At 39.4% G+C, this 72,089-nt stretch overlaps 3 protein-coding genes and 1 long non-coding RNA gene across 5 annotated transcripts; 3 read left to right on the plus strand and 1 right to left on the minus strand.

The window, feature by feature from the left end:
- Positions 1-10,213: 10,213 nt before the first annotated feature.
- Positions 10,214-12,570, plus strand: LOC112192105. The gene is made up of 2 exons (XR_002933360.2): positions 10,214-10,521; positions 12,287-12,570. It is a non-coding gene; the product is annotated as an uncharacterized LOC112192105 (long non-coding RNA).
- A 324-nt stretch (positions 12,571-12,894) lies between these two features.
- Positions 12,895-16,423, minus strand: LOC112192102 (MDIS1-interacting receptor like kinase 2). 2 transcript variants are annotated; one of them, XM_024331669.2, is made up of 2 exons: positions 13,629-16,421; positions 12,895-13,540 (listed from the first exon to the last, which is right to left on the minus strand). In XM_024331669.2, the coding sequence occupies exons 1-2, from the start codon at positions 16,294-16,296 to the stop codon at positions 13,194-13,196; spliced, it is 3,015 nt and encodes a 1,004-aa protein (XP_024187437.1). In that variant the 5' UTR covers positions 16,297-16,421; the 3' UTR covers positions 12,895-13,193. The 2 variants fall into 2 exon arrangements, with proteins under 2 accessions (XP_024187437.1, XP_040372094.1); XM_040516160.1 differs by having other exon boundaries at positions 13,330-13,494; positions 13,629-16,423.
- Positions 16,424-34,365: 17,942 nt separating this feature from the next.
- LOC112192103 (pentatricopeptide repeat-containing protein At2g13420, mitochondrial-like) lies at positions 34,366-37,635 on the plus strand. The gene is given in 5 exon segments (XM_024331670.2): positions 34,366-34,512; positions 34,657-35,569; positions 35,572-36,848; positions 37,348-37,449; positions 37,587-37,635. Coding segments are annotated over 2 exon segments (1,524 nt in total). The 5' UTR covers positions 34,366-34,512; positions 34,657-35,287; the 3' UTR covers positions 36,814-36,848; positions 37,348-37,449; positions 37,587-37,635.
- A 2,987-nt stretch (positions 37,636-40,622) lies between these two features.
- On the plus strand, positions 40,623-42,612 carry LOC112194406 (UPF0481 protein At3g47200). Its single transcript, XM_024334649.2, has 2 exons — positions 40,623-40,871; positions 41,031-42,612. The coding sequence occupies exon 2, from the start codon at positions 41,655-41,657 to the stop codon at positions 42,522-42,524; it is 870 nt and encodes a 289-aa protein (XP_024190417.2). The 5' UTR covers positions 40,623-40,871; positions 41,031-41,654; the 3' UTR covers positions 42,525-42,612.
- The last annotated feature ends 29,477 nt before the right edge of the window (positions 42,613-72,089 follow it).

The following is a 72,089-nucleotide window of genomic DNA, read 5'->3' on the forward strand; positions in this document are numbered from 1 at the left end:
TCGATCTCTCAAATCTCTGGTTATGTTCATCACTAGCATAATAAGTCATTGACGAACTAAGTGATAACATTATATATGTGCACGAAATGTCTAATCCCTTTGACACAACGTAGCAATGTAGCATCGATCTATACACATAATTTGGTAGACATGTTAGAGTTGAAACACAGAGGGTACGTTAGATGGTTTGCAGTTTTATGTTGTCAAATTAGAAAACATGATGGTTAATTAAATAGCTAGACTCTGATTCAATATACGTATATGAAATCACAGTCTCTATGCTCTAATGACATTATGTATAATTGATTGATGTTAAAAGGTTTCTTCTCTACTGTCATTGCAGAAGTGAAGAGTCGGCAGCATATGGAGCAGTACGTGAAAATGACAAAGAAGGAAAGAAACTTATTAGGCCAAGAAAACCCATTTATTGGCGTACCAGTTCCACTTCCACCAACGCCTCCAGGCCCTCATGGTTAAATATGCTTAATTTGGTCGATGAAACTCTAGGAATTAAGAATATTCTCTTAAAAAGATAATTAGTACGCATGATTACTTTGGGAAATAAAAAATAAAACAGATTAGAGGAGCCTATGGCCTTTTGTTACCCTTAATTTGTTTTTTTGTTGCTGGGAATCTCAAGATCTAGTTACATGTTTTATTTTAGGTGTACTGCTTGTTTGGCTGTATATATATCAATATTTTAAAACGCTGAGGCGTAACCCGAGGCGTTTTTAGGAGAGCCTCAACAAGGCGCAGGCCTCAAGGCATAAGGCGTAAGCCTTGCATCATAATAAATTAAGTATATATATTAAAGAAAAATTTAATAAAACATATGTATAGAGGAAAAATAAGAACTTGTTCAAGTAAAACCCTAGTTTGTGTTTGGCCCAAACTCTAGGTTACTTGCTCTAGTGGTAATAGGGTTAAATTATAAGGATTTAGATTCCTATTCAATGTACGATTACTTTCCTTGTATGATTAAGATTCTATGCATTGTAATCCTCTATATAAAGAGGCCCCTATTATCAATGAGAATACACAGCAAATTTCTCTCAATTTCTGATTCCCTAAAACAGAACTAATTATGTATATAGAAAAATAAGTGTTTGTATTGTAGTGTGTTAATATTTACATTAACAGATATGAAGTATTTAGGAAAGGTGGAAAACCAATAGATAAGGATAAACCATAATAACCTTAACATAATAATCTTTCAGATGTAATTTGGTCGTTGATAGGAGCTTAATCAAATCTGTATTACTTGATTGTATATATGAAGATTGAAGAGGTATTATATAATCTGCACCAAAGCTGCTTCTCAACGTCCTCAATCAATTAATTAAGTCATCTTATGCTGTTCTGATGGGCACAACGTACGCGATCATAAGCTCTCTCTCTCTCTCTCTCTCATTCTTCGGTTCTACCTTTATCTTAGTTTCTATCAAGGTTTGGTGCAGAAATCATCTCAAGAACGTACCACGCAGAACTCATCTACCATCTTCTTCATTTTTTCTTTTTTGGGCGTACGCCTCCTTTATGTTTTTCACGCCTCACCACGCTTTTCACGCCTTGAAGTATGCCTTCTGCGCTTCTACGCCTTGTGATGAAATCTGATGCAAAATATATACGAAATAACGTTTTTTGCGCCTCATAAAACACTGATATATATATATATATATATATATATATTGTTAAATAAATATGTTCATCACCAGTAATCTCCAAGAATTACATGAAATCTCTCAAAGAAATTGAGCTATAATCTCTCTTCTCTATAACCTTCAATCCACAGTAGCATCTTAGTAGTCTCTTCACTTATCCTCAACTAACTAAGCTGTCAAGAGACTGCTATTTATGCCAATACACTTGCTTAAAGCTTAAGCTAGCATCCCAATCCACTTGTTCAAACAGAAACCCAGTTATTACTTTCAAAGTCACCGCTATGATATTGCCGTATGTCTGCAAGTCTGCAACTCAGTTGCTTGGCGTGTTGGAGAAACTAAGTCATTGCCAATTGTCAATCTAGACTCATCATCTTTTGTGTAGCTCAAGCATACAGTATTTTACACTTTGTACTATACTGAAGTGTAGACTTATACCTTGTAAAGAGTTTCGATATGAATATACTGCTTAGTTGCTTATGTAAGTACGTTGTCTTGTACAGTAACATTATACCTAAACTATTTATCAAATCGATCACTTGGACATATTGACTGAATCTGTTGCACTAGGTAGTCATGTAGGAAAAACAGTAACATCACATAGAAATGTGAATTATCCATCGACAAATTCTGGTTATATATATAGGGTAATTATCAAAGAAGTAGTTAGTGTATAGACTTGTCCAATTATCAAGTGGTGATCAAAACCAAGTCACAGCGGTCAATTGTAAAATACTAAGCAAATCTTGCACCAAAAAAAAAATTTAAATACGTAGATATGGCCTAATTAAAACAAAATGAAAGACAAATGAGACAACAGTGGTGTCTTGTGGTCCTTGTGTGCATATGATTTCTCGTACCGGAGTGAAAAGAGAATCATAACTTACACTTTTACTTGTATGGATAGAGAAGTGCACGGCAAAACTATCAAGGATTTGTCACTTCAATAATCCTCAAAGGTTTACGTCAATAGAGACAAAAAAAAAAAGAAGAAGCAAGAATTTAAAAACTTTTTACATTCTTACCAACAAAAAAAAAAAAAACTTTTTACATTACAAGCTTAAGAAGTTTTAAACACACCCCTAATAACTTAATAGTTAATACACACTCCTTACTCAATACACATACCATTTAATTTCTCATTCTAACATTTTACTAAATACACAACCCAAATTACCTAAAATATCCTTAAACTTAAAAATCATGAAATACACTATTATTTAACATTTGATTAGTATATATAATTGACCATATTAATTACTTGTGTTAGTTATTGGGAAATCCATAAGGATTCATTATTGTTCCATTCAAAGTTCAAATAGATGCTTAGAAACAGGTTTTGTATTATTTGAGTTCTCATCCACCAAACACCCTATTGATCAAGTATAAAATTTTGAGTCGAACATTCAACCAAAACTGTATCAGTAGTTTCTCCACAATGGCAGAACTACGAAGTTGTCATTGGATGGTCAAACACATTAACAATTACAAAGTTTTATACATGTGATGTTTTATATTAGATAAGAAATTGTCTAATCATCACTTTTAGATAAAAAAAAATGAACTAAAAAGTGGGAGTATAAAGCAATATGTTTTAAAAACATTTAATGCTATTGATTTCGAAATTCTAAATTACTTGGTATCTCACCCCATTTAATTACAATTCATTTAAGAAAAATTTAAATTAGATGGTTTCTAACTTTATTCTTATTTTAAATAAGGATGTCATGTATAGAAATTCATTGTGTTTATAATTATAGAATAATATAAGGAACATATGATTATTATTATTATTTTTCTTTTAATACATAAATGTCTATTTTGGTCATTAACCTACCTATAAAATCTGATTTGAAATATAAAATAATAGGGATATGTATTAAGTAGTTTGGGGTATGTATTTAAAATTTCTCAAACATTTTAAGAAATAAACAATTTCAATTGTTAAATTATACGGCTTGCCGAAACAAATGGAAATGAGAAAGAGAAACAAACATTCATCAAATTTTCATCAATATACGGCTACCTAGTTAGTCCATGGTCAACCTTCTTATCTTCAAGCATTTGGAAAATATCATGGAGTCTTGACTCTTGAGCATTAATTCCATATACCGTATATAAGAAAATATCACCGAAGAAATTTCATATCTGGAATAGTAGTCTAAAAAATGTAAAAACATGTGGCCAAAGACCTTGACTAGCTACCCACATGGTCCAGTTCAGTTGGCAAGTTGACTGTGCTCCTTAAGCAAGTTGAGGGACTTGAGGCAGAGGTCTCAAGTTCGAGCCTTGTGTATGAAAAAGACTATGCGGGGAGGGCAAGCCCACCTATTTGGTGTACTCGATGCCCGGAGGGGGGGTGTCGCTGCGTCTTTGGCGCGGCACCGTGCTGAACTTCGGGTAAAAAAGGCCATTGCGTGCCTCCTTGTGGTCCTTCCCAGTACCTCCTTTTAAAAAAAAAAAAAAAAAAAAAAAAAAAGACCTTGACTAGCTTTAAATAGACATTACAATAGCACTAACGTTGACGCAAGATCAATTACTAATTAACTGGTAGAGACTAAAATGTCCTATATATAGAAGCAACTGGAATTGGAAAGGAGCAACCCTGTATAAGTGTGTACAGTTAGAAAATGGTTCACAAGGCCTGTGCTGCTTGCATGATGATTCTCTTCACCCTATTGCCACTGTTCTCAACCAATATGGTCTTCGTTGAAGGTTCCCGAATTCTAAGTGGCAGTTAAGCTCTCTCCCTTTCATTTTCTACTTTTCTTCCATCTATACAATAATTAAGATATATGTGTAATATTCAGCTTTAACAGGGATCGATAACATGAATCACACATGATTTTATTTGAATATAAAACATGCATATAAGCACAGGTGTATCTACTCCAGTAACCCAAATTTCCCTTTTTTTTTTTTTTTTTTTGAATACGTATAATTGGTTTTTTCTTAATTGATTATCAATGAACAGACTGAACAGCATAGTTGGTAACTCAAAGTAACAAATGATTAGTTCAATCCAATAATACTGCATCTACGCATTTACAAAGTACTACTAACTCGACTTAATCTGGTACAACACCACATAATGCAATTGTAGTCGAACAATGGACTACAACATTATCTAATTCAAATAGTACAGTCCAATCTGGTATACCCAATGACCCAAATTTCCCTTATATTTATATGATATAGGTGCTACCTCTTCATAAAACCCTTTTTGGTTCAAGAAAAAAAATAAAAAATATAAAAAATAAAAAAATCTTAGATTAGCCCACCTCAAATTTGCATCCTAGATCCGCAGCTACATGTAAAATAAGTAATATGCGATCTCTAAGCATGATAGATAGATAGATAGTGCAAAGAAACTGATGGATCACTTTCAATATACTCATGACTACTGGGGATTTCTAAAAAACAGAGGAAGAGATTGGAATAATCTGTTTGAATTAGATAATTGCTTTACAGTACAATGCCTAGTTTTATCCAAAGATTATATTCTATCGAAGGTAAGAACTAAATGTTTGATTTACAGACTATATGGGATTGAAAGCAGATACAATAAACTGATAACAATCAGTAAGTCAATACTCTTTGATTTAGGATCTGCCATTTTTTTTTTTTGAAACAATGGTTCATTGCGTTAGATGACCAGCCAAAAAGCCAGAGTCTAACATACACTTGAAGACAGAAAAATGGCGGGGTAACAACCACGCTCCTATCTAAGTAATGTAAACTCATTACAAGTCAATTTTGAGCCCGCTCTGTAAGCGAACCCATAAACAAAGAACAACTCCATGTCTTCTAGGGCAAAATCAATTACTAGCATCCCCATTAGCCAGGCGCGCAATTGCGGTACCAACAGAGAGCCACTTCCTAACAAACAAATAGGAGCAATTCCTTATCCATAAGCCGCTTGAAAAAATGTTAATCTTATTCCAGATAATTACCAACTCTTGAAGAAGTCATGATCCGCAAATGATTGGTCCTTGACCATATATTAGCCCAACTGCCCAAGAAAGTCCACCTCTTAGGCCAGGCCCATCCTCACCACTAAGTGATAAAAGAGGGTGGCAAGTCACCCTCCCTTCTAGCCCACCACATAGGGCCCAACAACTCAAGCTTGAGCCCAGGCCCAAAGACCCAAGTCCAAACCTGAGCAAAGTGAGCAGAAACCCTAGAATACATCTGCCCATCCATCACCGCCGCCGTCGCCGCCGCCACCAAGTTTTCCGGCGGTCGACCAGTCCAGCACTGCATCCCCGTCAAGCTACAGATCAGTAACCTCCCTTGCAGCCGGTAGTAGAATCTAGCAAGAACCCAGAGAATTCCCTGCCAAGACCGGCCGGAATTCGGATGCCGACCCGCCCTGGTCCTCTTCGCCCAACGAAACAGCGTCACCAAAACCGGCCCCCTCTGCTCGCCCGGCGTTAGGATCTGCCACAGCCTCCTAACTGAACTCTCTGCAATTTTCGCCGACGATCTCCGAACACCACAGTGACCAAACTTGTCGCACTCAAAAGCTTGCCGGCGCACAACCACGACGCATACCCTATGACGAAGCGACACCACTGCTAGACCTGACACCACGACCACAACGCCGCCGGTCTCTTTGCTCAACGGTAGGGTTTGCGTTGCTTGATGAAAGAGAACTTTTCTATGATTTAGGATCTGCCATTGATTCACAAAGTTTCGTGTAATAAATACATTACTGTATCACTGAAGAATTTTGTTTTCCAAATTGCAGAAATGACTAAGTGTCGGTTAGATTCCTTGGATATTATAAAGGCAAAGCTACAAAAGGGGGCTGTTCCAGCATCACGGCCAGTTCCAACAATCCACGTACCAGTTCCAGGAGCCATACCAGGAGGTCAAGGTTGAAATATTTGATTTGGTTGATGAAAATTGATTAACGATCTGAAGGCCTCTGTTCAGTTATTACTTTGTTGTATCCTCTGTTTTTGTTTCTTTTCTTCTGTTTTCTTCTTGCTAGTGGCTTCCTTGTTGGCTTGTTCTGGGAAGCCTCTGTTTGTTTTCTTGTTTCTCTGTTTCTATGAAAGTTCTCTTCAGCCAAAAAAAAAAAAAGAAAGCAACAATGCTAGCTATTATATATAGTTCTTGATATTATTAACTCTCATAAAAATATTTCAAACCTTTGGAGTAAGAAGAACTTGTACGTACTGCACGCATTTATCAATTTCAGTCCCATCTCCTTCAATTATTAACACAATCAGACGAACCATGCATGATTATGCATGGAATACAGCTCAACTGGAATGGAATTACAAATACTTGAAAGGATGACCAAATTTTTTTATTTTTTTTGAGAATGAAAGGATGACCAAATTAGTTTATATATTTTCGTGGAAATTGGGAGTTGCGGATTATATAAATGGATGGTTAGATTATATTAAATACACTCTTAGGTTATTAATAAAAATATTAATTATAAATATCAATGGTTGAGATCATCTTATAAGTGTTGGGTCATTTGCACCGTTGGTGCATAGAATAATTTTCAATATATATATAGACCAAAAAGGAAATCAGGACTTGGCCGGTTAATTCTAGATGGCCTGGGAATTACAAAAGAAATTCGCGTGGAGTTTATTGTTCCGCAATAAATGGGCAAAGACCTTTGGCTCTGGCATGAACTAGGTTTTTGCTTAAATTCATTGGAAATTATTCTATGCACCGACGGTGTAAGTGACCCAACCCTTATAAAATAATCTCAACCCTTGATATTTATTATCAACTTTATTTTTAATAAACAAAAAGTGTATTTAATGCAATCTAACCATTCATTTATGTTGGTGCAAGTGCACGGCGGTGCTCTGAATAATCTCTCGAAATTCATGGTGAAATAGCAAAAGGTAGAAGAAAGCTAGCAGGAAATCTAGGAACGAAAGAAAACCGAGGAAGAAGACGATAAACTGATATTTATTTTCTTTAGGTAATTTTACAAGGGTTAACCAACCATACAGAGTTGGATTACAACTCTCATACTAACTCTTATGTAACTAATCTCTAACAAACTCTACAAATAGTTGACACGTTTTTTGCATCTTAACATCCGCTTACGCTGTTTTTTATAGTAATTTATACCTAAACTATTTATTAAAGGACTATATATTGTTTACTATTCTGTGATTTGGATCCGAAATTAATTTAGGTCATAGACTTTCAATTTCATTAAAAACACATACTTATCTAACAAGTCACCATCTCATGATTCTGTCAAGTGACACCGTTAAGTTGCTGAAGTGGCATGCCAACTCAGCATAGGTGGGCCCCAAATTGAAGGCAAAATACCAAAACTAACCCTCACTCTCTTCTAACCCAGATTTGACCAAGTTTAATGTGGTAGATATGGTAGCAGCGGCCGAGTTTAATCAAGTACTGCATAATTCCTTTTATATATATATATATATATATTTATAAAGAGGATCAAAGGATTTCACTTTTACTCTCATGGTGACTCGAACCCAGGACCTAGATCTTAGGTAGTGGGTGCTCTAACTACTGAGAAGAGAAGGCAGGTTATATCATTGTAATGCGACATTGACAATTAAAACGGCCTTTCCTTTATAAGTGTTGAGAGCAAAATTTTCTGTTAAAGAGAGCCATCCTTGTCATTAGCTCATGGATTGGGCAGGTCAACGATTGACTTCGGATCCATTAGATTGATGGATCGTTTTGATAAGGTTGGTGATTTTTTAACAGCAAAATTGGGATGCGTTGAAACGGCGAGACTTGAATATGATAATGAGAGGACTCCAAAACCACCAATAAGCTAACTGAGTTTTTCGCCTCCAAGATTTGATAGAATGATGACAGAGTGACTTATTGGATGAAAAATGATAGTGTAGGGATTATTATTATTTTTTTTTTTTATGAAATTGAAAGTCTAAGGATTGAATTGATTTCTGACCCAAACCACAAGGTAGTAAACAATATTTAGGCTTAGTTTGGCATTACTTTTGGAGCCTGCTTTTGGACCAAAAGCGCTTCTGGTGCAAACTGATGCTGTTTGGTAAACTCCAGAATTTTAGCTTTTAGGCAGAAGCGCTTCTGCGCGCAGCAGAAAATCAGAAGCTACTGAAAGTAGCTTTTGAAAATGGCTTTTGCGGAAGGCAACTTAAAAAACACGGAGCTATTAATGATTATTTTCTCCTCCTTCCTTCTCTATGGTCAGTTCATCATCATGAACTCTCAAAATCATTCAGCAAAGCAGACCCAGACCAATCCCCCATACCTCAAGAGCTCATCACATCGAATTTGAAACCCAGAAAAACCGTCTCAGAATTCTCATAAAAACAATTAGTGTAAGAGCACAAATAACAAACCAAATTCCACAAACACATACTCAATTTTTTTGCTCTGAAGATGGAGGCTTGTAGCTGAAACATCACTTCAAACACTCCAAGATACAATTAAGTTTTTCAAATCACCGAAGACCCATCATTTGAATCTCAAAAACAAAACTACCCATCTCAAAAATTGATGAAATCTTGCAAAATTCAGCTTTCAAAGGCACTCGCCACCATGCTCCTCACCATTTGCATGGCATAGACGCCACCTAATTTCTTCTAATCAAAGGATGCAACTGCGAACTGCTGCTCTCCCTCACTGTCAGCAACAGTGCATTTTCTGGGCAACTCAAATATCTGATCGCTGATCTGACCCAAGCATCCTATTCCATTGATGACTCCACTTTTGCATGCAATGTTTAGAACTACCAAATCCCAGAATGGCTATAAAAAAAATCCCAAAATCCCAAGATTTCTGGTTTCTGGGTAGGAAAAAGAATGAATGGGAAGCTGGATGGATGATTGAATGATTTAAAGGAAAAGACGGATATGAGAGAGAGAGAGAGAGAGAGAGAGAGAGAGAGAAGAAATGGATATGAGCTGTTGGTGCGAAAATTGTGAGGGAAGAAGCAGAAAATGGATGATCTGATGACCATTTTTTTTTTGTGGATAGCTGGGGACCCAACGGGCCCAAGGGAATGATCTGATGATCATTAATTGTAAAGGAAAAGCCAAATATATTATTGGCTTAATTATTAAAATTAATTTTAAAGATTTTTCAATCACTTATATTACTCTTCTCGTCAAAAAAAAATCACTTATATTACTCTTTTTACGTCTATATATATTCATAATTATATAATTAAATATTATTAAATTAAATAAAAATTAAAAAGTTGACATTTTTTGTAAACTCTCATTTTAATAATTATACCCAGTCAAAGCATTTTTGTTTTGCAATTTACCAAACACCTATAAATTGCTTTTCATTCTCACAGCATTTTTAAAGATAGTTTACCAAACACCTCAGCTGCTTCCTCTCACAGTAAGTTCGGAAGCACTTCCTCTCACAGCAAGTTCGGAAGTGCTTCCTCTCACAGCACAGCAATCCCAAACTAAGCCTTAGTCTTTATTAAATCACTTTAACTTAAAACATTTTTTGGGCTCGGTCTGAAAGTTTCGGTCCTGACCCGGGCTCTCCAAATTTTACACAAGGCTCGGCCCGGGTCCGTGTCCATGCCCAGCCCTAGACTACTCTGGTGTTTGGTAAAGTCCCTAACAGCCTGCTTCTGCAGGAAGCCCTGGCTTTTTGAAGGCAAAACTTGAAGCAGCTCTAGGCCTCCTTTTGGAAGCAGCAGAAGCCGCGCGCTACTGTAGCGAAGGTTTAATGAATTTTTGGAGATAGCAGTGGGTACCCTCATGAACTTCAAGGAATTACACGAGCCACCCTCATCTCTTCCTCAACTCTCTCTCGGTGTTCTTAGCACGACGTCGTGCCTCCATCGGCGCCTCCACCTTTGCTGTCCCCGGTGGCCACGTTGAGTTCGGTAAGGGGTTTTGTTTCTGATTATGATTTCATGGGGTTTGATTTCGTTTCTTTGTCCTGAAAACCTGAAATCAAATAGTATTTTGAATTAGGTTCGATAAAATTTTGGGCTTTCTGACTGTATCATGATCTGGGTTGCTGTTTTTTTTTTTTTTTTTCCGATCATATCTGGGTTGCTGTTAAGAGTGATGTGTGTGACTATAGTTTGATATCTTGATCTGTGTTGATGATTATATGTGAATATAGTTTCGATTGTATGTCTGATTCTAGTTTTTCTAGTGCAAAGTGTAATTTGATACGGGAAGGAGCTAATGTATGATGAACAAGAACATAACTGCAGATAGATCAAACAATTGTAACAGTAATAGTGTATGACATTTCAATAGTCTAAACTAAACTGATAGGTTCTAGAGTACGTAATTGACTTCTCATTGTTGCGAACTTTGCTATTCCTGCATCTAAGGTACAAATGCTTGATCCTTTGTTATTGCTTACATGTTATGTCAACTTAATTTGGTGGCAAGGTTGCTGTCATATAGCTATTATCATACCCTTTGTTCATGTTTAATGGTTAGGCAAGTTTATGGTACACTGGCAACATCTGTAGGCTATGTGTATAAACATTTTCATGTCTCTTTTTTGTAACATTGTCATCAATTCTTTCTTTGATAATTGAAATAATGTTTTTGACATTGATAACTACTATCTAGGAAGTTGATTCTGATCTGGTTAGCAAGGGATATTGAGTATGAACCTTTGTTTTCCTTTTGCTGTCCAGAGGGCATTCCAGGTTTTATGCTTCTATCCAGATGTTGTAATTTGGGATTTTTTGTTCACTTTGTGTTGGTACTGAATTTACTCTGGTTTTACTATGCATATGACTTGTACTCTGTAAACTAGAACTTGTAGTGCAGAAAGCAAAGTGTGTGAGAGATAACAGTCAAAATTCACTAGAACATAACAGAAAAGATAAATTTTAACATTCTCAATCATGAATAAGCCCAAAGTATACATCAGAAAAGATATAGACAAATAATATGAGACGCACGGTGCAACACTTACTAGATAATACAAAAGTTCTCCTAGCAATCTTAATAACAACCACAAACTCAATTGACATAAAACTGCAGAAATTGTTTTCTACATTGTCTTTGTATTTTTCATGTTTTTTATGAGACATCGAGTTATTTAGCATTACGATTACGAACCACATTTAGATTCTTATTATTAATAACTGATTTCAGAACATGGGGAGTGGTGAACCAGTGTGCTGTTGTATAACCTTTGCTAACAATAACTTGCTTAGGACACCGTTTCTTTTTGCATGCTCCTGGGACTATGAGGGTGTTAAGATTTGGAATTTGTATTTTTTCTAGTACATAATTATTGAGGCTGAACAGCCTCAGAGGGAATGTATCTATATGTTTGCGTGTGTATGCAGTGTGATAAAGGATGAACCTCATCAGTCTTTTCAATTACATGGTTGCATTGGAAAGCTGCAGTTAGGTTTCTTGGAGGGTTTCTGTGTCGTTTTGCATTGTTGTGCTGATGTGATTTGTTCCACCTTGTGCGTATCTTGTTGGTGCTTTCATAAAACTGCGTTACTTGTAAGTGAAATACTTTGTATTGATCAAAAGAGCCACATCAATCGAAAAAGCAATGACTTAGCTCCTGCGCCTTATGAGTTAGCTCTTGCACTTTGTGTTGCTTGCAATGCTGTATGTGGTTCTTATAGTTCTGATTGTTGGAATTTCTATTTTTTGTAGGCTGCTTGGATTAAAGCTCACCAAGAGGAAAAGAGACAAGCTGTGGGATTCTCAAGTTAAATGAGGGAAGATATGAAGGAGATTAAGTGATAAGAAAGTTTCTGCAATTGATCAACCTAATGATCAATGTGAATTTTTTTTGTGTTTCTTTTGTATTGTTACAGGAGAATACTTCGTGTATAAAAGTCAATTCAGTTGATTGGATTGGATTCCTGAATTTAAAGCCATCATAGTCAAACTGATTGACAGGTTTTCTCCTATTGAAATATTTTTCGTATCCAATCTTTCAAGTTCAGTTGATTAAATTGAATATTTTACCTACTAGAAATTCCCATTACGTTAACAATATGGTAATATTTAAAATTGTTCAATATTAATTATATAATCACCATGATTTATAAAAATTGATAGTTAAAAATAATTTATAATGAAGATTTAAAATAACAAATTGAACTATATTATATTACCAAACAATTAAGGAAAGAAATTCTTTCATGTCCAAGTTGGTCATTTTACTAACTCACAGCATTTTTAGTTTTAAGTTTACCAAACACTTTGTCATTGTTACTCACAACACTTATAAAAATTCTTTGCTTTTCAGCCACTTATTTTCAGAAATAAGCAAAAGCTAACTTTTCTAAAAGCACATCCGTATCAAACTCATCCTAAAAACAAGTGCCACAGTTCTGGCTGAGGTTACTTCAAAGGATAGCAAAAGAACTTCCCCCAATTTGAAAGACAGCCAATCAAATTGGGACGAAGAAAGTCACTACTACTAAGTGGGTGCAAATTCTTACTAGAAAACTCAAGTTCAAATGAAATGAAATGATCAAACTAATTAGTACATGATTGTGCTCAAACAAGAGCATCTTATTTATGCCATACTCACAGGCCACAATTCAGATAATTAACTAATGAGTTGCGAAAATGTAATCTCTGGTTGTCCCAAGGAACTTGCAGGGTGGGATGATAAGACCTGAGAAACCTTGTGCATTGTTGGCCTGGATTGTGGATGGGGATGTTTGCATGCAATTGCTAGGCTTGCAATGGTTACCAATTCATCCTGAACATAAGGTGTGGGAGCGGGGAGGCGTTGGTCCAATACATCCTTCAGCAATTTGTCTCCATTGGCAGGTGAAGTCGAAAAAGAAGAGATGACTTCACCCAGCTGCTTCCCCATTATCACTTCCAATGCTAGCACCCCAAAGCTATAAACATCGCATTTCTCAGTTACCTTCATTGTGTAAGCTAGCTCTGCCAAATACATAATGTACGTCTATATATAAGAATGTATATATAGGCTAAAGTACAAAATTTAGGAAACATGTGTTAACTAGTTTACCTGGTGCTATATATCCATATGTGCCTGCACGGGCAGTCCAATTCAATGAGTCTGCATTTAGAAGCTTAGCGGTGCCAAAGTCTGAAACACAAGGCTCATATTCGTAATTGAGCAAAATGTTGTTGCTTGATATGTCTCGATGCACTATAGGTGGTGAGCAGTCATGATGCATATAAGACAGGGCATGAGCTACACCTTTCACAATCCTCACCCTTGTGCTCCAGTCTAGCTTTTGAGCTTCATATTCATTGCTCAAGGTTGAACCCAAGCTACCTTTTTCTAGGTAGTCATAGACCAAAAATGAGTGATTGGCGTGTGAACAGAAACCACGAAGTTTCACAATGTTCCGGTGCCGTATTTCTATTAGTGCCCTTATTTCGTTAAGGAATTCCTTCCGAGACGACTCCTCGCCATCAAGTATTGGGTGGAGTTTCTTCACTGCAACTATACTGCCTGATAGCAGCTCTGCCTTGTAGACACTTCCGGATCTTCCCTTTCCAAGGCAATATAGAGCATCAAAATCATTGGTTGCGTTGATGATTTCATCATACATTCTTCTTCCATCAAATTCAAATATGGAAAAAACTTCTCTATGCTCCACATTGCTCTGCTTTGTATCCTGCTCTTTATTTCTTCTTTTTGTAACCAAGGCAATTCCAAGGAAGGCAAGTAAAAGTAAAATTGTCCCCAAAACAGGGAAAATAATTATAAACATGAGTCTTCGATCCTTTTTTGTGGTATGCTTATTTTCCATGGAGGGGCAGGGTTGAAGTCCTGCAATAATGCCACACAATCCTTCATTGCCTTCCAAAGGAGCATCTTGAAATGCTTTGTTGTTGGGGACCGGACCCTGCAACTGGTTGTAGGATATGTCAATTTGAACCCAGCTATGCATTTGTTCAAAATTTTTGGGTATGGAACCAGAAAGTTTATTGTGGGAAAGATTCAGAATCTCCAAGCTTTGCATTTGGCTCATTTCTGATGGTATTTGATCCTCAAGTGAATTATGACTCAAGTCTAGCTGGGACAAGTGGACTAATTTCCCCAATTGAAATGGAATTTCTTGGCTGAATTTGTTGTTGCTCAAATTCAAGTAGTGTACTTGAGAAAAGTCACCTAAAATGCTTGGAATTGACCCATCGAATTTGTTGGTTGACAGGTCAAGATATTCAAGATCCTTTAATGAATCTAATTCTGAAGGTATGTGACCCGAAAGTTGATTACCATTCAAATTCAGACTCAGCAAAGAAGTCAATCTCCCGATCTCATTTGGAATCACCCCAACTAAACCATTTGAAGAAAGATCGAGTGCTTGAATTTGGGTTGCATTGCCGATCTCAGGTGGGAGGCTGCCAGTCAGGTTGTTTCCTGCAATTCGTAGGGTTGCCAACTGAGGACAAAGCCCCCACATGGGTGAGATTTCACCGTAGAAGTTGTTGTGGCTAAGGTCTATAGTGTGAAGATTTGGATAGGCACCAAATTCTTCAGATATATTGCCTGTCAAATGGTTATCTTGAAGGGAGACTCTTATTAAACTCTTGCACATTTTCATGCTTTTGGGTATTGGACCCGTCAATTGGTTGATTTTTGCAGTAAAGTTTTTCAGTGATCCACCACGGCAAATATTTTGGGGTAAATGACCAGAAAGTTGGTTACTATCCAACTCGAGTATAGTCAACTTCATGAGATTTCCTATCTCTTGTGGGATGGAGCCAGAAAGTTGATTATCACGGACGAATAAGGAAACTAAGTTACTCAAGCCACCAATTGAAGGGGGAATGGAACCATTCAGTTGATTCTCACCCAACGCTAGGTCCACAATTGATTTCAAGTTCCCAATCTGTTCCGGAATAGATCCAGATAGGTTATTTTGGTAGAGATAGAGACTGGTAAGGTTTGTCAGATCACCTAAAGATGATGGGATTGAGCCAGAAAGTTGATTTCTATGTAGAGCCAAAGAAATCAGGTTGCTCAAATTTCCTAAAGAAGTGGGTACAGAACCAGAAAGTTGATTTTCATGGAGATACAATGAAGTCAGGTTCTTCAAATTACCCAAAGAAACCGGGATCATACCTTCTAGACTGTTGTCACTCAGAGCAAGCTCAGAAAGAAACGTAAGTTGACTTATCTCGTGAGGAATTAAACCATTTAACTGGTTGTCATTTAGGTGCAGGACCTCAAGATTTGTTAGAAGACCAATTTCTGATGGGATTTGCCCAGACAACTGGTTAACAGACAGATCAAGATAGATGAGTTTTGAGAGGGAACTAATCTGAGGTGGGATGCCATCACGGAGTTCATTCACGCTGAGATCAAGATATTTAAGATTTGGGAAGGACAAGAATGATAATTCATGAAGCGTACCTTGAATACCGGAATTGGTGAGGTTTATCCTGTTGACACTTCCAGCAGTGTTGCATGAAATGCCTGTCCAAACATTGCATGGACTTGCATTTGCTTTTGGATTGGTGGAATTACTGGGAGAGTAAGTCCATGAGGTCAGATTATTTTGGGTTTGGTTTTGAAAACTGGCTTTCCATTTTAGAAGAGCCTCTGCTTCATTAGAACTAGCTGAAGCAAAAGCATTGTTTGGTGATGAAACCAGCTGAGCATACATGATAACGCAAGCTAGAAAGCAAGCTTCACCATAAAAAGTTGATGTGCTCATGGTTTTGAATTTATTGGCTGTATGAAACGTTTTAGTACTCAAGGGCTTTATTTATAGTGTTCTACGTGTGCCCTGGTTCAGACTTGAAAAATCTGTTATAATTTTGCTTGCTGAAATTTGAACTATGGTTTTTGTTAATCTGGGGAGACTTTGGAGCTTTTGTTTACTTGAGTCCAAGTCTCAACAACCCCTGAAGTTGAAATCATTCTTGTCTTTGATTTCAAAATCAAAGTGATAGAAGTTAGAATGGCCAAAATAAAATATTCATTTTTCTTTTAAGTCCTGGCATAGAATTTACACAATCACCATGCAACAGATGAAGATGAATCGTACTCTAGTTTCCTACCGTTCTGCTGCTGCACATGTTCTTCAATTTTGTTTATTTCCAATTTTTCGAAGGCAATGTAATTTTGTGAGAAAAAAAAGAAGCTGAAAATACAAGATAAAATAGAGGGCAGGCATTCTCATAAAAATTTAATGATCTATGAATGTCGAGGCCGGTTTTTGTATGAAACGTTATAGACAAATGGAGAAAACTAGTGTGTATGAAACGTGGTTAATTTTGTATAAATACAGCTAGTATCTGAGGTGTTCTATTACAGTTCAGAATTTTTCTTTTTTTCTTTTTTCTCTTTTCATCAAATGGAGAAGGGGAGCTCTAGGACATGACCTAAAAGATCGTTTAATACTTTTTGTCTTGTATACATTGTATGAAGATATCAAATTATGAAGTTTATATATTAACTTCCACCATTTCCACTTCTCTCTTTCTCTTCTACTGGAAAAGAAAGTCCATGAGGTCAGATCATTCTGGGTTTGATTTCAAAACCTGGCTTTCCATTTGAGAAAAACCTCTATTTCAATGGAGCCAGCAAAAGCAAAAGCATTAATTGTTAATTTGGTGATGAAAGCAAATGGAGCATAAAAGATAACGCGAGCTAGAAAAGAATCTTTAACATGTTGCTGTTAACCTAATTTTAGGTGTGACTAGTCCAAACAAGAATATGTTTTCTTATGTTAAACAGAGAGTAGATTTAATCATAAATTTCCCATATTGATCTTTTCGGAATAAGATTTCTTGTCATATTATGTAATCTTTGTACTTTTACCTCTCCATATAAAGAGCCCTATTATCAATGAAACATACACAGTTCTCTCTCAAATTCTATCATTCTACAACACGATATCACCACTAGCTATAACCCGAGCACCGAAAAGCCAGAAAATCTCTAAAACCATAAAACCGAAAACCACCACCATAAGCTACCTACTCCTTGCTCCCTAGCATTCCTCTGCATGTGCCGCTTGTGCCCTTGCGCCTTCTCCTGTGCCTCTGCACATCTTTTGTGCGTCTTGCTCCTGCTAGCTCCTTCACACGCCAAGCTACAAGGCTTCTCCGAATTACTCCGAACCAAGTAAGTTATTGTAAAAGTTCTTACTTTCTTACACACACACACGCACACACACACACACACATATATATATATATGGATTAAATTCAGTTTACTCCCATAAACTTTATGCCTAAAATCAGATTGGTCCATATTTCTGAAAATCGATTACGATGGTCCCCATACTCTCAAATGACATCACCCGAGTCCAAAATTTGAATTTAGCGCAAAAGATGACGTCATGTGCTGAGTTGAAGCCAACACAAGGGCCCACTTTTCAGATTCTAGAAGGGCAAAATTGACATTTCTAAATTAATCTAATTTCTCATTTTTTTTCTCTAACTCTCTCTCTCTCTCTCTAGATCGACGACCACGAAAACCCTTCTACCACTTCCAGTTCCACCTCCCTTCGATCTGAAGCTCCACACCATGCCGTCTCGCTCCTCGTCCTCCTCCTCGATCGGAATCAGTGGCGTAGGCACAACCTTCTCTCTATCTCCCCAAACCCGATTAAAGCCCTAATTTCTCACATTCACCCAATTCCATCAAATGTCACCCCCGGTTGGTTTCTCCATGACCTCTGAGTGGAGCTCTGGCGACGTAAACTTCGACCCGAAGCCCAACTAGATTGCAAATTGAAGGAATCGAGCAAGGGTTTGGGGTGTGATGGAGGTGGTGGTATTCTGTGGGCGAGGACCAAATCAGAGCTGGAGGCCGATGGGCCAGAGAGCCCTAGCAGCAGCGGTTATGCCTGCAGGTGGGGCACTCCTGACGTCAGGCTATTAAGGAAATCAAGTACTCGTCCATGAGTAAGTACTATTTTTCTTTGGATTTGAATTGGATTCAAATTGCTCTTGTTGACTTTGATTTAGATCTGTTGAATCAAATTGTAGTCTTTTTCACTACTATTGTATAAAGTATGAACCTTTTGGCACATTAATTGCAAAAAATAACTAAAGCATGAACCTTTGAAAAGAGGAAATGAACTTTGCTATAATGAACAGATGGATCTTCTTATTGATTTCTGATGGCATGTGATAACAATTCACAATTGCAACTAGCTAGCTATTGTGGTGGTTTGAGATGGCACTATGAAATTGGGTTGTGCTTTGATTTTTCCTTATTCTTAGCAATGCATACATTTCAGATTAAAACAAGGTACAAGGCAGAGGCACCTTCTGATCATTACAGCAATCATATAAAAAAAAGGTTTCATCTTCTTTGTTGAGCCTAGAACAAATCCTGGTTTAACAGTTTTGTAATAATTCTAGTTTTCTGTTAATTATTTATTTTTCTAGTAAATTCTAATTCTTGTTGATTTAGTTTTTTTTTTCCTTTTTAAAAAAAGGCCAAAAGGGAATACCAGACAAGCTCTTCACTCATTTTTGGGGATTTTGCCGATTAACTACAGGGATCTAGGGCTCTGCATCAGTCTGGAAGAATAGAGAGGAAAATTGAAGTCTTGTTTTGGTGCAGAGTAGTTTAGAGTTGAGTAAAACCTCCAAATTTCATAGTTCAATGATTATGGCTTATGGTTTTCCCTTCTCTGTCTCGATTGATGTTTTCAGTTTATTGGTTTGCCCCTTGAGATGTCTATTTCAAGTATCTGCTATATTCTGTTGTTAAGAACTTCAATCACATGAAAGCTTGGTTGTATGAAGCTTGGTGTTAGTTGCATATTCCTCCTTTACTGCTTTGGTCGAAAATATTGTTGTTGGTGAAATTATTTTTTCTTGTTAGTCCTCAAATCTATGATCTGATTACACAAACTTGATGGTCACTTCGAGTAGCATAAAATTGATATATTATTTGCTTAATTTGATTGAGGTGTGAACCCGAGAGAGAGAGAGAGAGAGAGAGAGAGAGAGAGAGAGAGAGAGAGAGAGAGAGAGAGAGAGAGAGAGAGAGAGAAGAAAATAGAGAAAATTAGAGAAAAGAATTAGAAATTAGAACCCCCATGTCAGCTCCAACTCAGCAGATGACGTCATCTTTCGTGCCAAATTCAAATTTTGGACTCGGGTGATGTCATTTGAGAGTATAGGGATCATCGTAATCGATTTTCAAAAAGAGGGACCGATCTGATTTTAGGCCTAAAGTTCAAGGGAGTAAACTGGATTTAATCCTATTTTTTTGTTCTCTGGAATTCTAGTATCACTTGCCTATACCTTTCTCTCACGTGGGATTCAAGCCGAACTGTGGGGGTTCGTGCTGCTCTGAACTTCAGTTCGTTGAAGCCTTGAATAATTTTTCATTCCCGACCGTTTAACAGTCTCGTCTCTACTTCTTCGAATCATGTGGAGATTATTGCTCTTCACGAAACCATTCGTGAATGTATATGGCTTAGATCCATAATTACGCATATTCGAAGTACATGTGGTTTGAAGTCAACCTTAGATGAACCTACATGCATATATGAGGATAATGCTGCTTGCATTGAACAAATGAAGCAAGGTTTAAAAAAAGGCGACAATACCAAGCATATATCGCCAAAATTCTTTTTTAGTCAGGAACAACAAGTTCTCCTCAAAATAGAAGTGAAACAAGTTCTATCCGAGGATAATGTGGTAGATTTATTTACTAAGTCATTGCCTAAGACCACATTCGAGAAATATGTGTATAATATCAATCCACGAAAATTGTTCGAGCTCCTATGATTGTAGAAATCAGGGGGAGACATTGGCATTAGGGGGAGGTTTGACGCCCACATGGTATTCTCGAAATGTGATGCGTGTTGTACTCTTTTTTCCCTTCGACAAAGGTTATTTTTGTCCCAAAGAGTTTTTGTTACTCAGCAAGTTTTTAACGAGACAACTTTAAAAACATCATCGACGTTACATGATGTCATCATTGTCATGTTTGGACGTCACAATGGGGAATGTTGCAGTTAACCTAGTTTTAGGTGTGACTAGTCCAAAAAGCAATATGTTTTCTTATGTAATAGGAAGAGTAGATTTAATCATAGATTTCTTATCTCTTTTTGGAATATGGTTTCTTGTATTATTTTGTAATTTTTGTACTCTTACCCCTCTATATAAAAACCCCTATCAATGAAACATACCTAGTTTTTTTCTCAAATTCTATCATTCTACAACATAACATTAAAAGTTGTTGGTGTTTGCCAATTTCGGGGAGACTTCGGAGCTTTCCTTCACTTGATCGAGTCAAGTCTGTTATCTTTGAAGCTGGATTTGAAAATTTTGCATCTTTGTCTTTAAATTCAAAATGAATTGATATAATGGCCAAGATTCATTTCAAGTCTTGGCATAAAAGTTACATAATCAACTGTTGCATGAGTGAACAGATGGAATTGGTTTCTTGTTAATTAGGTGTTTTTTTTGGAGGGGGAGCTACAGCCTACAACATCAAAAAGTAAGATACGCATAAGGGAGGGGGGAGGATTGGAGCACCAATCTACAGGACACACCCTGCGCAGAGCCATATATGCCACCAGATCAGCGGCACCATTGGACTTTCTACTGACCCAGCACCAGTTGACACTATGAAAACGACTAGCAAGAGCTCGAATGCGCGAGGCAATCTAAGAAGCTGACCAGTCCACCGTTGAGAGGGGTTTTACCAAAGAAGAAATCAGAATCAACGAGTCGGATTCCAGCTGAAATGAAGAGAGAGAGAGAGAGAGAGAGAGAGAGAGAGAGAGAGAGAGAGAAGGAGGACGCTGCATTGAGGCCAAGGAGTTTGAGTGGCGTTAAAATGAGCGTGTTTGTTGGACTATTATCTTCTTCTTCTTTTTTCTTTGCCAAGGGTCTTGTCTGTTGGGTTATTGTCTTCTTATTTCTTATTTCTTTTTTCTTTCCCAGCGTCTTGTCTGTTAAGTACGTTATTGTCTTCTTTCTTTTTTCTTTGCCAAGGGTCTTGTCTGTTGGGTTATTGTCTTCTTATTTCTTTTTTCTTTGCCAGGGTCTTGTCTGTTAGGTACGTTATTGTCTTCTTTCTTTTTTCTTTGCCAAGGATCTTGTCTGTTGTGTTATTGTCTTATTCTTTCTTTTTTCTTTGCTAAGGATCTTATCTGTTGGGTTATTGTCTTCTTCTTTCTTTTTTCTTTGCTAGGGCCTAGGGGTCTTGTCTGTTGGGTTATTTTCTTCTTCTTTATTTTTTCTTTGTCTGTGGGTTATTATGTTCTTCTTTCTTTGCCAAGGGTCATGGTCTTAGACATGCAAAACACTCCTGGCTTAGCGCATTTACTCTATTAGACTTATGCAGTGGCGGAGCCAGGATTTTGAACATACTGGGGCACAAAAAACACTAATAATAATCACTTGGTGTGGTAAGATTGGTTGAGCTGCCTAGTATGGAACCCCCATGTCTAGAGTTCAAATCCCAACTCCCACAAGTTTGTGGCCATTAGGTTTGAGGGGTCTTCGAGTTAGTACGCATGCGGTGAGAGATTAGTTTGGCTTTGTTGGGATACTCTCGTGGACCTCGATCCAAATACTTGTTGGAAATTTTGTCGATGGATGCTACTTCCGTCACCAAATTCCATCTCCTACAAAATCACACAAATACAATATATATTAATAATAAATAATTATCATTATTTTATTGTCATATTGATTAAAATAACAATAATTATAAGACTTATCTCTTGAATTTGTAGGTGTCACGTCCCTGATTTTATACACAATAAAAATCGATATATAACCTCATAATTATATATGCGTGAACGTTCAGCCATCAATACAAAATACTTAGAAACTTTTTCCCTTTTAACCCAAGTACATATTGATGCCCTGAACCCACAATTCCAATATTGACTCGCTCCACAGAGTCACATAATACACAAGCTTACGAATTAAATTGTCAACAACAAAATAAAATGTAAATGCTCCTCAGAGCTCACTACAAGCGGAAGTCTTTTATAACGGTAAAGTCACAAAATTGACTTCTTACCATTAAGCTGCAAGCACGCTACCTCAACATCAGCCACGATTAACCTGACCTGCAGAAATAACCCCTACACCGTTGGAATGGTGTACCGGGTTGCCACACAACAAACCCAGTAAGCTTTTGCAAGCCCGTATGAGTAAACTCAAAACCACAAAGCAAAACACATTTCTTAAGTCGCCTAAACCTAAACACGATATGCACATATCTCACACCTACGGCCATCAATTCCATAACCTTCCATATCGTGCCTACATAAGTCAACTGGTGACTAAACTACATGCTCAGATTCTCAACCTAGCATCCCATTACACAAATTCAATCAACAAGACTTCCTCAAGCAATGTTTGACGCCATTCTAACGCACTACGGCAAATTCCAAATCACACTCATTCCCTCCCCCCTAGGAGCTTTTGTCATCAATATGACATCAAGTTGAAAACAATGAATCACCTTCCTATCCTCACCACAGAGTACAATTCGTCACCACTATGGCTCTTACGATAAATCAAATCATCAATCAATACAATCAAGAAGAAACAAAGCAATCATAATTCAAAACAAACAAAACAATTCATAGTAACCCCTGCATATAATTTAGTTCAGGAGGTCACATTAAGTCAAGCAATTCAAGTCAAAGTAGTCATCGTAATCTCACACTCTGACGTCTGTAGGTAGCCCCGACCATCACAACAACCTTCTCGATTATTGTTAACTTAATAACAATTCAGCTCCGTTACCGAGCAGTCATCAGACTGATCATTGCATAGATTTCACCTATCATCACACAGATACCATCATCCTACTGATCATCACACAGATAGCGATCATCCAACTAATCATCACACAGATATTGTCAGTCATCACACAGATAGCGATCATCACGCATATTCATCACACATATATCGCCGGTCATCACACAGATATCGCCGGTTATCACACAGATAGCGATCATCACATAGATTCATCACACAGATATCGTCGGTCATCACATAGATAGCGATCATCCAACTAATCATCACACAGATATCGCTGGTTATCACATAGATAGCGATCATCCAACTAATCATCACATAGATATCGCTGGTTATCACATACATAGCGATCATCACATAGATTCATTGCTAATCATCACACAGATAGAAATCATCACACAAATATTCCTACACAAGTTACACAGATATTTCTACACAAGCTTTACATGACAATCATCACAAAGATTCATCATACTGATGTCATCGATTCATCACACAGATATTCCTACACAAGCTACCATATCTTAAATCTCACTTAAGACGGTCATATTAGACCCATGGTATCTCAACACATGATATCCTACAATCACAACTCAATACACAATTTCATCAGTCATCACATAGATATCAATCATCCAACTCATCACACAGATTCCACCAATACATATATATATCACGCAAATATATATATATATATATATATACATGATCAACCACTCAGGAATGCCACTAATACCACTATAGTCACAGTTAATCCCATAACTCCAAGACAATATGGTAAACCCATTCGTGAATGAACATCGTGAGATTACTCACCTCGAAACTCCCGCTGCGTCTTCAATACAGAACAAAGCAGCCAACCCATAAAACAACTGTCCAAGAATACTTCGTCAAGTACCTAATCACAATCGGTTTCCACTTAGTAACAATTCACAAACGATTTAAGTCCGAAACCTCTGTTTTGAACTAAAATCCCCAAAGTGACGCCAATCGAGGTGAAACCACATCCGAGACCACCCAATGTCTCCAGAATACATCTACGATCGATATGCCGAAACCACAAGTCGATCGGATAGTCGGATCCTCACGGATCGAAACATCGAACGGTCCGAAACCGTAAAAACCCTAACATGCTCATACGATCTCCAAAAATTACAAACAATATATCAAAATGCTAGTATCGACGAGTAGATCGAACTCAAGAACAGAAACTATCCCTGAGGTGGCCGGAAACTGCCGGAAAACACCACCATAGTGGCGGCGCCGCCGCCGGCCCAAAGTCTGAATTTGACAAAACTCCCAACACCAAAGTTCTTCATCTCAACTCCAATTTAAACTTTCATAACTACACCAAAGTCCAATTATAAACCAATCGATCAAATTTTACCTTAGAAGCCGACAGATCCGATGAACCCTAGTTTTGAATTTGCTCCAATTTGATCTCCACAGATGAAATCGATGCAAGCCACTTTGGGGGAAATGATCTATGTCCCTTGAAGTGCAGAATCCCTTTTGGAACCGCCGCCAAAGGTGGCCGGAGCTGGGAGAACGAAGATCGGCAAATAGAGGTGATTCCGACCTCTTCTCGGGTTTTTCTCGACGTTGTTGCACGAGCTACAGCTCGACCTGCCCTCGATTGCTTCCACAGACGTGTAGAGGGCAGCAAGGCGAACACAACCCACCTTGAATTGAGTCCTATGGTGACCGGAGGAGGAAGAACGAAGTCGGCGAAGTGGAAGGTGCGACGCGGCTCAGGAGAGGAGAAACAGAGCTGGGTTTCCCAAAATGGAAACTTGGCCTTTTCTGCAATTTCCGGAAAAATCCTCTATATATACCAAAATGGAAACTTTTTCCGACGGCCATAACTTCTTCATACGAACTCCGATTTTCGCGTTCCCCATGTCCACGAACTCGTATCGACGCGCTCTACGACTTTTTTGAAGGAAGTTTTTGGAGAATCTCAACGTATAAAAAGTCAACCTTTGCAAACCCCCTAAAACCATATTCTTCAAATAATTATTCGTCCGAAACACTTCCGCTCTGTCCACGAGCTACGAAATCGTCCAATAACCACAAATTAGATTCTGGAAAATACTCGGAAAATAAATACAAATTTCCAGGGCATCACAGTAGGCTTCTAATGAACACATCATTAGAAAAGAGTTTAAGGTTGAGTCGTGTAAACATTGCCCTTAAGAGTATATTTCGCCCCTCGGAGACAATGTCTCAGTGTAGCAGGTTTTGGCGCCCTATCCTCCAGGGTACAACAACTGTTAATCCTTGTAAGCGTACACTCGCAATACTTGGATCCTAGAACAACTTGATAATTTCTTTTGGCATAGGAAATGAGGAATTTTTACAGCATAAGATTGACTAGAATATGAGAAAAGAACTCTTGAGGAAAATGTATGGTGATCATACATATACATCCATAATAGGAAGGAAACGAGGGTATATATATGACTCAAGAAAGAAGACTAGTAATTAAGGTATGATAATGATCATCAATATTCATAATGTTGGCTTTTGTAACTGATATGGAAAAGCTTACTGGTCAACAATGGATGAAGAAGCAATTAACATGCCTCATACTTGTAACGGCTGTAGTGAGCAATAAAGTATATACCAACTTATGCAATGAAGGTTTTATTCGAAACCAAATCAGAAGGTTTTATTGGAAAACAAATCACCAATTAATTGGCTATGATTAAACTCAATAAATAATATTGTATTTTGAAATATTATATCTAAAATTCCAACAATACTGACGGTGGGTGTGTTACTAACTCTCTAATGTAACCGAGGTGGCTTGGTACCTCGCTCCCGATCATTAAAAATAAAAATAAAAAACTGTTTTAGAGAAACGAAAATTGAAAGAAAATCGTTGTGTATTCACATTGATAATAGGGGCCTATTTGTATAGAGGATTACAATGCATAGAATCCGAATCATATAAGGAAAGGTAATCGTACATTGAATAGGAATCTCTAGATTCTTCTAATTAAACCATATTACCACTAGGTCAAGTAACCTAAGGTTTGGGCCAGACACAAAATAGAGATTTACTTTAACACTCCCCCTTGTGTCGCCCAAACTTGGTGCTCCTCCTCGTTACCACGTCAAAAACCTTGCCGAGTAACAAAAACCCTGTGAGACAAAAATAACCTCAGTCGAAGGAGAAAAAGAGTGCAACACACCTTTCACGTTTCGAGATGAACATGTAGACATCTCCCCATGATGTCTGCACCTCCCCCTGATGAGTACGATCATGGGAGTTTAGATAACTTTCGCAAGCCGATCCTTGCCACATGTTCTAGAACGTGGACTTGGGCAATGACTTAGTAAACAAGTCTGCCACATTGTCCTCAGATCGAACCTGGTTCACTTTGATCTTGAGGAGCTTCTGTTGTTGCTAATTGTAGAACAATTTGGGCGATATGTGCTTGGTGTTGTCGCCTTTGATGTAGTCTTGCTTCATTTGTTCAATGCAAGTAGCATTATCCTCATAAATGCTCATTGGCTCATCTGTGGTAGACTTCATACCACAATTACTTCAAACATGCGTAACTATGGATCGAAGCCATATATATTCACGAACTGCTTCGGGAAGCCCAATAATCTCTGCATGATTCGAAGATGTAGCGACTAAGTTCTATTTTGTAGACCCTCAAGATATCGCGGTCTTTCCCATGGTGAATACATAACCCGTTTGAGAACGACCTTTGTGCGGGTCAGAGAGATACCCAACATCAGTAAAACCTTCCAAAACACTTATATCGTTTTGGGATGGGGAGAGAGAACGTAGTCCACCATGTGTGGCGTCCCTGGCATTTGATGGGTCTGAATCCATCATCTCTCTATAGGGATAGAACAAGCCCATATCAATCGTACCACGTAGGTATCGAAAGATATCTTTAACACCAGTCCAATGGCGTCGTGTTGGCGCATAACTATATCTAGCTAACAAGTTCACAGCGAATGAGATGTCCAGTCTTATGCATTGTGCTAAGTACAATAATGTGCCTATTGCACTTAGGTAAGACACTTCTGCCTCTAGCACTTCTTCATCGTCATTTTTTGGACAGAATGGATCCTTATTTGGATCAAGACTACGAATGACCATTGGGGGTGCTTGAAGGCTTAATCTTGTCAGTATTAAAACGCCTAAGCATCTTTTGGGTATAAACTAATTGATAAATTAGGATACCATCTTTACGGTGCTCAAGTTTCAAACCGAGGCAAAACCGTGTTCTCCCAAGATATTTAATCTCAAACTCGGATTTCAAGTGTTTAGCGGTTTCCCTTAACTCTTTAAGGGTGCCAATTATGTTCATGTCATCGACATAAACCACTACTATTGCAAATCCGGAACTTGTCCTTTTTATGAATACACATGGGCATAGTTCATCGTTATCATATCCCTTACCAATCAAGTAGTCACTTAGACGGTTATACCACATCCGTCCGGATTGTTTTAATCCATATAGTGAGTGTTTCAACCTTATAACAAACGCGCTCCATGGTTTAGAGCCACTTGATTTGGGTAACTGAAGTCCATCCAGAACCTTCATGTATATCTCTGTATCTAGATCCCCATATAGATACGCAGTAACCACATCCATAAGCTGCATGTTCAGTTTTTCGGAAACTACCAAACTGACAAGGTAGCGGAACGTAATGACGTCCATTACAGGAGAATAGGTCTCCTCGTAGTCGATTCCAGGGCATTGTGAGAAGCCTTGCACCACAAGGCAAGCTTTGTACTTTACGTTCTCGTTTCTCTCATTACGCTTTCTAATGAATACTAATTTATGACCAACCGGTACGGTGTTGGGCGGTATTGGTACAACCTTTCCAAATACCTTTGTTTTCGCTAGAGAATCAAGTTCTGCCTGGATCGCATCTTTTCATTTTGGCCAATCAGCTATATGTTGGCATTCATCCACGGAGCGTGGTTCGATGTCATCGGTCTCAATAATCTCACGAGCTACAGAATACGTGAATACATCATCAACGATGATGGAGCTTCTTTCCCACGTCCCATGTACACTAGTGTAATTTACATAAATCTCTACGTTCTCAGGAATAGGTTCTGACATTGAGGCGTCCCCCAATGATGTCTCTTGGACATAACTGTAATCCGGAACATTCTCATGAGACGGATTTTGAGTATCGATGATCAAAGGATTTGTTTGTGCCTCATTCACTCTCTTTCTAGGGCGAGAATCCTTCGAACCAATTTGTCTACCATGCTTCCTCGCGGGACATGCGGCCATAGATGCCATATCATTGCCATTCTGGGAAATGACGCCATCTCCTGGTGTCACAGGAGTGTCATTATGTCAAGTATTAGAGACATCAATCCTTGCAGGCACCTTTGCAGCAGGTATGTGTGATCTCGTCACTTTGGCAACATCAGAAAACACATTAGGCAGAGTATCTGCTATGTTCTGAAGCTCGATTATTCTTCGCACTTCAAGTTCGGACTATGCGATTCGGGGATCGAGATGAGACATAGTGGGGACAGACCACGACAATTCCTATCATTCCTGTTGAACATCTGTGTTCTTATTTCCCCCTAACGATGGGAAGACTGTCTCATCAAAGTGACAATCCACAAATCTAGCGGTAAAGAGATCGCCTGTCAAGGGTTCAAGATAGCGGACGATAGTTGGAGATTCATAGCCAACATAGATGCCAATTTGTCATTGTGGACCCATCTTAGTACGCTGTGGCAGGGTAATAGGCACATAAATGGCACACCCAAAGATGCGTAAGTGCGAGACATCAGGCTGGTACCCAGTCACTAGCTGTAATGCATAATAAGATTGGGTTGCAGTGGGTCGTAGACAAATGAGCGTCGCTACATGCAATATTGCATTTCCCCAAGTAGAAACAGGGAGACTGGTGTGCATAACCAATGTCCGTGCTATCATCTGTAGTCATTTGATAGCGGCTTCCGCGAGACCATTTTGGGTATGAACATGAGGAACTGGATGCTCTACATCAATCCCCAGTGACATGCAATAGTCATTGAATGTTTTCGATGTAAACTCCCCAGCATTATCAATTCAAATTGACTTAATTGGAAGGTCAGGGTAGTGAGCCCGTAGACGGATAATCTGGGAGAGGAGTTTAGCATAAGCAGCATTTCGAGTGGACAACAACGCGACATGTGACCAGCATGTTGACGCATCAACCAATACCATAAAGTATTTAAAAGGTCCGCATGATGGTTGAATTGGTCCACCGATATCCTCTTGGATTCTCTGTAAGAACGGAATAAGTATTTCGGGATCCTTTGCGTAGGACGGTCTCGGTCCTAATTTCTCAAAGGAACATGCTTTGCAAAATGAGCGAGGGGCCTTAGAAGTAACCAATGAGGATTTTGGTTGGGCCTGAGCATCTGTAGCGCTATTAGAAGCAAAATGTGTGACTACATCACCCATCATGGCATTGGAACCATGGAAAGTGGCATCCATGGCGTCTTGACCATGGGTAGAAGTATCCATGGCATCATGGCCATGGTTGGTGCCATTTATGGCATTGTGACAAGGGACATGGGCAGCCCTATGGCGGCCCAGGACAACTGCATCGCCTGATGCTGCAGTGGCTACTGTTTTACTAAGTCCAGGAATCAATTTTCGATTCTTGCTTCGTCTCACTCTGAAGAATGGATGTCCGTGTGAAGTCTTTAGTATACGGATCATCATATCACGACCAGGATGTCCTAGTCGGTCATGCCAAAGCTAGTATGTGTCTAAATCCAAGAGATCTTCTCTTATCACATTATTGGATTCAATTGGTTGAATATTAGTGACATAAAGTCCACTAGATTGACACATAAGCTTCTCTAAGATGTGCTTTCGTCCGCAATCATTAGAGGTAATGCAAAGGAACTCTTTTCCGTTCTCAGTATGGAATCCATTGACTCTAATATCTTTGAAGCTCAATAAGGTTCGATTTGCTTTAGGAGCGTAGAGAGCTTCTGCGACTTTAATCAAGGTGCCATTAGGCAATAGGAATTGGGCCATTCCATGTCCTTGAACTAAACCTGATGACCTAGCCATCGTAGTCACCGAGGAATATGTAGGCAACATCTCTAAGAATAATTGCCTATGGCGTAGAATGGTGTGCGTAGTCGCACTATTTGCAAGACATTGTAGTTCTCCAGAATCCATTTCTAAAAGAAAAGCTCGTAATTAAAAAGGAGTCATAAAGAAAAGAACTCAACTTTTATTAATAAGCCAACGGGATTACATCATTGTCTCTTTCACTAGAGAAAATCTAACCCAGAAACTAGCTAATGCAAAACAATGGTAGTCGTCTAACTTCTTTCGGTAACTCCAACGCAAATGTGACCAGGTGAGTAGAGAGATGTCGGTGGAGCAAGGCTCTCTTAAGTACCACTAATCTCAAAACCTTCCTAGACATCAAATTTTTATTGAGTACGCCTACTTTGAAGAAAAATTAAACCATTGGCATCTACTACAAAAATAATATGGCAATTGCCTACATCTCTTGGAAAATAAAAAGACTTAATCAAAATCGCCAGTTTCTGGGTCTTGATCCTTGAAGTCTTCCACCCTTAGATCGAGATCACCATCTTGATCTTCTTGTTCCATGTAATTTGCCTCCCTTGCTTCACGATACATCTTGTATACGTTTGCAACATTCTGGGATGCTTTACACTCCCTTGCCCAATGTCCGGATAGTCCACTTCTAAGACAAGCATCTTTATGGTCAGGTTTCCTTAATCGTGGCGCTTTAGAGGCGCTTTGGGGATGGTTCCTTTCTTTGGTGGAGTCACCACCATAACCGGAGGCTTGGCCTTTCTCTCTCTCTTCACACGTTTACCACCACGGTTCTGTGCATGCTTATCTTGGTGGTTTCCTTCCTCTTTAGGGCGAGAATATGGACTAGAACGTCGAAAATTATCCCTATCTCTAGGGTTTCGCTCCTTGCGCCCTTCCTTAGGGGCACAACTATAATTAGACTCCGGAATTGATTTGGCTCCCATGGGTCTAGAGTTATAGTTCTTCACAAGTATGTTATCGTGTTTTTCAGCCACGTTCATGGCACCAATGAGCTCATGAAATCTTGTGATGCGTCTAGCGTTGACATCAATTCGATAGTTCTTGGCTACCATCAATGCAGAGACGGGAAGGTAGAGAGAGTCTTCTCGATCAACATCGTATCAGTAATTTTCTGCCCACAGGATTCCATCAAAGACTTGATACGAAGTGCTTCCGAATTGTAGTGAAGTACATACTTGAAATCACAGAAACGGAGGCTATGCCATCTCACTTCTAAGTCTGGAAGCAAGGAGTCACGAACGTTGCCAAAACGCTGCTCGAGTTCTACCCATAGTTTTCTTGGGTCTTCCTCATTGAGGTACTCATTCTGGAGCGCGTCATTCATGAGCCTTGTCATGAGAATGATGGCTTTAGCTTCATTCGCCTCTCTCGTAGCTCTATTTGCTTCAAAAGCAGCAGCTTGTTGAGGAGTAAGCACGTCCTGACTTGTCTCTTGGATTTTACTTAGGATCCCATCAGCCTTAAGATTATGGCGCACATCATGGACCCACTTGTGGTATCCTGCGCCTGTTGTCTCTAGTGGAGCGAAACTCAACTTGTTCAGGTTACTCATCCTCTTAGGATTGCAGAACGTATTTGGTCCGTGTCGTAGGATTGGAGACGAGCTTCAATCCTAGTGCAAGCAAGCAGACTTTCCGCGGGGGTGGCGAGGGCGAGGACTTGCAAGGTTGCGGGGTTGCGAGGTCGAGGAGTTGCCAGGTTGTGGGGGTCGGGAGGTCGCCGATCTCGGCAGATGCGTGCAGGGCAAGCACAAGGCAAGGGCTCGTCCGATTTTTTCGACGGCCGGTACAGGTGGATTCCGGCCAGTTCCGGTGGTTCCGCCGCCGGTTCTGGGCTCCTTGAGGCTAGAGCTTTTATATGTGGAGCGGTGGATGCTGGGATTTGAAGGCTACGAAATTAGGGTTTCAGGGTTAGGGCTTCGTGCTAATAACGTATTTTAGAGAAACGGGAATTGAGAGAAAATCGTTGTGTATTCTCATTGATAATAGGAGTCTCTTTATATGGAGGATTACAATGCATAGAATCCGAATCATACAAGGAAATGTAATCGTACATTGAATATGAATCTCTAGATTCTTTTAATTAAACCTTATTACCACTAGGTCAAGTAACCTAGGATATGGGTCAGACACAAAATAGAAATTTACTTGAACAAAAACAATAATAATAATAATATCAAAACATAAAAATTTTCTAAATAAAGTTTATATCTGTTACAATAGTCCTTGATGAGATTTTATATTTTAAAATCATTTCATATTAATTAGTCTCATGATCTGTACTAATAAAAGTGTCTTTCTCAATATATGAAATCAAGCAAATATACTCTTTAGGAGAACTATAATTTTTATATACGAATGAAAAAAAGATGTGCAGTGAAAAAAAAAATAAACAGCTTACGACAATACACAAAATTAGCTCAAAATGCTTATTATATATATACATATATAGACATAAATTTCCAATACTATATTATCTTTTAATAATAATTGCAATACTATATAGACAATTAGACATGAGTATTAATGGACGGGACCCAGCTGAAGTATTAAGTGTAATAGTGTATTAAATACTTTCAGTGTTTCTTGAGAGAATCGTCAACTCATTGCATTGATCAGCGAAATTACACATAATGACCAATCCCGGTGGGACTGTCAAAAGAGTCACTACCTAAGTAATTCAACCTTTTTAAAGACCATGAAGCTCAGCCAAAATCTACCCTAAAATGTCTTAGAAAATCAAAGGGCCAAGACATTCCGAGTATTTTTGGCGACAAATCTCAGAGAGAACCTACGAATTCATTCTCCTCTCCCCAGAGGAGAATAAATTCTTACATAAAAATAACTAAAAGTAAAAAAATTCAGCCAAGCAGCCCAGCTGTCCCACATACCAATCAGAAGCCCAACAGAATGGGAAACCCTAGCACTAGGCCCAGAAGGGTTCCAAGCCCAACTGGACCTGCTAAGTCCACCCGAACTCATGGGCATCCAAATCAAGTACGACAACACACCAGACCGCCTCCAGTCGACGACGCCGGACTGGGAGGTCAACCATCGTTGGTCTTCGCCATCGTCTCGGCTCCCAGCAGCAACCAACCCCGCTCCAGTACAGATCAGCGCTGCATCTGTTAGCCCGGCCGCGCAAGCCTCCTTGTATGGCGACCAGTCATCAGCCTCCGTCCCCACCCAGCCGCCTGGTACAAAACGAAATCCCAAGGAGGCAGCCCTCCCCCCGGTGCTCCACTCCGCGACCCGACGAGTGAAACCTGCCCAAACATCCCGGGTCAAGAAAGACCCGAAACCATTACCGCTGCCGTGAATAGCCACCCGAGAAAGAAGCTCTTCATTGCCGCCAATTTTGAGAATCCGACGACGGGGAACCCCGCCATCCTTAATCCCCCAGCGACTAGACGAGAAGGAAACCCCATCTCCTCTAACCCAATGTGCAGAACCGCCGCCAGGAGGCCACGACCTCCACCTACCTCTCAGAGAGAGTAACCTAGACATTTTTAATGCAATTACAAATACTTTCATTGTTGAGCAGTCAGTATAAATATATAATATATAATATATGTTGCTAAGTATGTTTAATTAATATAATATATATAGATCAAAAGAAAAGATTGGGGGAACGGGATCCAGTAGGACCCTTCGCCGCTCTGCCCCTGGACTTATGCAAGCCCAAGAGTATGTTGGGGCCTCCATCTTCACTGCATGTCTTCGGATAAACGACAACTTGCATTGTGAACCACAGCATTTTTATTTTTTACCAGATTAATAATTTATATACAACAATTAGTCCTTTCACAAACGACAAAGATAAGACTTATGTCACTAGAACAAATAATACTAAGCGTGTTTTGCACGTCATATACTAATCTTGGTTTTCTATATATAATCAACTAGTGTGGCTGGATAAGCAAAAACTTATTCTTGCAGTTGTATATGATATATGAGAAAATGGTTCACAGCAAACCCTGTGCTGTCCTTTACTCGAGTCTCTTAATATTCATATTGCTGCTCTTCTCTTCCGAAATAGCATTTTCCAGAGTCTCAGCATCTTCAAAATCCAGTACGTTATTGGTCCACGTACATCTTCATGGGGAAATTTCTAATAGTGATTTCTCTATCATTTAATGAATCATACATTGTTTATTTGATAGGATTGATATTGATGTGTATAGTAACATTCGTTTTTGTCATTGGCCCATTGTAGAAGAGAAGACCGGGCAGGATCTGCTAATGAAGTCTGGTAGTTACAAACCGACCAGATGGTTTGCACCGGACCGTAGAGCCCTACTGAGAGCACCAATTCACGTACCACCTTTTGGTCCGGAGCCAGGAGCGATAGATTAACGATCACGTAGTCCGTAGAGTGCCGCCCTCTTCACTATCTGAAACTGAAACCTCGGTTGATTGAGCTGAAAATTGAGATGTTCACCTTTGCTTTTCCTAATAAGTTTTATTTGTACGTTATGGAGTTGGATCTACTCGAAAGCTAGAGATAACCTTATATCTCTCTCTAATAACATTGGCTATGTCTTTTGAGCCTTCCAGTTCCAGAGGGCTTTATTACATGTCTACTGTTGCACATATTTGTATCCTTTCAAGGACCTAGCCTTATTTAAGACTGCCTGAAAGATTAAATAAAGAAACTGCTCTATTGGTATTGATCAAAAAATCTTAATTTCCCAAAAGCTCAAAAGTAAACATCTTTTGTCCCACAAGTTTTCTTTGTGATTTTGAAGAGGACGTCTACGTATCAAATGTCGAGGTATGAAACCAAAAAAAAAAAAAAGATAACCCATAAGTGACACAATCAGGAGTCCTGAGCTGCAAGAAACGAAATGGCACTATGTCGCTTCTCCTCCTCTCTTCTTCTTCTTCGTCTCCGTTCAGCTCGCCGGTTCTCCTCACTCCCGAACCCAACAACAACAACCCAAAACGACGCCGAACTGGTATCAAACATCCTCCTCCACCACCACAACCCATTCCACGCCATGGAGTCCTCTCTCCAGCTCCACGGCATCACTCTCTCCCCCGACCTCCTCCACCACACTCTCCTCCGCCTCAAGCACAATTCCAAAATCGCCCTCGCCCTCTTCCACTACGCCAAGTCCCTCCCCTCCCCCCGCCCCTCACCTCCCACGCCTTCCACCTCCTCATCGACATCGTCGCCAAGGTCCGCCAGTACGACGTCGCTTGGCAGCTCATCCTCGAAATGGACCGCCACAACCTCACCCCCACCGCCGCCACCTTCCTCATCCTCATCCGCCGCCTCATCGCCTCCGGCCTCACCCGCCAGGCCGTCCGGGCCTTCGACGACATCGAGACCTTCGTCCTGACCCGCCCCACCGCCCAAGACTTCTGCTTCTTACTCGACACCCTCTGTAAATACGGCTACGTAAAGCTCGCGGCTGAAGTTTTCAACAAAAGGAAGCATGACTATGTGGCCGATGTGAAAATGTACACTGTTCTGGTTTACGGGTGGTGTAAGATCGGCCGTTTCGATATGGCGGAGAGGTTCTTGAGGGATATGATCGAGCGTGGTATTGAGCCCAATGTGGTTACTTACAATGTGTTTCTGGATGGGATTTGTAGGAAGGCGAGTTTGCACCCTCAGGACAGGTTTGAGAGGACCATAAGAAATGCACTGAAGGTGTTTGATGAAATGTCCAGCAGAGGCATTGAGCCGGACGTGACTAGTTTTTCGATCCTTCTTCATGTTTATAGCCGGGCGCATAAGCCCCAGTTGTCGCTTGATAAGCTCAAGGAAATGAGGGAGAGGGGGATTTGCCCCACCGTGGCGACTTACACTTCAGTTGTTAAGTGTCTTTGCTCTTGCGGGAGGCTTGAGGAAGCGGAGGATTTGCTTGGTGAGATGGTGAGGGATGGGGTTAGTCCCTCTGCGGCTACGTATAATTGTTTCTTCAAAGAATACAGGGGGAGAAAGGACTCGGAAAGTGCTTTGAAGTTGTATAGGAAGATGAAGGAGGATAGATTGTTTGCGCCGAGTGTGCACACTTATAATATTTTGGTGGGGATGTTTTTGCAGTTGAATCGAGTGGAGATTGTGAGAGAGATATGGGATGACATGAAAGAGAGCGGGGCGGGGCCGGATTTGGATTCGTATACGATGTTGATTCATGGGCTATGTGAGAAGCAGAAGTGGAGAGAGGCGTGCCAGTTTTTTGTGGAGATGATAGAGAAGGGGCTTCTTCCTCAGAAAGTTACTTTTGAGACACTCTACAGAGGGTTAATACAGTCTGATATGTTGAGAACTTGGAGAAGATTGAAGAAGAAGCTCGATGAAGAGTCTGTTACTTTTGGATCGGAGTTCCGAAATTATCACCTTAAGCCATACAGGAGATGATCAGGATGTGTTGTATTTCTTGCTTATGTTTTGAGGTACCATTAAACAGCTGCATTGTTGTCATGTTGTTTATTATTGTATGATCATTGATAATGAGATAATTTTGCTCATTCACACTCATTATTCTTACAGTTTTCAAAAGAATTCTTTAAAGTGTAAAATTGTTTGATTCCATATTGACAAAACCTGTGAGCAATTCTTTTGAACACTGAGTTATGTTACCAACTAATAAACCATGGATTAGTTGATATTTGAATATGAGTATAATGTAACTGGCAACCTTGCAGTTTCAGATTACTGTATAACGGGTCAATTACAACAAAACCATAAAATAGTTGCACTACAGTAGTGAATATCAGGCTCTTTTCTTGTAGTGAGCTGCAGTGGTCATTCACATTGCTTTTGTCATCAATCATGTAATTCTTCTTAATCAACTTCAAAGTAATAGTCGAAATGTGCTTATACACATTCCACATCTTGGTACGCTAAGGCATTTAGTTTCTCTCCCTAACTTTTGTCTGTTTTGTAATGCAGTGGATTATAGAATCTGTTGTCAAGTTACTTGCTGCTTCTATGGTTCACATAAAGGAAAACATTAACGATAACCTTCTTGCTTCAGACCATAACAGAGATCTGGTAATTATATTTTTCTTTGTTTATTTTATTTTATTATTTAAGTTTTTTTTTTTTTATGACTGTTGCTTTTTCCATCACTGAGTGCTGGATTATGGCCAAGGTTTGAAGTCACTTTTAACCAATTTCTTCTGCGTCAGGATGCAGTTAGTGTCTTTAGGAAAGTCATGACAAGTTGTCTGAGGATCATCTTCAAAAGAAGTTACCTGAGGTTAGTTTAATTTGAGGTTGAGCCTAATTTTTTTTCTTTGTCTTTTTAAAGTAAGATAAATTTTTTTATTTTTTTGAGAAATATCAGACGGAATGGACAGGATGGATTAGGCCTTCCTTCAGCTGTGAATATTTAAATATGATAGATTTCATTCGACAGGATGGATCAGTTGTGATCTTGGACCCTGCAAAGCTCGAAAAGAATGGAAGTTATTCATTTGAACAGAGTGGTTGGTCCAACTACTACCCAAGGTACTTTTTAGAGGCTTTTCTTCATCAACCTCGTTTTAATCGTCCAATATAATTTCGATTTAACTACATTGTACTTTCTTTTCAGACGAGGATTTCAAGGACACTCAACAATTGCCCAGATATGTGATGGATGGCTACAGTATATCTGCATATTTTCTTATGTCAAACCGGATCTAGCAGAACAGATACCATGGTAAGATACAATCCAACAGTTTCAGTCAGTTATCTATTGCAATTTCAAATATTAAGCCAAGTATATCTTGGAGATGAGCATGCAGGCATTTGTCATATACTGCATGAAGTAAGAAAATGACACAGTTGTTTTCCTACTCTGGTCAAGCTTTTTAAACTGAACTAACATGTTCTATGCTTTTGCAGTGGTTCCATCAGGTTGGTCAAACTGATGACTTGCAGATTGGTAGTTTAATACTAGATCTTCTGGTAGAAGATTTGTCTACTGCCAAATATCTTTTCATATTGGTTGTTTTATTTTATTTCAAACTTTTACTTCATTGCAAAGAAAAACTGGCTGCATGCAACTTGTGTATCCTTAAAAATTCACAAATTAGAGATCCGGAGCGACACTTGTGATAATGCCTCGAGTATCCAGATGATATAATGCACGCATTCAGTGAATTCAACCACTGATATTCTTATCCTCATGAAATATGGTGAGGTGAATCGAGTTGTCAGTTCTACTGCAATCAATAACTGCAGTAGCCATTGCCAAAGGCCAGTCTTTAGCTTTGACTTCTTTTTACGGTGATGTGCAATTGTTGTTCCATTTCACAAATTTGAATCAACTGAACACGAGACTGCACTGCCCCATGTAACTGCTCTCTTGGAAGCAGGCATTGAATTCAGAAGCTCAGTTGATGGCTTAATGAGTATTGATTTCAAAGATGGAGTTCTCATGATTCCACAGCTTGCAATTGCAGAGATGAATGAACCTTTGTTCAGGAACCTCATAGCCTTCGAGCAATGCTATAATGGTCGCGGGCATAAAGTAACTTCTTATGCACTTTTAATGGATAACCTCATTGCTTCCAGTAAGGATGTTGTTTTTCTTTGTGACAAAGAAATAATCCATAATTGGTTGAGTGCTGAAGAAGCTTCCCAGTTGTTCAGTAAGCTTTATAGTGACACATTGATTGATGATTTTTGCTATGGCGGGCTCTGTGCTACAGTGAATAAATATTACAAAGATGGAAAAAGTGGCTAGCCTGATTGAAACGCGATTACTTATCTAATCCATGGAAAATCACCTCTTTGGTTGCAGCCCTTATCCTTCTGGTTCTCACCCTATTGCAGACACCAACATGTACCATTCAGCAATACTATTCTCCTCCTCAGTGATGTTTGTTACTAGTTTACTTAATTTGTTCTATTCATTCCTTGGCAATGTATTTTGATGTACGTTCTTACTGTTCTACGGAATTTCAAATAAAAGTTGGATTGCAGATGAGTGACAACGTTACTTGATATTCGTAGGCCGGTAGGCATCATCTCGTATGCTTTTACCTTTTTAATTCAGGAGCCATTTCTCATTTGTTTTCCATTATTGTTGTATTTAAGCTTATTTCTCATTTGATGTTACTCTCACCTCACTGCTCCCCTCTTAAGTTCTGAAAACATGATCGAGCTGGAGTGATTGGACAATGAAAAGTATAAGCAACTTTCATCCGGCCCTTAAAAAATATACCAGCAGGTGTGCTTCCTGTGAATATTCTCGCGGAGGCTGGCTTTGAATTTTCCAGCATGATGAGCATAGATTTCAGAGACAGGACTCTTACGGTTCCACAAGTAGCAATTGGAGACTGGAGAGTTAACAGAACCAATGTTCAGGGACCTCATTTCCTTTGAGCAATGTTAACATGGCCGCTAGCATAAGATCACATCTTATGCCCTATTAATGAATAATCTCATCAGCTCAAGCAAGGATATGGATTTCTTTTGTGACAAAGGAATAATGGTTTGTTGGTTGAGCTCAAAAGATGCTTTCCAATTTTCAACAAGCTTTACAATGACACCTTTCTCAAGCAATTCTACCTACTATGGTGGACTGTGCTGAAGTGAATAGATATTACAAAATTACATGGAACAAGTGGCTGGAAAAATTGAAGCATGATTATTTATGTAATCCATGGAAAATTACTTCTCTGGTGCAGCCTTCATCCTTCTGGTTCTCACCCTATTGCTGACCACATATACCATTCGGCAATCCTATTCTCCTCATTGCTCAACACTTATTAACAATTTTACCTAGTGAAATGAAAGTTCATTTTACATTTTTACATTTACATGTGTATTTTGATGTGATGGTTTTAAGAAATCTAAACATAATGCAATTCTAATATGTCAGTGCTCTGCTCTAATATGCTATGAAAACATTAGCCTGGGAGGGGCTGACCGAAGCTATAAAAAGTTAAAAACTAAGTTCCGAAAATATGTACTTCTGAAATTTTAGAGCATATTCTTTAATAGACATAAATTAACATGCATGCATTCTGGGTCTTGAATTTTGGACTTGATTAGAAATTAATCTGAATACCTGAAGCACTAGTTTAGTTCAGTTCATTTGGATATTTCAGAGGTACATAAATTGTTAAACCAGTCCAAACTCTCGGTCAACCAGTTTTATATAAAAAAAAACACGTCAACTTGATCAGAGTGAAAAAGATCAGTACCCAATGCAAGACTTAAGTCAATGCTTTTTGCGCTATTTTCATAATTTCCTGAACCTCTCCAGCTTTCGTTTCAACGGAATATCTGCACAAAATCCTGACCAAATTCAGTCTTTGCTCTGTACAAATTCTCTTCTCTTATTATTGCATCCTGTAAAAATGGTAGTAGGTCAGTACGAGCTTCTAGGCTTGTACTTTCGGTTCGATCGAGCTTTATTCTGTGTTTGGTGAATGATCGAGCTTTACTCTTTGTTTGGTGAATGATCGAGCTTTTCTCAAGTAAGTACTTCAATCTAATGTTTGATAACATAGTGATTAAACATAACAAGATTAGAATTGATTCTTCGTATTTATCCTACAAGTACGACAGTTTTTTTTATGTGGAGCTAGTGTTTTCTTTTAGTTGAATTGATTCCCTGTTATTGCAACCTGTTTCAGATATTTGGGACAATTCAGATTAGAATCAGAGCCATGGAAAATTATGTAGACAGTAATACGAATCTCGATACTTCGAATAATATCACTGAAGTTCATGAGTGCAGAATTAATGTTGAAGCATTGAAAAACTCCATGACAGCAAAGCTTCGTAGTGATTCACCCTTGCCTGCTAACTGCTCCATCTTCAGAGTTCCACAAGTGCTCCTGCGACACAAGTCAGAGGCATATGGACCTGATGTTGTCTCAATCGGACCCTTTCACCGAGGTGGTAAACAATTTCAAACAATGGAAAATGTCAAACAATGGAAAATGTCAAACAATGGTACTTACGTAACCTTCTCTCTCGCTTGAATATAAGCTTGAGAACTCTGATCCGAAGCGTTTGCAATGTTTTCGAGTTTGAGAAACGTGCACGTGCATTTTATGCAGAACCACTTGATCATCTTAGCCCAAATGATTTTATAGAAATGATGATACTTGATGGTTGCTTTCTACTAGAACTATTTAAGAAGTTCTTCTGTGAGGGATATAAGCGTTGTCATAAGAAAAATTTTGTTCCAGCTGAAGTACTACATATTGAGAATGATCCTATAACTACATATTGAGAGTGATCCTATATTCAACATGGATTGCATGCTTCAATACCTCTGCCATGACCTTATGCTGCTAGAAAATCAGCTGCCTTGGTTTGTTCTTGAGATTTTATATCGTCTGACTGTCGAAGAATACATCTACTATCCATCACTTAGCACAATGGTGCTCCTCACCTTTAGCTCACAAGGATCACTACTGCACAATGTCGAGTCCTATCTTAGTCACAATGGTCTTGATGATGGTGATGATGAGGATGAGGATGAGGATGATGCTATCTTGCACATACTTGATCTGATAAGAAGTACATTAGTTTTTCGATTTAGAAAGGTGAAGTCTTTGCCCTGCTTATCACAAGTAAAGTTGCCTCCAGCCACTACTCTCTCGGAGGCAGGTGTTGAATTCAGAAGGGCTTGTATGGAAGGCATGATGAACATAGATTTCAAAGACGGCGTGTTTACAATTCCACAACTGTCAATTGCAGAGATGACAGAGCCACTGTTGAGGAACATAATTGCCCTCGAGCAATGTTGTCATGGCCGATCACATAAAATAACTTCCTATTTTATTTTGATGCATAGCCTCATTGCTTCCAGCAAGGATATATATTTTCTTTGTGAGAAAGAAATATTCCTCAACTGGTTCAGCTCTGAAAATGCTTACAAGATCTTCAACAAGCTTTACGATGATACGTTCCTCAAGAACTTCTACTATGGGGAACTATGTGCTGAAGTGAACAACTATTACAACGTTTTGTGGAACAGGTGGCTAGAAAAATTGAAACGTGATCACTTATATAACCCATGGAAGATTACTTCTTTGGTTGCAGCCTTTATTCTTCTGGCTCTCACCTTATTGCAGACCACATATACCATTCAGCAATACTATTCTCCTCGTCAGTAATTAATGTTTGTTACTAGTTTACTTTGTGGTATTCATTTCCTTATTTGGCAATGTATCTTGATGTAGTGGATTTCAAATAAAAGTTGGATTTGCATATGGATGAAGTTCCTTGATTTATTAGTAGGTTCTGTCATCAATATATGAGATGCCTTTAACTTATAATTTCACAAGTCTTTTATCATTTCCTTTCCTTAAACTGTTGAGCATGATCTGGTAATAAATTACATACAACAAAACTATTGTATATGCAACAATTGTATTCAGGACTAACTACTAAAGGAGAAAAGAAAGGAGAACATAAAACTTATGCAACTCTCATATAAAGAGGTACTTTATAGACCAGAAGAAATTATATATATATTTATATATAAAAACAAATACCAAAGAATTGTAATGTTATTAATTTGTTTAGAACTGTAAATGCTAAGGTCCTTAGGAAAGCAAATTTCTACATTACTCTGTTTGCAACTAATCATTTCATTTTCCGGTCCTTTGCTTTGTCCTTTACGTAGGGTACAGGTCAGTACTTGTACCATTACATGATTAATAGATTACAACTGGTTGTCAACTTGTTACATGGAACAAGTGGCTGGAAAAATTGAAGCGTATTGCATTAGCCATTCCCAGAGGTCAGTCTTTAGCTCTGACTTATTTTTACTATTTCTCTTATAAGAAACAACTTAACAATGACCGATAGTCCTTTAACTAAAACTGAGGATAATTTGCGACTTGAAAGAAAAGTAGAGAAGCAAGCTATCAGGTATTTTGTATCCCTGAGATATTGATTCGATATGCATCTGTAGTGTTCTGATTGTCCGTGTGCATGGAAAAGATATATCTGGAGGTATTTTTCGCAGTTGCCTTCATTTGGTTGACCTCACTGGAAATGAATGGGTGGACAAATCTAAATTACGGGAGACAGGCTCAAAGAGCCATGGAGACACAGTATATCAACATGTCTATTTCTTGCTTAGGAGATATTATTACAGCTTGGCTCAGAAGATTTCTCACATCTTCTGTTGCTAGGCTACTAAGATTGGTAACACCGCTTGCTGTTGTTTTGTACTTTATTTTCTGAGTTTCTTTTTGGAGGCCAAACCCCTGGCTTAATCCTATCCGAATTCCCCACTATTTTTCACCACTTGGTAATTGGGATAGCCCAAAGGGCATATGCCTAGTATTATCTTGTATTTGTTCCTGAGCTTGATCATGTGACGCAGTTGGATTGATAACTAGGTTTACCAGCAATAAACCTAACAAAAGGGTTCTGGAGTCCACCAGAGATAAAAAAGAAAATCTCTATTTTATTGATTAAAAGATGAAAGATAGGTTCTGCAGCTGCTTGCGGCTGCTTAAATAAGAGAAAAGTAACCCTAAGGCGACTAACAATGAAACCCTAAAGGCCATGGGTAAAAACGAAAACAACCCAAAAATAACTAGGAAAACCAAAACTTCGAAAAATAGAAAAATGCAATTTTGAGGCCCTAAACGACCCCGAAAGCCCAAAAAAGGCCACAGCTCATCGCAAAGTGATCAGTCTAGTTTCTGGCGCGATTCCCTTTCCAGAAAGGTAAGGCACGTCCCAATCGGACACCGAGCTGTTTCGCGTCTACTAGTCACTTTTCGTTTTCCTCCTTTAGCACGATCTAACTGTTCTTCGAATTGAGCTGTCATCCGCTCTGCACCAGTCTCCTTCACCTCCGAAGAACTCGACCCCGAGTTCTCATCTGGATAAAGAACCTCATCTTCACGAAACTCATGCAGGTCAGCTACATTAAAGGTGTTAGAGATACCCATGGAATCAGGAAGGGCAACAACATAAGCATTGTCGTTGATCTTCTGCAGCACCTTAAAAGGACCATATTTCCTGGGCTTCAGCTTGTTATAGGTACCAACAGAAAATCTCTCCTTCCTCAGAAACACCATCACGTCATCACCCTCTTGGAACACTTTTACTCTGCGATGTTTATCAGCTGTAGCTTTATACTTAGCATTAGTTTCTTCCAGCTTGGCCTTAACTTTGTCTCGAACAGCCTGCACATTGATTACACGCATTTATATACGTGTAATTATATCTAAAATACTAGAATTAAGCTAATCCTCATGTCAATTATTATGTAATTAATCTACTTTTATTTATTTTGTAGAAAATAAGCGGAGTTGCGGAAATCGAGATAAAATGGCACGAAAATGGAGCAAAATTAAATTTTCGAGAAGGAAATGAAATTATTGATGCGGTCAACCACGATCAAAGTCAGAAAAGGAGCAAAATGCAATTATTCGTAATTTTGGGCATGCACTTGAAATGACAAGGAGAGAGAAGAAAAAAAAATATATATATATACAGATCCTATCCAGAGCGAGGCATCGCTTTGAAATTTCAGAGCGAGGTTAGGGTTTAGGGTCACTTTTCGGTCGCATATCCACATCTCAACCGTTCAGTTTTTAGGTACTAATGTATAGATCATCTCTGCAAAATTTCAACGAAATTGATGGTCTTTAAGGTATCTAACTCGCTTAAACCAATGGACAAACTGAATCTGTCCAACCTGAACCGTACTAGCTTTAAGGCAGTTATCAATGCCTTAACGACCATCAATTTGGCTGAAATTTTGCAGAGATGATCTATACATTAGTACCTAGAAACTGAACGGTTGAGATGTGGATATGAGACCGAAAAGTGACCCTAAACCCTAACCTCGCTCTGAAATTTCAAAGCGATGCCTCGCTCTGGATAGGATCTGTATATATATATATATATATACAGATCCTATCCAGAGCGGAGCTCCGCTTTGAAAATGTACGTGTGAAGTTCTAGTTTTTGGTCACTTTTCGGTCGCATATCCACATCTCGACCGTTCAGTTTTTAGGTACTAGTGTATAGATCGTCTCTGCAAATTTTCAGTCAAAATGATGATCATTAAGGCATTGATAATTGCCTTAAAGCTAGTACGGTTCAGGTTGACAGATTCAGTCCCTCCATTGGTTTAAGCGAGTTAGATACCTTAACAATCATCAATTTGGCTGAAAATTTGCAGAGATGTTCTATACACTAGCACCTAAAAACTGAACGGTCGAGATATGGATATGAGACCGAAAAGTGACCCAAAACTCGAACTTCACACGTTAATTTCAAAGCGGAGCTCCACTCTGGATAGGATCTGTATATATATATATATATATATATATATATATATAAAGGTTGTTGTTTAATTGATTAAGCCCAAGGAAATGTTGCTGCACGTTTGGCCTCTTTAATTGATATTAAAGTCAGCCACACTTCTCTCACCCCACTTGCAGACCACGTGCCACTCTTTCTCTCACAACCCGCAGAAACCATGACCTAATTATGCCTATATATACACACACACACACACACACACACAACCCTACTCTCTCTCTCACAGCAGCACACCCCACTCTCACTAGCCACAATTCTGCCGCACACCACCAAGACCCAGTCCTCTTCCTCTCTTCAACAGTAGCCGCACACCACCTTTCCATCAACTCTTCTTCTCCAAAACACCACACCACCATACCCACTTTATATTTTCTTTTAATCTTCACTACTCCACATCAAATCCTCATCAATTTCTCAAGGGATTTCAAGGAGCATCAATATTTGAGATTGGGTAAAAGTGAGAAATCATATAAATCAAGGCTAGTCACACTTGCTCCATAGCAATTTGTGACTTGTTCTTGTTGCTTCTCACTCCTCTTCACCTTTACCTCTTTAATTGATGGATATTTTTGTTGATTTATTGATGGGTTGTGAGTAGTCTATTTAGGAAGCTAGGGTTTGAGCCCTAGCATGAATTTAATATAATAAATATGTTTTAATTCAATGGTTTTCAATTTCGTGTTTGGCATATGTTCTAATCTATATTATTTTTCTTAGATGCATGATTAGGAGCTTGATTAACCCTTGAATGTGTAGATGAGCATGTTTAGAACAAATTAGGGGACCTAATCACTTCTCTAATTTATGGCTAGGACACTTGTTTAGAACATGGTTAACTACAATACCAATTTCGATTGCCGTATTGGCTAGCTTGGGAACATTGATTCTAGGACTCTTCGCCTTTTGGTGCAACTAGAGGCCCTAACAAGGCGCTCTAGATTGTCCCAATTGAGTTTCTACGACCCTTGATCTAGAGTAGGAATACCCTTTAAGGAATCTAATGACCCATGAGCCTTGAAAAGCCTTAGGTACGGTTTTTGATGCCATTATGAATTGAATGACCATTGTCGGAGCATATTTATGCATTAAATTTGGCTAGGAGGATACCCTAGTGACCTAATTTCCATTTCTTGATTAGTTTCTATTATCTTTATTTTTAATTTTAATTTTAATTTTCAATTGTTAATTTTATTTTCTTCGCAACTAAAAAAATCAAATTTCACAAACCACTTTCATTGTCCATACCATTTGGTTGTGAGTTTCCGCATTTATTTGTGGTTCTCTTGACTAATTTTAGGCTTGATTGTTCCGAGCTGGGCATGTAAATAGCTTGGTGCTATTTTTCTAGGTTTTGTTTGTTAAATTGTTGGTGACTTAGTAATCGGCATAACCAAGGATTGAAGTTAGCTTTTCAATCCCCGTGGTACGATAATTTCGGGTCTAAATATTTCCCACTTCTTTGATGACCGTGCCCTTATTGCGCGTAAGTTGCATTTAAGCACCGAATCACACATCTCTAGCCATGCCCTCAGCAGTAACACTAACACCAGGAACCTTAGGAAGCTTCACCAGATCAACCACATGTCGAGGAACAGCAGTATAAACTAAGGAGAATGGTGACTTCCTTGTTGCACTATGCATAATCCCACTATTTGGGTCGATCTCCACAAACACTTCGGACCATGTTACCCAAAGTTCTATTAGTAACCTCTGTCTGCCCATCAGTTTGAGGATGAGCTGTGCTGCTACGGTTCAAAGCTATTCCAAACATCCTCCACAAGGTAATCCAGAAGTGGCTAAGGAACTTTGTGTCTCTGTCGGAAGTAATGGACTTGGGTACTCCATGCAAACGAACCACCTCCCTGAAGAACAGTTTGGCTATATTAGAAGCATCAGCAGTCTTCTTACATGCAATGAAATGTGCCATCTTGGAGAACCTGTCAACTACCACAAACACTGAATCCACACCCCGTTGGGTACGGGGTAATCCCAACACAAAATCCATAGCAAGATCCTGCCAAATATCTTCAGGAACAGGTAAAGGTAGATAAAGACCTGTGTTTTGGGACTCACCCTTAGAAACCTGGCAGGTGTAGCACTTTCGCACGATAGTTCCTGCATCCTTCTTCAATTGTGGCCAGAAATACCTCTCCTCAAGGCTAGCAATAGTTTTGTCTCGGCCCAAGTGCCCACTCAATCCCCCTCCATGCAGTTCTCTAATCAGTTTCTCCCTCAATGAATTAAGAACTAGGGATACATAGTCGGTTTCCCTTGAATAAATATCCTTCATTCTCATAAAAATCTGCAACTGCATTGTTGTTGCTACACTTGGCCCAAATCTCCTTGAAATCAACATCTTCCTCATACAACTCCTTCAAGAGATCAAACCCCACAATCTCCTGAGCTAAAGTGACTAGCAAGGAAGCCCTCCTACTCAAAGCATCTGCAACTCGGTTAAGAGTACCAGATTCATGCTGAATCATAAAAGGGAATTTCTGCAGAAAACTCACCCACCTTGCATGCATCTTATTCACAGTTTTCTAGCTATTACGGTACTTCAAGGCCTGATGATCAGTGAACAGTACAAACTCCCTCTGAATCAGGTAGTGCTCCCATTGCCTCCATGCCCGGAACACTGCATAAAATTCTTGGTCATAAGTACTCCACCTCTGACGATCTTCACTCAGCTTTTCACTAAAGAATGCTACTGGTTTCTTCTCTTGTGACAACACAGCACCTACCCCCACGCCACTATCATCACATTCAACCTCAAATACCTTGTCAAAATTAGGAAGAGCAAGAACTGGTGCAGTACAAAGTTTCTCCTTGATTAAGGCAAAACTCTTCTCTTGTTCCTCTCCCCATTGGAATTTGCCTTTCTTCAAACATTCAGTAATAGGGGCAGTAATGGTACTGAAATTCTTCACAAACCTCCTGTAGAAAGTAGCTAAACCATGAAAGTTCCGCACCTCAAAAACTGTTTTTGGAGCTGACCATTCTCTTATTGCTCTCACCTTCTCTTCATTAACCTGAATGCCTTCTTCTCCAACCACAAATCCCAAAAATAACAGTTTGTTGGCACAGAAAGTACACTTCTTCAAGTTAATGTACAGTTTATTTTCCTGTAAAGCTCCCAAAACCTGTCTCAAATGTACCAGATGTTCTTTTTTGGTCCTGCTATAAATCAATATATCATCAAAATACACCACGACAAAGGAACCAATAAAAGGACGAAGAACCTGGTTCATAAGCCTCATAAAAGTGCTAGGTGCATTAGACAACCCGAATGGCATAACCATCCACTCGAACAAGCCATCCTTGCTCTTAAAAGCTGTCTTCCACTCATCTCCTGGCTTGATTCGAATCTGGTGGTAACCACTTCGAAGATCTATCTTGGTAAACACTTTGGAACCCTCCAGTTCATCAAGCATGTCCTCCAAACGAGGAATGGGAAACCTGTACTTCACAGTTATCTTATTTATGGCCCTGCTATCAACACACATCCGCCATTGATTGCCCTTCTTAGGAACAAGGAGGACTGGAACTGCACAAGGACTCATACTTTCACGAATGAACCCTTTTTTCAACAAGTCTTCAATCTGCTCCCTCAAAATCTCATTCTCCTTGGGACTCATTCGGTAATGTGGCAGATTTGGCAAACTATCTCCAGGAACCAAATCAATCTGATGTTGAATGTCCCTCATAGGTGGTAGTTCGTTGGGTAACTCATCTGAAATCAACTCTTCAAACTCTCCCAACATATTCTGCACTTCCTTAGGGATCACCACATCTTCCTTTTCTGCAACCAACAACCCCTTTATCACCACTGGGCAAAAAATCTCAGATTCTTTAAAGGCCTCCTCCATCTCAAATTCACTACTAGACAAGGTCAGAAAACTCTCCCCTTTCTTTCCACCAGATTTCTCAAATTGACACACAGGAGCCATAGCAATTTTATGACTATTCCACATAAACATCATCACATTATCTCTGCCTTTATAAATCACATCCACATCATATTGCCAAGGTCATCCAAATAAAATATGACAAGCATCCATATCAATAATATCACACAGAACTTCATCTTTATAATGCTTACCAATGGATACCGGTACTTTCCAGGAATCAGTAACTCGAACTTGTGGACCTTTCTTGACCAAACCAAGGGAATAAGGTGCTTCATAAGGCTGCGTAGGTAACTGCAAGTATTCCACCAGCTTCTTGGCTACAAAGTTTTCACAGCTCCCATTATCCACAATCAAATTGCACACTTTATTATTGATGGAACAAAATGACCTGAAAATATTGCGTCGCTGCCCATCTTCTTTAGGACATAATAAGACCCGCTGCAAAACAATATTAACCTTTTCAGGAGACTCCTCCTCCGCAAACTCAGCCCCATCATAATCGTCACCTCTTCCTCCTTCTTCTTCATCTTCATCATATTCACCTATAAGAGCAGTTTGTCTCCTCTCAGGACACACATTAGATCTATGCCCAGGCTTGTTGCATCGATAACAGACGTCTGTTGTAGGTCTAGCATAAGGATTATTAAGCCTCTGGTTCGGGGCCTTGTTTTGAGCACCACTAGAACTGTTAGAACTGGCAGCCCCTTTAAAAGGAGGATTGGAAGCCCTAAAAGCATTTTCTGTTTTCTGCAGTGTGGTTTTACCCTTGTCAGTTGAGGAGTTAACCAAATCTGTGCTCCTTTGGTAGTTATATCTCTAGAAAGAAAAAGCTCGTGAAGGCTTCTCTAACAACTCGGCCTTCAATGCTAGGTTTGAAGCTTCTGCCACGATCCACACAGTGACTAACCTAATTTTCTCCTGAATGACAGGCTTCAGCCCACTGATATAGCGAGCCGCCTTCTGGCCTTCAGTTTCTCCTAGTTCATTACGCTCTAAGTAACGTAGGAACTCAGCGGTGTACTCCGCCACTGTCCTAGTTCCCTGGACACATTCAATATACAACCTGTACAGAATCTGCTCATAATCTCTGGCAAGAATCTCTCCATCATCAACTGCTTCATTCTTCGCCATGTTCTAACACCCTGTTTCCTCTGCTTCTTTCGAGTGTTCTGCAATTTGTCCCACCAAACTGCAGCAGTACTCTTCAATCTCCAGGCAACATGCTTAACCTGCTTATGTTCAGGCACTTCCATAATCTCAAAGAATCTGTCCACCTGCAGCTGTCAATCCAGATAATCTTCTACACCCAAGTTGCCTGAAAAGAAAGGAATCTCAGCCTTGACTTTGTAATCCTGGTCAGCTTGTCCTTGGGGTTCATGTTGCACAATTTCTTCTTCAGACTCAGACTCTGAAGTATTAACAACAACTTCACCACGTGGAGCCCTAACTCGCTGGCCTCCTTCCCCACCTCTATTCCAATTATTATTGTTGTTGTTCCTCTCACCCAACAATCCACGAATTTCTCCAATCTGATTATTTATGGAATTGATGGCAGCGGTAAACGCTGTTGTAAGAGCTTCAATATCTGATTTCGTAACTTCACCCATTGCTACTAAGGCAAATAAAAGAGACAGGGAAGACCTGCTCTGATACCACCTGACGCAATAGGATTGATAACTAGGTTTACCAGCAATAAACCTAACAAAAGGGTTCTGGATTCCACCAGAGATAAAAGAGAAAATCTCTATTTTATTGATTAAAAGATGAAAGATAGGTTCTGCAGCCGCTTGCGGCTGCTTAAATAAGAGAAAAGTAACCCTAGGGCGACTAACAATGAAACCCTAAAGCCCATGGGTAAAAACGAAAACAACCCAAAAATAACTAGGAAAACCAAAACTCCCAAAAATAGAAAAATGCAATTTTGAGGCCCTAAACGACCCCGAAAGCCCGAAAAAGGCCACAGCTTATAGCATAGCAATGAGTCTTGTTTCTGGCGCGATTCCCTTTCCGGAAATGTAAGGCACGTCCCAATCGGACACCGAGCTGTTTCGCGTCTACTAGTCACTTTTCATTTTCCTCCTTTAGCATGATCCAACTGTTCTTCGAATTGGGCTGTCATCCGTTCTGCATCATCTTACCACTATAAATGCTCTATTTTTGTAACATTTACAAGTGTGAGATATTAAGGGAACTGTTTGCATCATTTTGAAATTAAACCATCATATGATATATTTAAGGAGTGCATGTAATACAATTTCTTTTTCGGATGTGCACAACAGGCGGACAAGCTAAAACTTTGATGCTTGTTCATGTCCAGAAGAAGACTCTTTCACTCTTTCCCTCTTTCAGTGAAAAAGTTAGTACCACGAAATTTGCTCAGATGTTTTCCATTGCTTAACTTGGTGCTGCTTGCGCAAACAAGGAGAGTATGTTTTTTTTTGACCTAGCCGTCTCTACAGCTAGGGTTTCTCGGTGCACCTTCGCATTGATAAAATTTCCCAAAATTCATCTTTTTCAACTGATCTCCTCTGATGGCCGGCCTCAGGAATGATTCTGTGGCCTCGTTGCGGCATGCAGACTCGACTCTGGTGGCCCTCGGGGATGCAGGGGCTGCAGCGTTTCAAGATCACCATTGGTACATGGTGGGACGATTGTTGGCACCGAAAGCGGGTTTTCCAGGTTTCAAGGGTACCATCTCCAATATCTGGCATCTCAGATCAGGCCCTACCATCCAAGATGCTGGGGAGCGGTTCGTGTTTCAATTTTAGGACGAGTTTGTGCGCAATCGCATTCTGCATGGGGGTCCTTGGTTTTATCGCAACACGATGCTAGTTGTGGGAGAATATGATGGACTTTGCCCACCAGAGACGGTGGCTTTGAATATGATGGAGACATGGGTGGTAGTGCGGGGTCTTCCTCTTGCCCTGCGGAACAAGGTAGCGCTCAATATGGTGGGTGCGACGCTAGGGCAGGTGGTTAGGATGGATCTGACAGCTCTGAAAAGGAAGGAAGAGGAGCAGAGGATTAAGGTCGTGTTTGATGTTCGCCGCCGGATTCGATCCTGGAAAGTGATTGAATTTTCTCCGGTGGTGCGACCGGAGTTAACTTTCATATATGAGAAGGTTAAGGGCTATTGTCGTGATTGTGGTTTGTTTATCCATGATGCGATGGGCTGTGATACAATTTTGATCAAAGAAAAGGAGGAGCTTTTGGCACGGGCATCGGTGGCTGCTATGGAGGGTCTGTCATTGACTGTGGGTAACGCCGTGGGTGATCCTGTGCTGGAGATGGAGTCGGGACAGGGCGGTACTGCACTGGTTTGTTTGGAGACTGGATCGGGTTCGGAGGGTCAGGGTGTTGAGTCTTTATGGACTGGGAAGGAACCTAGAGCTGGAGAGTCCAGTGGTGTCTTGTGGCCCAAGGTGATGGGAAGACAGCTGGGGATGGAGCCGGTTCTGCAACAGTTGAAGACTCATGATCTTTTGCCTTTCATTCCGTCGGAGGTGGGGTCGAAAGCCTTGGCTTTGCGTCCAGTAATGCATGGGAACGAGAAGGAGACTATTTGTGTGGAATTCTCTTCCATGCAGGCGACGTCAACTGGAAGGAAACGAAGGGCTAGGTCAATGTTGAGCAGGTTTGGAAAGAAGCTCTTAACACTTCCGGACTCGTCGTTGGAGGAGGGAGCGAATACTTCCTTGGTTGTGCAACACAAAAATGTAAAATTACTGGTCTCACCTAGGAAGAAGAAGATTGGGCGTCCGAAGGGAAGCAAAAATAAAGTTAAAGCTACAGAGGACCAGGAGGAGAAGAAGATTCGTAAGTATAAGAGGAGGGGCAAAGCTTTGTGTTTTGACTCAACTTTGGAAGCATTAGCTGTCGCTGCTGAGGGGAAGACTGGGCATGGAATCATGGAAACAGGAGAAGCTGAGGCGGCTCCAATTGTGGAGCTTCCGGTTGCAGAGGGAGTGGTAGAAGGTGAGGTTCCACCTTCTACCAATAGTTTAATTTAATTTTGTTCTTGGGTCGCAAAAACCAGTGCCTTAGTTGTTTCCCTTTTATGTCTGTTTCGAGGCTTCTTGGTTTTTGTTAGAATAATGGTGCGTGGATTTCCTAAAAGGTGGGTGTACTCGGGATTTTTTGGGATTTTATTCTTCTAGAATAGGGTGTCATGAGGTTCTAAGAAACGATTGCTTTCTGTCGACCCCATAGGGGTGTTTCTTTTTTGTATTGCTTGCTGAATTTAATGAAAGGGTTCAAAAAATACAAGGAGAGTATGTATCCAACTCAAAGAACATGCGGACACTTTTTACTAAATTTGGTGTGCCTTGCCTATATATTCTTTGTTTTTTTTTTTTGGTTCCATGTTCTTTTTGTTCTGGGATTGTTTAGTTCCGTCATCTATTTTCATTCCGTAATTTTGGAGTATTAGAAAACATTACGTACAGCTGTCTGGAACTTAAACTTGAATTTCAAATTTTGCAGATTGAGAGCCTGAAAAAGGCGTTAAGCTTAGTTTATACAGTTACAATAAAACCTGGGACAAACCCAGGAGCAGTGAGTGAGAGAACCTCCTCAATGTACTATAAGATTAAGGATTGAAAATTGCAGTATTCAAAGACCAAGAGAAACCTTGAAGACATAAAAGGATAAAAAACTGAGCTTGGAAGGCCCAATATCTGTAGGATAGTCTTCTGATATCACATGACATGGAGAAATCCTCCCTACCATCTGAGATAGTGGAGGAATATGAACAACGTCAAGGTTCAGAAGCAGTCGCAAAACCATTTGGGTATTTCAGCAATCAGAATGCGATATTGAAGTGTTCCGTGCCAATGCTTTTTGAAGTCCCACAAGCGCTGCCTATCTGAAGCAAGTGTTAGAAACAATTAGTAGAACACCAGCAACCAACAACTCCCGAGTCTCGTCCGAAGGCTTCTCGAAGTCCAAGGATGGCTACCTATCAGAAGCCAAGGTTAAAAACAGATAGTAGGACACAAATGGTACTGTTTTCCAGAATCAACACCTGAACCCCCCATGGTGTGCCAAAAAATGAGGTACAGATTGTTATTGAAAAGCAATCACTCTTTCCTATGGGTTATGTGACACCGACTTTGACAAGTAGCACAACCGGAAAAGGATCTCAGATAAGTAGATAGCCCGCAGACCATTGGAAAACTGATTAATATTAGGTAAAGATGGTTTAGAATCTAAGTCTTCCTAATGGTTTCTTTTTCTTTCTTTTTTTGGGGGGGGGGGGGGGGGGTCGTCTATCATAATATATTTCAATCAATAATACATATTGTCTTGATATCTCATAGTACATAGTAAATATTCAAATTGGATAGTGTTCGAATTTACTACTGCTGCCATTCCTCACTAATGCTTACCATATTGCAGGGACCACCAACCACGGATGGAAACACGTGGAGGCAATTTGAATTATGAAAAATCACTGATTACTAAAAGATCGGGAACTCTGATGCGGTATTATCAACGGGCATTCAATTTCAGAAGCCTGTGACAGATCCCGACGATCCTCTCTAGGAGGGAAGCCAGTAGACACTATAACGTATGTACGTACGTAATTATATTATAACTTCATTACATTCTAGAAATTCTTATGAGTGAGAAATGTCGTAGTCATTTATGGCTTACTTTCCTATGGTCTTTGCTTTGTAGGCGTAGATGACAACAGAAATGCCAAAACACCTCCACCAGTCTGCTCGTCAACAAAATATAACAAGCAATGGCTGTAGAGTGTAGACCATAAGAAAAAGCAAAAAGGAAAAAATGCTGTTACGCTAGCTTCGACTCCAAAGCATACTGATTTTTTGACATTAGGGATGCACTCCAACAGTTAGCCGGAAGGGGCGTTCTGACAGATTATGGGAATCTTACAATGCCTAACATTCTGCCCTTGATCGAAAAGGGGATTACGAGAGCTGCTTACATGTGATCATAGCTGATCTTGACTTCTGATCACACCACACTTTTTGTCTGCTATTTTCTTACATAATATCAACTTATCCTCTGTAATTCGAATACCTAGGTTGGATCTACGATTTGTACTTCGGTTAATAAAACTGGTTAGTTTTTTAAGTCCAAGCTACATTTTCTCTACTCATTGACTTATAGTCAATAGTCTTTTACAGCATATTACACATCTAATGGATTGTACCAGCCTTATTCTTGAAAATTCACCAGTTGGTAGAACGTGAGCTAAATCCAAAGGGGTTTGTGCGAAGACTTGGCTGAACCCAATTTTAAGTGGTTGTTCGCTCTCTTCCTTGCGGCTATAAAAATGTGAGTTTCAGGTCATGGATGTTGATAGCCTGTTCTTGAATTTGGATTTTTAATTGAAAAATGTTTTAGTAAAAGAGAATTCGAGAGAGATTGATGAGAGAATTGTATTTTATTATTGAGAATAGGAGCCCTATATATAGGGATTACAAAGTACATGTTCTAATGTTACAAGGAATACTATTCCGAATAGGACTAGCTAGGAATTCCAGAACATTCTTTCATATTACAACTATGAAACTAACCCTAGTTAATTTGAATAGGCACATAAAACTGATTTTCCTTCAACACTCCCCCTTGTGATACTCAAACTTGGCGGTGACGCTTCGTCAGTTGCCTCGTTAAAAACCTTGCTCGAGTGAAAAACCCTGTGGGACAAAAACAAGCTCGAGGAGGAGAAAAAGAGTACAACACGTCCTTCACTTTTCGAGATCGAGCATGTAGACATCATAACTCCCCCTGATGTTGATATCTCCCCCTGATTGCTACAATCGTGGGAGTTCGGATAACTTTCTCAATCCGATGCTCTTCACATGTTTCTCGAAGGTGGATTTAGGTAACGACTTAGTGAATAAGTCCGCTACATTATCCTCTGATCGGATTTGATTCAATTCAATCTTTAGAAGTGATTAATTATAAAAGAACTTAGGCAATATATGCTTGGTGTTGTCGCCCTTGATGAAACCTAACTTCATTTGCTCAATACAAGCTGCATTATCCTCATAAATGCATGTAGGTTCATCCGTGGTAGACTTCAAACCACAACTTCCTTGAATATGTCTAATTACAGACCTTAGCCATATGCATTCATGTACAGCTTCATGTAGAGCAAATCTCTGCATGATTTGAGGAAGTACCAACAAGGGTCTGTTTTGTAGACCTCCAAGATATCGCAGTGCTTCTCATGGTAAAGACATAACCCGTTGCTTCTCATGGTAAAGACATAACCCGTTTGGGAGCGACCTTTGTGAGGGTCAGAGAGGTACCCTGCATCAGCAAAACCCATCAAAACATCGTTGTCATTTTGATGGAGGGAAGTAGGGAGACGCCGGCCACCATGGACAGCAGATGCAACATGGCCGGTGCCAAAACCTTGGACGGTGGAGTTTTGCCTATTGGGCTCCGATCCCAAAATTTCGTCTCTTCTTTTCTCTCTGTAGGGATAAAATAGGCCCATGTCAATCGTACCTCTTAAGTATCGAAAGATTGTCTTTACACCAATCCAATGGCGGCGTGTTGGCGCAGAGCTATGTCGAGCTAAAAAGTTCACTGCGAATGAGATGTCCAGTCTTGTGCATTGAGCTAAGTACAATAATGCGCCTATTGCACTTAAATATGACACTTCGGCCTCTAGTGCTTCTTCATCCTCATCCTTTGGACGAAACGGATCTTTTCCGGGCTCAAGATTACGGCCAATTATGGGAGTACTCACAGGCTTAGCTTTATCTTCATTAAAGCGCCTTAGAATTTTATGAGTATATGCAGACTGATGGATCAAAATCTCATCACTACGGTGCTCGAGTTCTAAACGGAGACAAAACCGTGTTTTCCCAAGATCTTTCATCTCAAATTCGGATTTCAAGTATTTAGCAATTTCCTTCAACTCATCTAGAGTTCCAATTAGGTTCATATCATCGACATAAACTGCTACAATTGCAAATCCGGAACTTGTTCTTTTAATGAACACGTATGGGCATATTTCATTGTTAATATATCTCTTCCCAATCAAGTAGTCACTTAGACGGTTATACCACATCCGTCCGGATTGTTTTAATCCATATAGTGATCATTTTAATCTTATTGAAAACGCGCTCCGTGGTTTAGAGCCACTTGATTTGGGTAATTGAAGTCCATCTGGAACCTTCATATATATCTCTGAATCTAGATCCCCATGGAGATATGTTGTAACCACATCCATAAGCTGCATGTCAAGTTTTTCTGAAACTACCAAACTGACAAGGTAGCGGAACGTTATAACGTCTATTACGGGAGAGTATGTCTGCTCGTAGTCGATTCCAGGGCGTTGTGAGAAACCTTGCTCCATGAGGCGGGCTTTATATCTAACCACCTCATTTTTCTCATTACACTTTCTAACAAAGACCCATTTATGGCCAATAGGTTTTATATCTGGGGGTGTCTGCGTTATAGGCCCAAATACCTGTCTCTTAGCTAGCGAATCTAATTCAGCCTGGATCGCATATTTCCATTTAGGCTAGTCCACTATTCGTTGACATTCTTCGACAGAGCGAGGTTCGATCGTATTCTATAATTCCTTTTGCAACATGATATGCAAATGCATCATCAATAGCCATAGAATTTTTATCCATCATCTCATGTACACTAGTGTAATTCATGGAGATCTCTCTATTCTCTGGAATTGGTTCTGATATTGGAGCGTCCCCCAATGATGTTTTTTGGACATAACCATAAACCGGAATATCCTTATGAGATGGATTATTTACATCGATGATTAATGGATTATTTTGTGCCAAACTCACTTTCTTTCTTGGGAGAGAATCCATCGAACCTATGGGCCTCCCGCGCTTCCTAGCAGGAGCCGTGGGCCTAGCCACTGTGTCACCTATATAGGGGATGTTGGCGCCATGCTCATGTATTCTTGAGGTGGCGTCATGTCCTCTAGTTTTAGGGACATCAATCCTTGCAAGCACGTTTGCAGCAGGTATATGTGATCTCGTCACTTTAGCAATATCAGAAAACGCATCAGGTATCGATTCTGCTATGTTCTGAAGATCAAGAATTCTCCGCACTTCAATTTCTGACTGTGCGGTTCGGGGATCAAGATGAGACAGAGTGGGGACAGACCACGACAATTAATGTCGTTCTTATTGAACATTTATGTTCTTATCTCCCCCTAACGACGGGAAGACTGTCTCATCAAAGTGACAATCCGCAAATCTAGCAGTAAAGAGATCACCTGCAAGGGTTCTAAGAAGCGGACAATCGTTGGAGAATCATATCCAATATAAAAGCCTAATCGTCTTTGAGGTCCCATTTTGGTGTGCTGTGGCGGCGCAATTGACACATAAACTGCACACCCAAATATGCATAAGTGTGAGACATCAGGCTCATATCCAGTCACCATCTGGGACACAGAAAAGGGTTGAGTAGCAGTAGGCCTTAGACGAATAAGCATAGTTGCATGCAATATTGCGTAGCCCCAAGCAGAAACAGGGAGATTGGTGCGCATTACCAATGCTCTAGCGACCATTTGTAGCCGTTTAATGGCGGCTTCTGCGAGACCATTTTTGGTGTGAACATGAGGAACCAGATGTTCAACTTCAATCCCAATGGAAATGCAATAATCATCAAAAGTTTTTTATGTAAACTCCCCAGCATTGTCTAGTCTTATAGACTTAATAGGATGATCAGGGTGGTGAGCCCTTAACTTAATAATTTGGGCTAAGAGTTTAGCAAAGGCAGTGTTCCTTGTGGACAATAGCATGACATGTGACCAGCGTGTCGATGCATCAACCAACACTATAAAATATCTAAATGGTCCTCAAGGTGGTTAAATAGGTCCACAAATATCACCTTGGATTCGTTGCAAAAATGGTATATTTTCTGTAGTGTCCTTTGCATAGGATGGTCTCGATCCTAATTTTGCTAAAGAGTAGGCTTTGCAGAACGAATGATGGGCTTTAGAAACAACCAATGAGGATTTTGGTTGACCCACGAAGTCACAATTGACTTTAGAAGTAGGATTTGGAGTAAGAGGAGCATGAGTGGTGTCAAGGCCACCTTTGGGCCGCAGGGGGACGGCGGCGCCGGCCAAGGATGGCCGGTTTTGGGGGTGAACGGCGCCGTGAGGGGCAGGGGCTCCTTCAGGGTCCAAAATCCTATTTTTACTTCTTTTCGTTTGGAAAAATGGATGTCCGTGTGAAGTTTTTAATATACGGATCATCATGTCACGACCTGGGTGTCCCAAATGGTCATGCCAAAGCCTATATGTGTCGGAATCCCATAAATCATCTCTCATAACATGATTGGATTCAATTATTCAAATAGTGGTTGCATAAAACTCACTAGATCGACACATAAGTTTCTCTAAGATTCTTTTATGTTCTTAGTCATTAGAGGTGATGCAAAGGAACTCTTGTCCATTCTCACAATGTGTTTCCACATGAAAACCTTTGGCTCTTATATCTTTAAAGCTCAATAGGTTCTTCCTGCCCTAGGAGCATAAAGAGCTTCGGTGACATTTAGAGTTGTGCCATTTGGCAACATAAATTGGGCTGGTCCTCTACCATGAATCAATTGAGATGATCCAGCCATCATAGTCACAAAAGATCGAGTAGGAGTCATCCATAGGAATAATTGCCTATTTTAAAGGATGGTATGTGTAGTTGCACTATCCACGAGGCATTCTAGCTCTCCGGGAAACATACTGAAAAATAATAAAGTTCAAAATTAAAATATGTCCAAGACATTGAATAAAATAAATCGATACTTTATTAATAAAATAGCCAATGATTACATCAAAGTTTCCAAAGTCTAATCCAAAATAAAAAATCAAATTTAGACAAATCGTAGTCACTCTATCCGTTTGGTAACTCCAATCAAATATGACCAGGGAAATAGAGAGAGATGTCGGTGGAGCGGGGCTCACTTAAGTACCACTAATCTCAATTACTTTCCTAGACATCATACTTCATTGGATGCGCCACATGAGAAAGAGTTAATACAAATGTCATTTATTGACTAAGGCATATTGCCATTACATAATTCTTGGAAAAAATAAAGGACTATACTAATCAAAATCTGCAGCATCCTTGTGCAATTCCTTGTCAGATTTGAAGTCCGCTATGGTGAGATTGACGTTGGCATCATCACCATCTTCTTCTTCTTCGGCAAGATAGGCTTCATGCTCTCTAAAGTCTCTATATATGCCTTGTAACGTGCAGCTAGTTGATTACTTGCATTGCAGTGCTTGAACCAATGCTCACTTGATCCACATCGATGACATACGTCATTACGATTTCCTCCCTTGAATTGAGATGCATCTTGTGTATGAAAACGAGATTGACGTCCTTGTTGGACAATGGCGCCACCCCTATGGCCGGCGGCCTTGTGTCCTTCTCTCCCATGTTGGCCTTTGTTGCCACGTGCTCCCGCTTCATTTTGGCGGTTTCCTTCCTTTGTAGGGCTATATGGACCAAAACATCCGTTTTGTACCTTATTTTTAGGGTTCTGCTCCTTGCGCCCTCCTTTGGGTGCATGATTATAATTCGCCTCTTGAACGCTCTTAGTTCCGATAGGCCATGAATTATAATTCTTCACAAGGCTATTGTCATGTTTTTCAGCTACAGACATAATATTAATTAGCTGATTGATGCGCTCATATTATCCTATATTTCTATGCGTTGTAATCTTGATTTTTATGTTTAGTTCTCTTTATTTATGATTCATTTACATCTTTTAATGTTTTTGTAGGTTTGTTTCATAAAGAGAAGAAAAGAAGCTAAAATGAGCTAACTAGGATTGAAAGACGCCTAGGTCCCAGAATATGCCTGTGCAGAACTTCTAACTTCCCCTAATTACTGGGAGTCAACCAGATTGAATCAGACAATGAGCCTTATATTCATGGAAAGCTACAGATGTCTAATTTCGGTAGAATTTTATGGATCTCGATTTCGATACTTCTGGAGAAAGTTATAATTATTTGAGTGAAGATAGGTCAGACAAGAAATCTGCTCAGGAATTTACAAACATTCATGGAGAACTCAAGTTTCATGTCACAAGATCGTCAATCCTAATGTTTCAAGGAAGTTAATTCAGATGAGGATTCAATGATGAACTTATTCCTACTTCTACAAGAAATATTTCAAGGTTTTTCCATTCCAAATGAAGAAAGGAATCTAAACCCAAGTTTTACAAGGAAACATGAAGCCAAAAATGAGCAGAAATCTTCCCTATATAAGGGAGCACGAATTTACATGAGGAGGAGTCTCAGGAGCACATTGTAGACGCCTAAGGAGCGGAGACGACTCACCCATCTTCCCTTTCTTTTCCCTTTCCATTCTTTTTATGTTTTTTCTATGTTTTATTTAGTTTTATTTTTCTAAACCTCTTTTCTAGGGATAGGATGAGGCCCTAGCATGATTGTTTACATGTTTTGATATTCAATTGATGGATTATTAGTTTCTTTTCAGATGAATTCTTAATCTCTGCTTGAATTGTTGCTTATGTTAAAGTTCTATTGATTCGCGACCTTTAGGGCTTTGCATCTAGTTATCAGAAGATGAATTTGAGGCATAGCTGCAATATAATTCAAATTAGCTTCATGTGATTAAGAATTGTAAATTACATTATTACTTGAGAAAGAATAATGATTTGCTTGATGAGTCCTGCATGTTAAATTTATACCTGAGAAGGATAAATTGCATAGTTAGGATATACAACCTTTACCCGAGAGGGAGAGAATCATACATTTAGGGAAAACTATGGTCTAGAGTACCTGAGAAGGACTTAGATACGGGAATTGTCATATGGAGAAACGAAAGAATCCATTGGTTGGTTCAAAACGTAGATAAGATTGCTTGTGGTTAATTCCGACACCCTAGGATCATCATCATATTCTTACTTTCAATCATTATAGACTCTTTTCAATTTCAATTTATTTAGATTCACTTTTTAAGTTTATGTTTTTAAGTTATTTTTTCATTATCAAAAACTCTTTCAAAACTGTGAAAATCATAGTCTTAGTTTGAGTCATTGTGTGTGTCTTAATCGATTTGTGTTTCTTGTTCTGTGTGTTTTTGGTTTTAATTAATTTAGATTTTCATATTGTGAATTGACTTAATATCCTCGTGGGAACGACAACCCCTTCTCTTCCATTACTATACTACATTCACCCTGTATACTTGTAGGAATTCCACCACTGATGAAACCTCGTGATCCGTCCAGTATTGTATTCGGTTCGATATTGCTTTGATTCCAAGATTGCTGAGACGGGGAAGGTGGAGAGAGTTTTCTCAATTAGCACTTGCTCCGTGACAGGTTGTCCACAGAACCCCAACATGGTTTTGAGGCGTAGAGCTTCTGAATTATATTCAGCTACGGACTTGAAATCGGCGAATCGTAGATTGCTCCATTGAACTTTCAAGTCGAGGAGGAGGGAGTCCTTGACATTGCCAAAACACTCTTCTAGCGCAACCCATAATTCCCTAGCATCCTTGATTTCCATGTACTCCAATCGGAGTGATTTATCCATGTGACGCCTCATCAAGATGAGGGCGGTGGCATTATTCGTAGCCGTACGCTCGAATATTAAATCAGAGATTGGTGCCTGAATTACCGGTAGGATCCCTTTTGAAGTGAGGTGGTTCTCAACATCCATGACCCAACTATGATATTCCTAGCCAGCTGAGTCAAGTATAGGAAAGTCAAGCTTCGGCTTCGACATCCTGAAATCAAGAAGAAGAAGTGTATTAGTTTCGGAGTTAAAACTTCCACGACAACTAATAATAAGATTTCCGAGCTATGCTACCAAGAAATCGATTTCCAAGAATAATTGGATTAGACAGAAACAATAATGTTTATATGGTCATAAATCGATGCTTACGGACTCTCTTAGTCTGAAATCTTACGAACGCTCTTAGTTCGTTAATAGCGTGAATCCCCACGATTCTGCTTTTCAAGAATCAAACCCACGTTATAAGAAAGGTGGGAAATAGAAGAATGGAGGTTGCAAGTCCCCGAAGAAAAGAAAAGGAATTTAAATTCAGAAAGCAAGAACTTTAATTTAAAACTTACTTGTTAATTCGAAGCTTGAAACCTTGAAATCTTGAACTTGTAGTTGATGTAGCTTTGGTGGAAAAAGAACTTGGATGGCTCGGTGATGCTAAGCTCGTGTGATGATGGGATGAGTCTGGAGGTGTGGCAGGATGGCTGGCCGAGAGTTTCCTGGCGGAGGCGCTGCAGGAGCAGCAGATGCGCGGTAGAGCTGCATGTGCAGTAGGGCAGCGACGCAGGGCTGCAGGCTCACGGGCACGCAGGAGGGCAGCAGCGAGTGCAGGGGCACGTAGCGCGGGGCGGGCTACAGGGGCATGCTAGGCTAGCTCAGGCTAGGGGCTGCGGCATATTTTGGTGAGAAAAGTTTTTGGGTTTTTGGTTTTTGTTTTTTGTGGTTAGAACTCATGCTGATAACGTGTTTTAGTAAAAGAGAATTCGAGAGAGATTGATGAGAGAATTGTATTTTATTATTGAGAATAGGAGCCCTAAATATAGGGATTACAAAGTACATGTTCTAATGTTACAAGGAATACTATTCCGAATAGGACTAGGAATTCTAGAACATTCTCTCCTATTACAACCATGAAACTTATCCTAGTTTGAATAGGCACACAAAACTGATTTTCCTTCAACAAAAAAGACATTAAAAACACTAAATTACAAATAAGAAATAAGAAGTATAGAGGATATGAACGCGAAACAATTAGTACTACATCATAGCCTTTATAAGTTGAATCATAATACACAATAACTAGTCTTTTGTAAGTCAAACTCATAATCTCCCACTAGACAAAATGGTACTAGGCTCTTCGATGATGTTTTGGTATACATTTTAAGTTCTTTTTTTTTTTTTTTAATCATTCAGCTTCTGAACACCAATTTAGAGATCAAATTTTGGCACTACCCGTGAATGTAGGTTGCATTTGTAGCACCAATTTCCCTCTTGAAGACTACACTAAATTCACCAAAAACTACAACTAATTTCTTTTATATCCACAAAAGTAAAACATAGAAATACGGTGATTTTTGCGCTACCATTTTGTTATAATTTAAAATTTCGCGCGCTAAAGGCGCTAATGAGATAAACTGTTATTCTCTCTTGTAAAAGGAGTTATGCAAAATTATATCAAATTAATTAAATTGAAAGAATAAGTGTACATAAAGAGTACAATAAGGTTGATCACGAGTACATTTTATAATTAAAATTCAATGGAACATGATTAGTAAGTTACAAAAGCATGCATCTCTTGCCCCTCTCAAATTCTTAAGGTTTGTAAGTCCAGCCGATCGCGCCTTGGTACATACAAAACTGAAAACTCAAGTTTGTCTATGTATTTGCTACCTGACCATCTCAAGCCAATCTCTTGGCCATAGCTAAGATTCCTTTTCTTCACAATTTGTTGGAAAGGCTCGATGGAATAAGCAAACTCTTCCCTCGCCTTCTTCAGATCAGAACAAGGTTGTTCCTTCAACACACTTTTCTTCTCATCAAAAAAAGGAGTTGGTTCAAACCAAAAGGACTTCTTCTTTGCCAGCTCTACCTTGTAAGTTTCACAAGTATCAACATCATAAATGAACATTTCAACAGGAATCCATGAATCTAGCCCTTTGCGGCTAGCCTCACTCATCTTACCTATAATCTGCTCTTGTAATTCCTTTGAGGGTGAAATCTTGAGGCTGTTCCAACGCATCTGATCCGTTGAGAGTCTGATCTTTACTGGCCAGGAAGTACTAGCTTCTGTAGCACTGCTACACACTCGTTTGCCTTTACTGCTGCCACTATCTTCTGCCATGAGTTGAGCCTAGCTTCAACCTCTCGATTTGAAGGGAACCGCAAAGTGCAGAACTATAGAAATGTCTGTAAATTAGGCTTGACATGCCATAATTACAAATCAACCAACTCATGCTTTGGTACTCAAACACGTTGCATCAAGTCATTGTTTTCTAGACATGCATACAGTAATTTTCCTTTTAATCTTGTAAAGGCATCCCATTAATTTGGTTCATTTTTCCATATTTTACCTCCCACCAATTAATGATTTTTGTCTAAATCTCCATTGGAATGAGTTTCATCCAGAATTTCTCTGTCATATATTCATGAATGGCATCTGGCAGTCGATTCAAATCATTATGCCAACCAGTACTGTTTTGGCTCAATTCATTGTCCAATACGGTTGACGAGTCAGTTCACATTGTTCTTCAGTTGCTGGTCAGTCAAGTTGCGCTGTTCCCCAATTACCATTAGCTGTGCCTGATAGTGCCAAGACTGGTTGAGTTCGATCAACCCGCTTGGGTTGGTGAGTCGACTTCAGGTGAGTAGAGATAGAGTCACTCAAGTTGACTCTTCTTTGGTCTTTCTCATTCAAGCTAATGCACAAAGAACAGCTAAACCTAAACATGGCTATGGTACCATAGCCATGTTTAGGTTTAGCTGTTCTTTGTTTTTGGTCTGACTGTTTACTGTTTAGGTTCGGGGTTTAATTAACGTTCATTGTAAGACATATCAGGTCTATATGTCAACCATAATGACCAAAAGCTTCTCCATGCCAGTGATCAATATACTGCATATAGAAAAGAAATCAGCTACAAGATCAGGTAATGTATGTCAATGCTGTCACACAATTTTCTTAATGAAACCATCAAATTAAGACACTACTACTTCACAGGCTAGAAACTACCAGAAGAAGTAAAGAGCCAAACTTGTGTGTCAGAAAACAAACTACAACTGAATAGCCTAGAAAATTAAAAATCAATTTACATATAAAAGAAATGGGTGGAGCTAGAGTTGACAATTCTCAGCTCTGTTACCCTTTGTTTGCTTCTTTCACTAAACAAAAAGCAGTTCGAGCTCTGCTAGTTTCAGTCTCCAGTAATAAATATCTTCCTTTTCCTATATTTTTTCCTTGGTCTTCTCAGCCAGAGGCCTTGTCCGTCTAATGTAGCATATAATCAGTTTGCTTTGTATTGGACAGTTGAATATAATTAATTCACCAAAAAAGAAAAAGTTGAATTGAGCATAAGCACCAACTCATTAACTCATATTACATATATTTGTTTCACTATCACCATGAGATTCCACTTCCTACTTGTCAGTTATATGTCGCCATGTAAAAGATTGTGTCTTTTAATGTCTGAAATATTGTGAGATTAATTGTGACCATTTTACGAAATTTTATCCGCACATTTCTTCGATTGGGAATGCTTATCGGAAAGCTTGATGGAAATTGTTGGTCAGTTTTCATGAAGCTTAAGCTTTTCAGTAACAATAACATTTTAGATTATTTTCTTATTTTTTGAGGTTAGTTTTTACGTACTTCTCGCAAAGATCAACCAAAGCATCTATGTCCAGAATCATTTGTAGGGGGTGTAATACTCCTTTTTTTTGTTTTTCTCGATACATGCATTTAATTTGATCATCTCAAGGTAATTATGGTTTTTAGGGTTTATTTCCTGTTGCAAATTCTGTGTCTGTGCACATGATTCTTGATTTCAGGATATCATCACAAGAACCTCACCTTGCAACTGCCAGAACACCACCAGAGGTTAGAATTCTTATTATTCAGCTGGACTATTGCAAATGCCGATCGAAATCATATTTAAGAAGCTACTGGCGCCGGCTTGTTGTGTTGATCATGGAGAAAGATTGACAATAAGCATCAACTGTTTAGTATGAGTGAGAGTGCTTACTGTGTTTCTGCTCTTTAATTAAATGTTTAAATCAAATATATTTTCCATTCTTGAATGTACAAAGTAGTTGTGGACTACCTGCGGCACCAGTGCGGTGGCATAGACTTTTGGATTCAATGTAAATCCTTTAATGGCGGAGACTGATGCCTGACCCAGATATGTGGCTGTTCGCTCAAAAATTGTCTCGGCCGCGTGTCACTGGGCCGAGGGCTTCTTTGGCTTACACGTGTCCTTCTAGAGTGGTGACGTGTGCGCAGGCGTGCCAACTCGCGGCCGGTAGGCCAAGCGAGGTTTTGTTATAGATTGTAGATCTTGTGCTGATCTGACTTCTGATCAGTTGATTGTGGGCCGAGGAAGGATCGATCTCGGCCGCAGGGTTCTCTCTGCCTTAAATGCAAGGACTTTAGCACAGATCGGCCTTATCTGGCCGCAGTGCTGTATAACTCGGTGATTGAGGTGAAAGTGAAGTGATGATGATTCTTTTTGTGATTTTGTATTTTGTATAAAGTAAATAACGTAAAGTAAACAACAGAAAATAAAAGTGCAAGTAAAGACAAAATAAAGTGCAGGAATGTAAAGGTGCAGCAAATAAAGTACAGGAAGATAAACTGCTTGAATGTAAAGAGCAACAAAGTAAAGTGCAGGAAAGATAAATACCAGTAAAGAAAGCGATAAGATAAACACGTAAAGACTGATAAGTGTTGCTGAAATATTGAAATGTATTGAGATAAAATTTGTGTAATCGCGTAGAGCGTTTTGGTCGAGGACCTCTAACAATGAATCCTATGGTCCTTTTTATAGTGAAGCTAAACTACTGAATGAAGGAAAAGAAACAATTTCAGCCTTTACAGTTAAGACTGCATTGATTACAAATAGAACAGTATTCATGTTTGTGATATCATTATCAATGATTGATTTTATCATGAGCAATCAATTAGGTCTTGTAACTGATGATTGGTAATAACACCTCCTAATGCTCGTTCAAGTTAATTGCCCTAAACTTCGGTAACGTTTCTCCTGACAATCAACCTCTTTGATGATTAGCCGCGGTCATTCATTATGACCCATTCATTATGACTTGTGGGTCATTTAATCTCTACCGATTTAATAACGGCCCTTTGCACACGTTATTTTTGGTTATCAATTTGACAATAAACATTTAATGTGCCGCAGCTAATTGACCGCAGTCCTTCATTAGCTGCAGTCCTTCATTAGGCCTTGCGGGCCGGGTCCACCTATTTGCTACGTGGGCCTTGCCAAATATAGGTTCAAACAGAGCCCCCCTAGTCCCTTGAGCTTCGGCATAGATGCCGAGTGGTTAAGGGACTAAAAGATTGTTTCTAGAAAAATCTCTTGGCAAGGTTCACGTATTATAGCGTTGGTGACATTCGTCACGCAGCAGCCACTCACCGCGGCTCCTTGTTATGCCGCGGCTCAACCGTTGGTTTCACAATCCATTAAATTATGGACATTTAGCTATGATCATTTGCTAGCCGCGATCATTTGATAGCCGCGGCTATTCAACCGTTGATTTCAAGCTTACTCCTTCACGGCCATTTAACCATGATTTATTAAATTATGGACATTTAGCCGCTGTCCTTTGCTAGCCGCGATCATTTGATAGCTGCGGCTATTCAACCGTTTGTTACTGCCAAAAGCTAGAAAAACTCGCCGGTACCACCCAAAGAGTTAAGGATGATAGATTATACGTTCTATATGCCCAGTAGACAATTAGTTAACCATGGACCTTTATTTACTGTGTCCGTTCAAGTGCGGCTCTTCAACAACAGCGGTACTCGTGATACCAACTAGCCGTTCACGTACCCACTAAACAATTATTCAAACGTGGTCCTTTACCGGCTACGGTTATTCATTGAATTCATGAGATGTAGCCCCTCCCTAATTCCTTAAGCCTCGGCTCGAGCCGAGTGGTGAAGGAACTAGTAAACAAAGTCGGCCTCATTGTCGAATGACGTTCAAATTTTTTCCAGCCGTGATCATAGAAATATTTCGGCCTTACAGTGTTATGCCCACCGATCAATTACACGGCTCCTAAAAACACAACTTTTCATTTATTTTATTTTTTACAGAAACTAAAGCAAGAAAACAAAATGTAAAAATCTTGTGTGCCGTTATGGAGGTGGCCAACGATCGATGCTTTATTGCAAACTTGGAAACTTCTTTGTTTTCGGCCTTTGGTTCAAGCCTTTGGAGGCTGTGAAGCGTTAAACTTAAACCCTATGTAGTAGGTTTTTGTTCTCTGGCTATTATGTAGGCCGAATTTTCAAGCTCTGCATATGTACTTGAATTACCAACTTCGGCTTCTACTTCAAATTTAGCAGATTGTGATTTTTCTAAGTCGGCTGTATTACTCACAACCATGTCAAAGTGTACAACCTCCTCAATTAAATAATCAATCTCTTGATGGTGCTTTAGCCCTCTGAGTAGATCAAAGCCATGAATTGGCTCGTCTTCTTCATATATATCATCAATAGGCTCAATGTCGAGATCAAATTTAGGCTTGCCATCTAGGAAAAAATCACCCTCCTTGTCAAAACTGTAACCATATTGGGGTTGCGTTTTGGGTGTTTGTAAATTCCATGTTGCGTGGCTATTGAAGTCAACAAAACTTTTGTACGCAGCATAGCTGTATCTCCCATTAACACCATATATTGAACTTGAGCCGTTTAGATTCGGCTCACAGAAACTCATTTGTGAAAACACCTAATACATTAGTGTCCCACCGGGTGTGCCAAAAGATGTTCGCTCAAAAATTGTCTCGGCCGCGTGTCACTGGGCTGAGGGCTTCTTTGGCTTACACGTGTCCTTCTAGAGTGGTGACGTGTGCGCAGGCGTGCCAACTCGCGGCCGGAAGGCCAAGCGAGGTTTTGTTATAGATTGTAGATCTTGCGCTGATCTGACTTCTGATTAGTTGATTGTGGGCCGAGGAAGGATCGATCTCGGCCGCAGGGTTCTCTCTGCCTTAAATGCAAGGACTTTAGCACAGATCGGCCTTATCTGGCCGCAGTGCTGTGTAACTCGGTGATTGAGGTGAAAGTGAAGTGATGATGATTCTTTTTGTGATTTTGTATTTTGTATAAAGTAAATAACGTAAAGTAAACAACAGAAAATAAAAGTGCAAGTAAAGACAAAATAAAGTGCAGGAATGTAAAGGTGCAGCAAATAAAGTACAGGAAGATAAACTGCTTGAATGTAAAGAGCAACAAAGTAAAGTGCAGGAAAGATAAATACCAGTAAAGAAAGCGATAAGATAAACACGTAAAGACTGATAAGTGTTGCTGAAATATTGAAATGTATTGAGATAAAATTTGTGTAATTGCGTAGAGCGTTTTGGTCGAGGACCTCTAACAATAAATCCTATGGTCCTTTTTATAGTGAAGCTAAACTACTGAATGAAGGAAAAGAAACAATTTCAGCCTTTACAGTTAAGACCGCATTGATTACAAATAGAACAGTATTCATGTTTGTGATATCGTTATCAATGATTGATTTTATCATGAGCAATCAATCAGGTCTTGTAACTGATGATTGGCAACAACACCTCCTAATGCTCATTCAAGTTAATTGCCCCAAACTTCGGCAACGTTTCTCCTGACAATCAACCTCTTTGATGATTAGCCGCGGTCATTCATTATGACTTGTGGGTCATTTAATCTCTACCGATTTAATAACGACCCTTTGCACACGTTATTTTTGGTTATCAATTTGACAATAAACATTTAATGTGCCGCGGCTAATTGACCGCGGTCCTTCATTAGCTGCAGTCCTTCATTAGGCCTTGCGGGCCGGGTCCACCTATTTGCTACGTGGGCCTTGCCAAATATAGGTTCAAACAGTGGCTAGCTCCAAAAATGCGAAAGGGTTCACTGAAGTAGCAGACAGAGCACATACAACGGGTTTGAAGTTTTGGATCAATGGTATGAGAGAAATAAATACAGGCTGTAAATGCCAAAACCCCTATATCCCTGAATTCGTTTTTTCCTAATTAAAAGCACAAGTATTAGCTAGCAATAGCATTGATTTTAGTTTACCCATTAATTGAGATTGGTGATCAAATAAATTCTCTTACACAATACACTTTTCGTGGCGAATCCAGTGGATATTGATGCAATCACCGAAGCATATAGAAACTAAACAATTCTTATACACGACGATCTCATATTACTACATAAAATTTCCTATCTGAATCTATGTTAACGTTCATCTAATACAAGGTAATCAAGTTTGGTTCATATATATGCACTGTGACGAGGTTAAATCCGGATCAAGTTTGGTTCATATGCACTTTCCCAAACTCGTGCTCGTCTCAGGTCAGCTCAGCTCCATTGAGCTACATAAGTCCCTAATTACTTAATGATCGATCCAGAAATTCACTAGAACAAGCAACTAACATGACAAAACTTAATTAATTAACAGTAACAACAGAAAAATTATACCAAAGTAGCGGAGCATATATAGCATCCATACCATTCCAAATCAATTTATTCATCGTCTGAATTAATTATAACTGCACACTTTATCTATGTTGATTAGTTCCAGAAAAGCATCTATTGCTGAATCGCCAGATTTTAAAGATGTAGTGATATTTTTCTTTCATTTCATTCAATTCTCTTTTCTTTGGCTATGTTTAGGGCACAGAAGCGAGAGAGAGAGAGAGAGAGAGATAGAGAGAGAGAGAGAGAGAGAAGCACTACTAGAGAAAACTCATTCAGGGAC

This window comes from Rosa chinensis, chromosome 3 (assembly GCF_002994745.2).
Source record: "Rosa chinensis cultivar Old Blush chromosome 3, RchiOBHm-V2, whole genome shotgun sequence".
Lineage (NCBI taxonomy): Eukaryota > Viridiplantae > Streptophyta > Magnoliopsida > Rosales > Rosaceae > Rosa > Rosa chinensis.

What these genes read in the sequence shown, in the direction of transcription:
- LOC112192102 (XM_024331669.2), bottom strand. Translation starts at nt 16,296, where the DNA reads ATGAGCACATCAACTTTTTATGGTGAAGCTTGCTTTCTAGCTTGCGTT. An exon ending in ATATGGATATATAGCACCAG is followed by an intron (nt 13,541 to 13,628) that starts GTAAACTAGTTA and finishes TGTATTTGGCAG; the next exon opens with AGCTAGCTTACACAATGAAG.
- LOC112194406 (XM_024334649.2), top strand. Translation starts at nt 41,655, where the DNA reads ATGGATTGCATGCTTCAATACCTCTGCCATGACCTTATGCTGCTAGAA.